At 36.5% G+C, this 60,948-nt stretch overlaps 1 protein-coding gene across 2 annotated transcripts; it reads left to right on the top strand.

Annotated features, from left to right (window-relative positions):
• Window positions 1–1,889: 1,889 nt before the first annotated feature.
• On the top strand, window positions 1,890–49,855 carry LOC128858869 (ras GTPase-activating protein raskol). Of its 2 annotated transcripts, XM_054095412.1 has the most exons (8): window positions 10,793–11,043; window positions 12,934–13,134; window positions 37,407–37,527; window positions 45,132–45,259; window positions 45,332–46,522; window positions 46,600–48,981; window positions 49,054–49,399; window positions 49,465–49,855. In XM_054095412.1, exons 2-8 carry the CDS (start codon window positions 12,990–12,992, stop codon window positions 49,706–49,708), a joined length of 4,557 nt encoding a protein of 1,518 aa, XP_053951387.1. In that variant the 5' UTR covers window positions 10,793–11,043; window positions 12,934–12,989; the 3' UTR covers window positions 49,709–49,855. The 2 variants fall into 2 exon arrangements, with proteins under 2 accessions (XP_053951388.1, XP_053951387.1); XM_054095413.1 differs by lacking the exons at window positions 10,793–11,043; window positions 12,934–13,134 and adding an exon at window positions 1,890–1,945.
• Window positions 49,856–60,948: the final 11,093 nt, after the last annotated feature.

Genomic DNA, 60,948 nt, shown 5'->3' with positions numbered 1-60,948 from the left:
TAATCTTTAAAATAAATTTTAAGACTTAAATTTTTTTCATAGTTTGCAAATTTGAGTTACATGGTTTTTGTTGTAGTCTGAACTGTAGTTTTATAAAATAGTCAAAACTTTGCACCGCTTTTTTTGTGAACACAGGTGTATATCCGTACTCTCAGGAAACTGCAGCATACTTAAGAACCAACACCTCCGGAGAGAATTTCCACCTTACCAATGCACATTTGCATCCTCTTCACGGGGAAATGCCTCAGGACAGCTACTACAGCTTCACGTATTCCTTAAAACAAAATCATTTAGCACACACATTCCTGTGAACGCACCTCGTTGAACCCGTATGCGGGCCTAGGACTACTTACAACACCTGGCGGTTTCATAAAACTATGTATAACCTAGAAAACCATCTTCAGCAACATCTAAGTTAGGTTAGCTTACGATGGTTGCCACTCTCCATGAGGGTTAGAGAAGTCCACTTGTTCACAGTTGGATGCCTAATTCCCAGTGTGATCACATCACTTCGGCTCTTTCTAATAAACAATGAAATTATATATTTTGGATAGCTGCGGATTCAAATTTCCCAGACATTCAAAGAAGTAAGAGTTTAGACAGCCATGTCGCTTTCTGGCAAGTGCGGTGCAGTGGCAGGGAAAGCGCTGAACTCTCTCCTTGTTCCTCCAAGTCATTAAAAAGAAACCCCATACACGTCTCGTGTGGCTGCCCATTAGGCAGTGCCGGCGATGATGCCCGTACCAAGTAAAGCGCGATCAATTTAGAGGTGTCGCATTTTAAATTAAAATAAAGCAGCAACAATTCAAATTGTTTGGTCAATTTTTATTATTTTTTGTAGAACCGTTCATGAAATTTTTTTAAAGATAATCGCTTTCAAATGTTGCCCGCTGTAATTCGGCCATCCGTAAACACCAATTTTGAATGACTCGCTGGAGGACTTCGGTCGGTATCTCGTGAAGAACTTTAGTAATGTTGGCGTCCAATGCCTCAATCGAAGCTGGTTATCCCCAAAGCATTTATATTTTACATACCCGAACAAATAAAAGTCAAAAGTTGTGATATCACACGATCTTGGTGGCCAATCCACTGGTCCAAGACGCGATATAAATTGCTCACCGAAACGACGACGCAGTAAATCCATTATTTCAGAGGCTGTAGTATAGCAAGCAGTGCTATCTTGTGGAAACTAAATGTTGCGGAGATGACGGGCTTCAATTTCCGGCATCAAGAGGTCATGTATCATGGCGCGCTATCGTTCGCCATTCACCTTGGCTCCAGCCTGGCCTTTGAAGAAATATGTGCCGATGATTCCGTGATTCCTCCAGCCCATGGGACGCATCAAACGGTTGTTTTCAATGGATGTAATGACTGCTCTTGAATGGCTCCGGGTTGCTCTTTAGCTCAAATATGGCAATTTTGCTTATTGATGTAGTTATTAAGCCAAAATGGGTCTCATCGCTGTGCACCTCAAGTTGGCCTGAGCGCGCGATGAACAGTTTTCATAGAGTGTCCATTTTCGTAATACAATTGAACGATTTGTAAATGTTCAGCCTTTTCGTGCTGAAATGTCAATGAATACTGAAAAAAATGTGTATTTAGTTTGACAGTAGTCACGCGAGATCTGCCAAAAAAACCTATAGGAAAAGGTTCGTCCAATCTGATCACTCTTTAAGAAAATCTCTTTGCTAAGAAAAGTTTCCGCGTCTGTTATCTTTATCATTGGCGTTACATCCAAGATGTGGAATATGTCTGTCAAAGGATTTTTATTTTTTGGGGAGTAGTTTAATAATACTGTTTTATTGAATATTACTTTTATTCCTTATAAGAATCAAATACTGTTTTCAGTCAACTAACAAATTTGTTTTTTTTTCTCTTTTCAGGTGAGTTCTAATTGAAAAATCATCCATGGTAATGAAGTTATACAATACGGAGTTATTTTCAAGTAAGTTTAAGTTTTTGACCAAACCCGCCTAAATCTGTTATTTAATCCAAAATAAGACTCTTCTGTGGAAATTATTTTGATGTGGTGTTTTGCCCATCGCTCATCGTAATCGTCTAAAAGTTTTGTGTTTACTGCGATCAGAAATGTTTTCTCGGGCTTCGAGCCACAGAAATCTGGGTAGTATACCACCCCATCGCCTCACACCAGGTGTTCCAAATACCTGTAGGAAAGGTAAACAAATTGTTTTATGAGATTTGTGTTATTTCCTTGAAATTGGAGTAGGGTAAAGAAGCTATAGTTGTTGATATTTTAAATTATATGAAATAAGTCTTCCTCGAAGTTCGATTTATCAGACCGCAGAACATGCCACCAGTCTTTCTCCGTAAAATGTTAGTATCGGAGAGCCCATTCCAAACGCTTTTTCCTAGTTTTTTTCTGAAAGTGACGACATCTTTTGGGCTTTGCATCCTTTTAAACCTGCTTCTAGAAGCCCTGTTCTAGCTGTTCGAGCACTAATGGATTTTCCAATAGTGCAGAGGCAAGGGCAGAAGGCGATTTTTTACGATTCTTGAGATACCTACCAAATATGATTCTCAATGTGCGGCAATGTAGTCACTTTCAAATGCCAAAATATTTTAAGTATAACTTAAAAAATGCAGCTTTTTAGACTTGACGCAGTGCGCCAAGGCTTTTCTCATAATACAATTTATTGTTGTAATCCAAAGCTAAACACAGTAGTGGCAAATTTGCACAAAACAGCGGTCATTTTGGCAGTCACATTCGAAATTACTTGTATTTTAGTGGGGACTTAATATTTTTGGCCAAGGCTGTATATACTTCAGATAGTATACGTTGGGAATTGCCACAGACCGCCCACCACATTACAAATTGATAACTTACGGGCATTCCCTTGATCAATTTTGAGTCAGTTGGGAACGATAAGGCAATCACATGAGAAAAGTTCGCCTCATTATCACGTCCATCACAGCCATCTTTCCAAAATATTTTCCGCACTAAATTGCGAGAACAAAATAAATATTTTAACTAAGTTTTTTCCACCCTATCGTTTCCTCATTCAGTGTTCGTTTCATGCATTCAACTCGTTTTTGCAGCATTGTTTGTTCCAATGCCTTTGATGGCTTAATTTGCGTTTGATCCATGGCGATCTTCGGCGTATCTCATTGAGCTTCACTACTCAATTAAATAGCATAAAATTAGTTAATAGCCGTAACATTACAAAATTATGTAAATGAAGACAGATTTACAAGCCCACATACCCAGGTCCATGCGAGTAAGTCACAGATAATTAAAAATCGCTTTCTCACCAAAAACCAAAAAAAAAAAAAATTTAAAAGAAGTACACAAAAACGATAACCACTTTTTGGACTGTGGTTGAAAAAGCAAAAGGTAGATAAAAGTTCACTAATTCGTGTATGAACCTACATATTTATTTTCATACATACCCATGTGTATGTGTCATGTATTCATAAATGAACTTGTACTTGTATTGTTAAGCACTCCAAAATGAGTATCTCAGCATATGCGGCTGTGAGAAAAAACCACCTTTCAACCTTCCACACGTTCAAGGTCTGCCACACTTTCTTATACACCACAGCCACACAATACAAACAAAGATAATTATCTCTATCTGAGTAACGTTAAATGATGTATAATTAGACTTAATCTTTCTGCAATATTTATCACTCTAACTTTGTTGATTCCAAGCAAACTACAAATATAAATAAACAAAATTACAAAAAAACAAAAAAAAAAAAACAATATGATTATATCGTTAGAAATTACTTTGTTAAAATCACACGTAGCGCGGAAATATAGAAGATACAAGCGGAAAAGACCGTAAGATGTTCACCAAAGTAAGCGACGAGTCATAGCGTGGATTGCAGAGATCAGCTGGAGATCAGTTGGAGATCAGCAGAGTCTGAAAGTGAAGATTTAATAATAAATTTTTTTTGCGCCTGAAATTCATTGAGGAATGACATAAGCGCACAATAGTAAAATGGAAATTACTTAGTTTTTATACAAAAATTAAGAAACCACGAAAATAATTTTTAAAAATTAGATTTTACGATTTTCGGCAGTACATAGTTTTTTTTTTGGTAAAAACTTAAAATATTGGGTCAACAGCTCTGGCTGGCTGTAGATATCTGCCTGTTGGAGGTCTCATAATGGTATCAAAATGGCGCTTTAGTGCTACTTGAGGTGTGCCTGACCGGCACACCAACCATTTCACCTACCTACCTAAGATGATGATAATAACCCGCCGTTGTACAACTTTTTTAAAACATTCTGTTGGGCACCCGGGTCTGGCCTTTTTTTCGTCCTGTTCGAGGCTACTTTTTAAAAGATTATATAAATAAGTCGATAGGAATTTAATTTCTAGGAAGCTACCTGGAAGCTCAAGTCGTTAGCTATGTAGGAAATATGTTAAATTCACGTCCAAAGTCGAAAAAACCAGCCTGGCTCGACGGAATATTAAAGTGCATTTCTAGTGGAGCTCTGAAGCTATTTTCTAATAACTAATTTACTTTTTAATCACAAAATTTTCATGTGTGAAACAACATCAACACGCACACCACAAATAGGCGGAGGAGATCCGCTAAGCTCTTAATAAGGGTGGTGTAAGCGCTAATTCTAGCTTGCGCCAAAAATTTGTGAATATAGTTTACGGAATAAGCTGCTGATGTTGAATTGCGGATCTGTATAAATTTAATTGAAATTTGCAATTATATTTACTGCTATTATTTGAACGTTAAATGCTAGCCTGAAGAATATCAATTTATTTATCTGATGATCCATTAGAAGTTAAAGAAAATACTATATACATATATTACTGTCTAAAATAACAAATTGCAAATATATTCACAAACATTTTCTGCTGGGCCGGATCTTCTTTTTCCATATATAAAGTATGTAGCCCTTTGAAAAGCATTAGGATTTTTTTTAGGGCAATCATGACAGATAAATTCGAAAGCACCGAAATCTGCAGAGCTAAATTAATTAAATGAAATGCTGGATTCAAGGCAGTGTCTTGATGTGATCTGCAAAAGGACTCAATCATGAAGAAATATGAAAAAAGATTGATTCTCTCGAGAAGATGAAACTATGCAATTTTAATTACTCTTTAGGTTTACCAATTCTGTGAAAAGGTAATTGGTTTATTGTAGGGATAATAAAATAGAATAAATGAAGATCAGTTCAGCTGTTCTTCTGCGTTTATTAATAATCTAAAATGGGGGGAAAAATATAGGGACTGGTATATTTTTTCTATGATAATGGTGGTAGAGGATATCTGAAAATAACTCACGAACTAATGAATAGAATATCATGTTATTTTAACAACTGTCCTTTTGAGGTTAGTACTAACTGAAAAAGAGGTGAATGCAATAAAACTAGTACCTTCTATGTGTTAGGCTCTGAATTTTTCAGCCCAGGTGTTATGCTTAGATATGTAGTTCTTCTAAACTCATTATCGATCTCTAGTACCAGTTCCGTATACACCAAACTAACCATGTGATTAGAGAGCAGAAATTAAAGCCAAGAAAAAAAATCACAAAAAGAAACATAAAAAGTACAAAATAAAGTAAAGTAACATAGCATAGTATGATACATACATATAACGTAAACTAAGGTTAGGTTATGTTAGGTTGTAATGGTTGCCCAGAGAGTGGGCCCACTTGGACGTAAGAAGTTTGGTTCATCCTTTGTGATACCATTGCAAGAGGGAAGAAGAGCTGAAGGAAAAAGAAAAGGAGAGGGGTGGGGAGGGTTGAGTATTCGTGGACTATAAACTGTGAGAAATTTGAGGTTGTGTTAGCTCTCGCGGGACTAAGATTTACGCATCTTGATTCTCTCTTTTTTTCTGCGCCTGCTGATATAGCAGGTCTTGATATAAAAAATCTGATGAACTTCATCAGCAGCATAAAACGGCTAACACAACGTAAACTAAAATAAAATTAATTTAAATAACGTGCATAACAGAACATAACACAGCATAAATGATTATAAAATAAACTGAAGAAAAATTTTAATCGAAAAAAAATTAAATGAAATTACTATAATATACTAATTTAATAACAGCAAAATACAACATAACATAACATAGCATAAAATAAAATTAAGTCAGTGAAATGAAATTTAATTGGGTTAAATTAAACCCAATAATATAACATAGCCTAATATAAATTAAAATAAAATTAAATAACGAACATAACAGAACATAACACAGCATTAAATTAAATTAAAAATGTTAAATAAAATTTAATTGAGTTAAATAAAATTAAATTAAATAACATAACGAACAGAACAGACCATAACATAACATAAAAGAAAAGAAAATAAATTAAAACTAAAATTTAATACGAAAATAATTTAAATTAAATTACATTAATAAACTAATTTAGTATAATACAACATAACATAACAGCATAGCATAAAATAAAAAGTAAAATAAATTTTAACTGAGTTAAATGAAATGAAGTAACATAACATAGCCTAACATAAACTGAAATTAAATTACATAGCGAACATAACATAACATAAATAAGGATAGATAGGAAAAAGAATAAAATAAAATACAATGCAAAATTAATAAATTTAAAAGAAAACAGCTAAAATTAAGTAAAATAAGATAAATAAAATAAAATAAAATAAAATAAAGCAAAAGAAAATACAATTTACAAAACGAAATAGAATTAAATTACAAATAAAATTAAAAACTAAATTAATAAACTAAAATAAAACAAAATAAAATAAAGAAAAATAAAATAAAATAACATTAATTAAATAAATCAAATTAAGATGAAAGAAAAATAAAAAATAAAAAAAAAATAAAAAAATTAATAAGTAAAAATAAAAAATTAAATAAGTAAAATAAAAAACGAAAAGTGAAATAAAAATGAAAGATTGAATGAAAATGAGTTAAGTAACATCACGTGACATGTAGCAAAACAAACATGACATAACATAAGAAAACAGAACAAAAATTTAAAATAATACAAACCAAACAAATGTGTTTTTAATATTCCAATTAAATTGCATTAAAAATTTAAATTAAATAACAGCATCACAGCGCATGACATAGCATGAAAAAATTAAATTAAATAACATGACATAATACAACCTAATATAACAAACATAAAGAAAACAATAAAATAAAAATAAATAATAAAATAAAACAAATAAGTACCAGAAAAACTGAAAAATATATAAGAAAAAGACAATAAAATGAAGTCTTGTAAAATGAAATAAAAGAAAAATAATGAAAAACTAAATAATATCAAACACCATAAAATGAAACAAAACAAATTTGCATACCTTATATTAGTGAAAATATGACTAGGGGTACAGAGCTTCAGTTTTATAACTGCAGATATATTTAATTACTCCCCTCCGCAAATATTCTCAATTTCTACCACTTCATTTGTGCTAAACAGAATGAACCACTTTTGCGATAAAGACAACATCTGACGTCTGTCGTCCAACATCCAACCTTGGCACCGTCTCGTACGTGCTTAACACTTGGGTGCGAAATTTTCTATAGATAATTATTTTCAAGTAAATTTGTTTAACTTCCAATAATGTGGATCAGCATTTTAGTTCAGGTTTGTTTCTTTTTTCCCCTCATCGTACAAGCATTGAACGGTTCTGTGAGTATTTCGAACCTCGCTCCGAAAAGACATTTCCCAGTGTTCGATTTGATTGTAAGTTTGCTAGTTTAGTACGTGCTGCTGGCCACTTAACGGCTCTACAAATACCTTTTATCTATCCTATTACCTGCTGGTACTGGCACTGCGACCACACATCTCCAACCAACTTTCTTGTTGAAGCGCTCCAATGCCGACGCCAATGGATTAAAATGCTAGCGAGAAAAATGTAGTCATGCGATTTTACATGTTTGTGGTGCTGTTGTTGTTGTTGCCGTGCACTATCAACATTTTCTGTAGTATTATGTATACCACACATACTTTTGTTGCATTTCTGTCGCTTCTTCTTCTTTTTTTGTGTTTATTTCCATTGATTGTACGTACACTTACTCTCACTCGCCAACATTTCCAACGCTATCCCATTGAGCAGGTGATATTTTTTTGGTATATGGAGGACTTCTTCTCCTGGTTGGGTAAGGTGGAAAATTTCAGTCTGTTTCTGTTACTCTTATTACGATGCGCATGCAGCGGCAAAAAGCGTACAGAGAGCGGGCAAATACTCGTGGATACATAAATACATGCATGCGAACCGACATATTTTGCAGCTGCCCGAGCGAAATAGGCAACAGAAAAAGTGTTTGTTTCAAATTACTTCCAATTGTACTTTGGCCTTTGATCTCCGCTGCAGTATGTAATTATAGAGCGAAAGATTAAGAGAAGATGTGGCTTCTAATAGAGATAGGAGACATTTTTCAGCTTTGTAAATAAATACCCGTAATCTGCACACAAAATTTTTCACATCTTGCCTTTCATATGAAGGAATAAATTGCTCATGTCGCTCATTATCAATGGAGAGCAATAATTAGTAGTAATTAACTAATAATAACAGAATAACACTATTAGGCAAAATGAAGTGGAAATTTAGTCAGCTGAGAGAGAGAACTGAGAGGAAGTTACAAAATGATAAATTTTGGTAAACTTAAATGAAAAATTAGGTTATGTTAATATTAATGTTAGTATGGAAGTGTGCAGAAAAATTAATGTAAAGAAAAAAGTAGTTAGTAAAAAAGATTAAATTAAAAAATGAACTGAAATTATTCAACTATTTAAAAAGTTGCTGGTTACAAAGTGAGCAATATTTTTATGGCAATCGATATTTTTTTGGGTTGAACGAAATTTAAAATTCGATTCTGTTACTCCTCTGCTTACCTATTTGTAACTATATGCGGTGATATGCAAAAACTATTATATATGCTATAAAAACTCCTCACCAGCCAAAAGAGTAAAATTTTCTGACAACTCATATTTCAGATGCCTTCAAGATGGAAACGGCATCTTCCGGAACCAGAAAAGAAGGTTTTTTTTCTGTTTTTGGCGGAAAGCTAATTCTATCCAGCACACACAATGATTTGGTTCATTAATAGCCGGTGTTTCCTCAATTTCTCTTTTTTTTTTTGCTGGAGTTTTTCTCTATCAAGCGTACAAAGCTTTTTGGACCTTTCGGTTTATGGGCATCATAACCATCAAGCTCTACACCTGTGTTTCCTTGCACGGACCATTGCTTTGCAGCCCAATCCTATACCGAGAATTGAAAAATCGTCGCCTTTTTCTGCAAAATTTGGCTACAACATATTTTCCCGTTCACTAAATTATGTCGTTCCATGTGGGCCTTATCTTTCCAGAAACGAGAAATGTTGAGCAAGTAATATTCACAATTATATTTTGCCGAGTTCCTCCACCTATTTGTTGTGAGCGTCTTGATGTTTCCACAAATGCGGTCTACAATTTTATGTCACCTCCGAGCAGTCGATGGTTTTTCATAAGAAACTTTTTTATGGTAAAAATCTACTTGTAGATTTTCCATTGCCTGCCGACTGGCGACCGCTACAAAAAATAAAATAATTTAGTGTTTCATGCCTGGGGTTTCCAATCTCTCCATTACCATATCATAGACCCGCACCAAATCATTCGGCTACGGTGGCCGTCTTATTGCTCGATCTTGAACGACTCGAGCTTGATAGTTGCGAGTACAAAAGCACAGGGCTTAAATCCAAACTGTTTTTTCTACCTAAAGGGTTACTGGCGTTACTGACCGGGCCGATAAACTATTCCTAACCTAAAGTGCTCTACAAATTCTTTAGTTTTCTCAACCTGCTTCGCAGAGATAAATTTGATAGCACCGAAACTATGGTAAGGCTGGAGTCGATATCCAAGTGCTCAACCATTTTCATTTGGTGCGTTGAACCAACTGACCTTTACTCACTTTACCTAAACCTAAATAAACATTTTGAAACGCAAATCTACTAAAATTTAATTATATCTGTCTGAGTGTCGTTTTCAGCACTAAGAATTTAAAATAGAAAATAACTTTGGGATGTCGCATTCTGAGGTTAACAAATAAATGGGCTGGTAATCAAAACTTTCCATTCTTTTTCTTTTAAGTAAATAATCTCTCTACTTTATTTTTAAGTAAATCCTTAATAATATGCACTAAGGCACTATGCGCCCACCAGACGGGAGCTATATCAACTAATTATTATTATTATTATTATTAATAATATGTCCAAATGCCAAATTTGTCTTGCTATAGCTCAATCTATCAATCAAAGTGCCATTTAATCAGCTTAAAATAATTGCTTGTGGAGACATGGTGTTACAGCGCTGTAATTCTGTTCTTGCGTTGACGAATATTTTTCAACATTCCTTTGGCGCATTGTATTCTAGCACGGTGGAATCTATCAGTCTTGGCATTCTGCTTACTAATTATGTATCTCTTCTAATTCCAACGTTACCTCTCTCTCACGTTTCTAATGGATATTCTTTCGATGAATGTACGAATATTTCGTAATATAACATGCAGTTGTTATTGCACTGTATATTCAAAGTCCTGCTGCCGTTTCTACCTGGCGATAGCAATGAAAAAGTATTCCTCACCTGATTTCTCCGCTTACTCTCAAACTCTCTCTCAACTACAATATATTTACGCGCCTCCACATGTTCCAAAATAATTTCTCGCTCACTCTTAATGGCTTTTATCTTTTGAGTCAAATGCAGTTGTCACTGTTCCACCTTTGTTCGTTGCCTTTGAAGTTAATGTAGTGTTTTTTTGCTTTTTTTTTTGTTTTTTGAAATAAAATCTAAGCTGTCTATTCTCTATTGCTATCTGCTATCTATTCACGGCGGAGAGAATGCAGCCTATCTCTATGCTAACCTTCAAGGATCTCCTGCATTGCATTTTACCCCGCAGTTTCCGTTGTGCCATGAAGTAGTTCGGTGATCTTTTTGTGAAATCTAGTGCGTGTGTGTGTCGGAGAAACTCCTATTGGAACTGTACTCAATGGCGCTAAAAAGTGTGTGGTTTCCAATGAAGTGGCTGCATACAGACTTGTTAGAAAAAATGCTGATAGAAATGAGACATTGAAAGGCCAAGTGTTTGTAAGATTAAAACTAAAAAAAAAAAACAAGTTACTAGTTCCTTGCGTAAAGTAATATAATTATGAATAATTATTCATAATTACATTTTTAATAAATAAATAAATAAGAAAGAAAAAATTTAAATTTTCTAAAAATTTCAATAATCCAGAAACATTTCGAATTCAAAGTGGTCGCTAAAAAACTTAACAGAGTTTCAATCCTTTAAATATTCACGATCGTTTAAAATTGATGGACTGAAATAAACTAACAGAAATTAAAATCAGTTTAAAAACGTTAAAGTTAAATAAAAACTTACGCTGTTTATTATACCGGAAAAGGATGCACAAATAATTTCGTAACATCTAAGCAGCCACTAAACCCACTAAACTTTTAAAAAACCACGGATGTTATATTTGAGCTATCAAAGTCAAATATTCGATTATTCAAATTCCAAACGCCAGATAGGCCACCATGTATAAATTTCAGTAAACAAAAACTTACTTGAAAGTTTCTTTCGTCTTTTGAAAAACTTTGAAAAAAGACTATAAACTAAATTTGTGACGTGTGACACTCGTAACTTTAGCTGTCAAAGCAAAAAAAAATCGATAGCTCAATTTCTAAATTCTTAATCGAGCACCCCGTACATATTACAGTAAACAAAAACTTACTTCCAAGTTTTTATTTTTTTATCATTTAAAAATTTCGGAATGCCTGTAAACAATTTCTGACACATAACGGTTGTTACTTTAGCAGTCAAAGAAAAAAACTCTAAACTTCTCATCGACCACCCTGTATAAATTACTACAAGGAGGTGCAAAATTAATCACCCTATTGGAAGATTCATAATTTTTGCAAATGCCGTCGTACGTCAATCAGTTTTGACACTTGTGAACAGCTGCAGTATACAACAGATTAAAAATGGAGCGCGTAAAGCTCAAAATAAATATTTCCATCAGTGATAATAATTGTTTTTTTTGCATAGTAGTAAAAGTTTTATTTAAAATCTTTTTTATTTAGTAATAATTTTTGTAAAAAAGTTAATCAAAGCAAAGCAAAAAAAAAATAAAAATAAACTAATTCATAATTTTGCGCCACCCTGTACGAACAAAACCATACTGTACAATTCGTTTCATTGGAAAATTCTGTTTAAAATTTATTTTTCAATGTCAGTTACTTACTTGACGTGATCTTTCCGGTATTTTTAGTTATGTTTTATTCGTATTTTATTTTTTCATCTTTCTCTGAAACCTTTTGTCTGCACTAAAATCTACACTTTTTCAGCTTCTATGCCACGCGCACTTCACCTTAAGCATCAGATTTCAAATGTTTTGTCTGCAGCAAACAATACTTAAAAATAAAGGTGCACTTATTATAGGCCCGCCACCGTATCACATTTACAACAGCGTCGCACACAAAAAAAAAATTGCACACGCACACACACAAATAAAAAATAAAACTAAAAATAATGAAATGAAAAACAGCAGTAATCTTAATTTTCGCACCCAATTGTCAAGCTACTTGGCGAGATCACCTTGATTTTTCGCTTACGAGGCTTGCAAAAACTCTAGAAAAATATGAAAAAGTGAATGTAATTACAGAAACGATGTGATGCGTACAAAAACGAAATATACGCACAAAAAAAAAATTTTAAATACATATGTAAACAAAACAGTATGTAGCAAAAGCATGCGTACATGACACTGAAAAAATATTCATACAGCCACGACAACAGCTAATACTCTGTACGCGCTGCTCCTTATTTGTTTTGTGTTTTTTCTCGAACACTAGCCGCCTCACCTTGTAGGCCTCGTTTTCCGCTGTTTTTTTGTTTGTTTCTTTTTGTTTTTTTTTCCTTTTATATGTATATTAACTTTCATCTTACCGCCAATGCTTTATTTATTTCCTCTGTAGCCCAATTTAAGCCGCTGTTGTTTTTTTTAATCTGTTGAGTGGTGCAAGTTGATAATATGGATTTTTATACAAAAATATTTGACATCTCACAAAATTTGGGTCTGCAGTTTTCACATAGTCGCATTTATGTTGTGGCACGTCGTATTTTCTATGATTTTTGGGATAGCGAGCCGAGTAGTTACAGCATCGAATTTATACCAGGTGAGCAATTCGTGTTAAATAATTTTTAAAGCAAAGCCTATCAGTAAAGAATTGATTATTTATTATTAAAGTGTTTTTTATTCATTATTAACTTATTTGTATAAATACTTGACTCATATCATTTGGGCCTCCATGAAAAGCAGATTGATCCCTTCTCACTTGTTGAGATGGTTTCTACTCAGCATCCTCTAAAGAACTTTCGTACTAAAAGCAGACATCTTTCGCTAGGTATTAGTAGGATCTTTGCCCATAATTTGTGGTCCAGTTCGTGAGGTAGTAACACAGTTTAATGCCGCCTCCGATGGACAGATGCCATTTCCTTGGGTTTGCCATTTCCTGTTAGGAGACAACGACTATTGGAAAACACCTTTTCTGTCATTTAATGTTCCATGTTCACAGTGGAACACAAACGCACTCGGCGAAGTTATTTGTTCTTACTTAATGCTAATGAAGCCAAAACAAGCGCCTTAAATATGTTTGACCGCATCACTCTCGAAAAGAGGGAATGTATGTTGATAACATTCCACTGCTTTAACCAAAGAAAATGATTCGCTAGAAAACCAAATATCTGACTGCAGTTCGGCCTTTTAAGCACAACACAGACTTAGCTTAGCATTTCCTGTCGCTGTACTAAATGCTACTCATACTCTTAGTTTCCATGACATATTTTTGACGACATATAATATTACAATAAATTTTGACCGTTCCGGTAATGTAGGCCCGACTGTCGTGGAAACTTTAGGTCTCTCGCCGGCTCCCACTCATCACTGAGTGAAATATTTGCCTGGTTTCTGACGATGACTTCGTTAATCGAATGATGAATTGCTATATTATGTTCCTACCTAAATAAAGTATTCTCGGTGGTAACTCAGGAAAATACCTGAAATAAGGTATGGTGAAACTGGTAGCTAGCTAAAGAAAATTTGTCCAGAACCCACACTGGCTTAGTGCTCAGATGTTGCATTTAACTTGGCACTTTTGGTAGAGAAAAACAAATTCGTTGACTGTTTGAGGCTTGGACTGATTGACTGCCACTGCACCCTGCAACAAATTCCTGCTGAACCATTTTTTTCCTACAGCGCAGTTTATAGTCTTAGAAGTTCACACGAGTATACCTCGGCACAATACCGCAGAGATTAATGAAGCCCATTCAATCTCATGTTTGAAGAATTGAGATGTAAGGTGAGGGCTCGGTAGTGGGATTAAACCAGTAGTATTCTATGGACAACGCGGCCGGCGTAGCCGAATGGGTTGGTGCGTGATTACCATTCGGAATTCACAGAGAGAACGTTGCACAGTGGTCCCGCCGCGTAGGAAGAGCGGTCATAAGAACTTTTGGCGTGATAAATGACTTTTTGGTATGTTTTTAAGTTGAGAAATGTTTTTATTTGTTAAAAAAACATTAAGACATATAAAAAGGAATATATGTATAATAAGAATATATATAAGATATAATAATAACAATATATAATAAAGTAATATATAATTAATATAAAAAGTCAAAGGAAAATTAGGTACACACATCTTTTATATGAAATTTTTTTGTTTCGTTTAAAGTTCTTCATAAATTTTAAATTATAAACAATAATAGAAAAAAAACATTAAATTCCGAAAGGATGAGCATAAAGTATACTTTGATGCCAGTTAACTTATTCTTATTTATGAAAACAATAAAATATTCACTTCCCAAAAAGTTAATGTACTTAGAAATACAAAACTTTTAACTCAATAAATCTAACACTTCTCTTGACATCATAGATTTCTTTTTACATGGTAATTTTCTTAGATTAGATATAAATGGATCGGAATTAAGAAGAAGCCTGTGCAAACGATCCGTGTTAGTTACAGTTCTTGAGTGCTTTCTGGTATTGTCACGTCTGAATGGTTTCACTAATTTATTACATGATTCAGCTGCCTCCTCTGATAATTCTCCAATTGATAATAAACAATGATTACCTCCGACCCATGAATGAACACTTTATGAACTGATGCAGGTAAATTATACCATGAATATTTACTAACTAGAATTTTGGCAGTGTCTAGGGCGAATATTTTGAATTTAGTCGAATTAATTTTAAAACCAGATGAAAGACATTGTAGGAGATAACTACATCTGTCTATAACGTGTTTGTCTATTCCTGTGATTTCGGATGATATGGTTGAATGAAGGAAAAATTTTCGTGCCGTATTTCCATCATTAGAGGTGCCACTTCCTCCAATTCGCGGTTTGTCAACTATCAAGCCTAATTGTTCTCTAAACTTGCTCTGAACAAATTCTTTTCTCTTAGCTTAAAGTGCTTTTTCCTCAGATGAACGTGCTTGCCACCTTTTAAATTCGATTCTGTAAGAAACATGATTAAAGTATTCAAACAATCTAATCCAAGAATGCAGAGGTGATAAACCAAATTCAAATATACTGGAGTTTACTTGTTTGTTTCTACACTTTTCTAAGTCATTCATTTCTTTAGGTGTCGCACCACAAATATAACATTTACTCGTAGATGAGTCACTAAGAGCACAGCACACTTTACCATCAACCATAGTTAATTGTAAAGAATGACTTACTTTATAACTATGGTTATCGATTTTAACAACAGTCGGATTCAAGTCACTAATAGCTTTTTTAAAATACTCTTCTTCTTGAACACAAAGTAGAATCACATTTTTCAAATTCCTACACATAGGTACAGATTAGACCCTATATCAAGCGCAGTCGCAGGTCATCGCAGCTGGAAATTATTTTTCCTTAAAGAGGACATACGTTAGAATATTTTAATGTATGTTTCATTTGTGCATATTCGTGCGAACTTAGTTAAAACTTTACAAACTTCTTATAAAAAAAAATAAACGGCAAATTTTAAAGTACGTATTTCGTACGGTCTGAAAACCTATTAAATAATAATTAAAAAAGATAACAAAACCTTCAACATGTCGAACATACCTTCAACTTGAATTTCCATTGTACAACAGGTCATAAACACAGTAATTCTTAGAAAAATAACACTTCCCGGAACTGCGTGAGTATGGAGCGGAGACCACGCTAACTACCACTTTTCAAATTTTCTTACTTTGGAGGCACAATTATAAGTGAGTTGTTTGTGCAGTTGAAATTTCTTTTATACTCTAAGTTACTATGACTAATGAACTAACATTTAGCCAAATATTGTTGCATAATTTTAACATGACTATTTTCATCCAATGTCCTATGGCGGAACCACTGTGCGTTGGTTCGAATCTCGGTGAAACACCAAAATTAAGAAAAAAATTTTTCTAATAGCGGTCGCAACTCGGCAGGCATTGGCAAACCTTCGAGTGTATTTCTGCCATGAAAAAGCTCCTCATAAAAAAATATCTGCCGTTCGGAGTCGGCTTGAAACTGTAGGTCCCTCCATTTGTGGAAGAACATCAAGACGCACACCACAAATAGGAGGAGGCCAAACACCCAAAAAGGGTGTACGCGCCAATTATATATATATATATTCTATTCCATGGACAGCTCCACGCTGTGACAACTTCTCAGCAAGGACAGTGGTGCATTGAAAACTCATTAGAGTCTACATTTTTATATCCCTGCCACCAACAATTTCTGATTTCTGATTCATCAATTCGAGTTTGTAAGTGATAACAAGTTCAGGAGATAGAAAGTTCAGGAGATAAAAGTTCATTTATAGACCTTTATAGACATTATAGATCCTGCTTGCGATCAACTTTTAGCCTTTTGTCACTATATTTAAAATTAGAGAGCAACAGAACAAGTGCTCATTCGCCGGCTATTTTCTTACAAAATTGACGTCAAGGCTTTCCTTTTAGTCATGATTATTACGGAATATCACTTTCTATCAGATAGAGATTGATAAAAACTATTCCTATGTGAATATAAGAGAAAACAGTTATTCTGCTTTCGGGGTAACTTCCACTTCGAGAGTATCGTCAAAGAATTTAAAATCTCAAATTCCGCGTGGATTACAAATGTAAGATTGTTCATATCATGCAGATTTTTCGATACTTTCACTTATTTTTGTTTTCACCAAATTAGTTCCCTTTTCTTAACTTTCTGTCATTTTGTGGAATTTACCTTATTATCTCCTCCATTTGCCTTTGCTAATCTAAATAACCTAAAGAGGCCACATATTTGTATGAAAAAAATTCATATACCTCGCTTGTAATGTCGCAGTACGAGTATTTTTTATAGCCCCATAAAGTGTTTAAAACGTTTAGCAACAAAAACAGCAATAGCCACAAATACAATACAAATTTTGAGACCAGGATCTGAAGTACGATCAGTGATAGACGCAGTAGCAGCAATAAGAATAGCAACAACAAGGCGCACATGACAGCAACAAACACCTGACAGTTAAAAATGTGCGCACTTGCTTAATTGCTATTTTCACAAACTAATGAAAAACCCGACAGCACAAGCAACAACAATAACCACAAAAAAATAAAAATTATTGCACATGCACCAGGCCGGTTTCATTGACTGACCAACTCACGATCAGCTAATAGTGGTAATAGTGGTGATGATGAGGTGGTTGGAGTAACTACAGTGGTGGTTGTGCTGGCGGCAGATGTGGCACTAGGGAGCGTTGATGTGCACAATAACAAAAATGAAACAACTGCAGCTGTTGTAGCAGTTAAAAATAACTGGTTATTTGTTGTTAGCTGTGCTGCTATTGGCTGTAGTTCTGCGTTAATGTAAGCTGCGCGAAAACACCGAACTAGTAAGACAAATTTATGAATTCAAATTAGTGTTCTTTTAGCAAAAGCGTCCCACTGGGCCGATATGGACTAGTTTTGGACTAGTTGGAAAAACAAAATAGGGTTAAATTTAATAATTTTATAAGTGTATATTTTTGAGTTTGTTACATTTTGGGCCGATAGGGACTAGTTTCGGAATAGTCGAAAAATAAAAAATTTTGATCAAATTGAATAATTTTATAAGTACATATTTTTAACTTATATACATTTTTAATTTTCATTTTTAAATTTAGTTTTTAATTGTTTGAATGTAATTTGCATAATAAATTATGCTTCTCTAAATAATTTAACTAAAACTCAATTTTCTTAACAGTAAGCTGCGCGAAAACACCGAACTAGTAAGGCAAATTTAGGAATTCAAATTAGCGTACTTTTGGTAAAGACATTAAACTGGCCCACTGGTGTATAGTTTCGGACTAGTTGGAAAATAAAAAATTTCGGACAAATTGAAGAATTTTATATGTATATTATTTTAAGTTATTTACATTTTTTAATTTTCATTTTTAATTTTGATTTTTAATTTTTTGAATTTAATGCTTCTCTAAATAATTTAACTAAAACTTCTTGAGTTTTCTTAAAAGTAGTACTGCTAGGAACCATCGAACTAGTAAGCCAAATTTATAAATTCAAATTAGTATTGTTTTTGGCAAAGACGTTACACTGGTTCGATGGGGACTAGTTTCGGACTAGTTGAAAAATAACAAATTTTGGACAAATTGAAGAATTTTATATGTAGGTATATATATTTTTAAGTACGTCAGATTTTTTAATTATCGTTTTTAATTTTTTGAATGTAATTTGTATAATAAATTATGGTTCGCTAAATAATTTAACTAAAACTTAGTTTTCAGAAAAGTATACTGAAAAGAAATTAGTAAGACATATTTATAAATAAAAATTAGTGTTCTTTTGGCAAAGGCGTTACAATGATTCGATGAGGACTAGGTTCGGACTAGCGGGGAAATAACTAACTTTGGTGAAATTTAAAAATTTTTTAAGTATATATTTTTAAGTTTGTCAAATTAAATTTTTTTTTTTTTTAATTTTTTAAATTGATTTTGGATAATAAATTATGCTTCTCTAAATAATTTAACTAAAACTCAGTTTTCTTTTGCTGAGTGACTTAATCGGCGTGCTATTACTGTGGACGGAGTAAGTATGTTGGTATATATAGCCTATCGGTATCCCCTCGCACCTAATTTAACTTATATACGAGTACATCTCCGCATCTTATAAAATAAAGTCCTCAAATTGGCATGTGAGCTAATAACTTTTTACAGAATACGAGTACCCCTATTGACATTGGGTTTTTCGTAATCTGAAGCTAATCTGTTTTGGAAGGTTTTTTTTCAACATAAATTGCATAAACCTGCAGAAGAGCTGTGTCGAAAAATCAAAAAGTGTTAAAAAAACATAAAATTAATTTTCAAACTACTACTGTTTGCTTGCTACAAAGCCTTGAAGTGTTTACTATCATTCTTCATTAATCAATTTTATCAGTTATTTCCTATTACTAATATATTACAACTTTGAAAACAAGAAGAAAAAAAGTTGTATAACAAAACTCAAATAGCAAATCAGCGAATGCCTAGAATTCGATGGTACTTATGTATATATTTATATATTGCTAGGTTAGGTTAAGTATTGCTGACTGGTCTGTAAAAAGATCTCACATAGACCTCTAAGGTCCATTGTGTTATCAATGCTATATATTTGGAATCGAATTATGTAATTCTTAAGGCACATCTACGCGAGTTTCAAAAAGCCGTTCAGCCTTTTGGCAGCAATATCCTTCGAGGATGAAAAATATGTTGATCCTAGGCACATTTGTCGAGCCTTACAAAGATTCGGGGCAGTAGAACAGTAGGTGTTCCAAAGTACCCCTAGCATTCGCTTCGTTGCAAGTGCGACACGCATCGTTCTGTACTAACCCATTTTGGCTGCATGGTGTGGGGTGGGACAGTGTCCCGTTAATACTCCAACCAATATTTTGCAGTTTTTTCTAGAGACTGATAAAATAAAGTTTGTAGTTTTCCTATTCAATATACCATTTTTTGGCTGTTTTGTACGAGATTGAGTGTTCCCATGTTGACTGCGTTTCGTTTTCCTCATTCAGTTCCGTTTTCAGAAAGGAGAGTGTTGGGTATTTGTCAAACGTACTCAATCTCCGCAAGCGAATACGCCTGCCTTAGCGAGCTCATCAGCTCCTTTGTGTCCAGGTATTCAGTAAATAGTGACCTGCTCATTTCCACGGAGTTCAACCAGTTTCGATCTGCATTGGTGAACACATTCCGTGTTAGTCCCAGGACGCATAATTGCGTTGCTAGGTATTTGGTGCATATTTCATTCGTCTATGGCGGCCACTTACCTCACTTAACCTAACCTTATTAGAAAGGCTACAATCGCCAGCTGCTGGTTAAGCACCAATTCAGCAGCAACGGCTTTCCTGCAGGGTTTTATTTATGCATACTATATATAACTGCCTGTAAACAGCGAAAATGCGAAAATATTGCCGCTGAATAGATCACAAAATTAATTGTCTGCACTACAATAACAAACAGAGATTTATTAACGCACAAATGCAAGCAATTTTTACAATAATAAAACACAGACAACATAGCGTTTAAAAGTCAAACGGTTGCTTAGCTGATATATAGGAAAACTTCAGCAACATTGTTGCTACAACTGACATTTAACGGTGTCGGCGTTGCTGCACGAAACGGCATTTTTCATTAGCTGACATTTCGCTGCGCCATTTTGTGGCGTTTATTATACAATAACTTTATTTCACATTGCGCATGCACTCACACACACCCATATATATGCATACAAATGTAATTTTAGACATCCTTTTGATTAATGAATTGTCTATTATGCATTCAATTCAATGTCAACAATCTGTTAATTATACCAATCCGAATGATTGCCATTGCAATTTGGTTTTGCATTTCCCACTATGGTACCTGCTCTCATTGCAATCAGCTGCCTTTAAGTTGCTTGCACCTTACCTATTTGTACAATATAAAATGTTGCATATTCACGAGGTTCAACAGCACTTGACTTTCCTAGTGCACCTACATTCAATGGCCAGCTGCGCCAACTGCCCTTACGCGTATTACCTGTCACTCGTCGGACAGTCAGGTCTTTTTCAATTTCCACAATTGCCCTAACTTTGGGTAGAAGCTCGTAAGCTGCCGCTGTCTGTATTACATTGCCAGCAAAATTTATTGTATAATTTATTGCTGTAGCTCTCAAGACACCAGCCAACTCTTTGAATTGCAAAATTTTTTAATTATGTATAATGTTTGCTGGCTAAAACGGGGCAAATTACAAAATTAGTGGCTATTAAAGTAGATGATGGTTGTGTGAGTGATTTGTGGATAGGTTTGAAAGCAATTCACCAATTCTGCAAATATTCGTGGCTGGTACATTTTCGAAAATATGACAATTTCTTTGCTGACCCATCGCATGACCGATGAAATAGCTGGGTAGGGCAAGAAGGCATAATCTTCAGGCAAGGCACATGTTTGAGTTCCTATGTTTTCGACTTACAACTGCGACTACAGCATCGAGTGAAGCCTTGAAAATAAAAGAAGCTGGCTTTTGGAATGCTAAAATATTTCGTAATAGGGTTATTTTAGACAGCCAAAGGCTTGCTAGCAATTCATCAGACTTTACTGCCGTCACCAAAGATTTTAGAATGGAGTTTAAGGTAAAGTTCCCCACGCGAAAGGAATGAGATTTCAAATCGGTAGTCAAAGAAAATACAACTGCATTTTACACTGATGGATCCAAGCTGGATTACAGCGTCGGCGCCGGTGTAGGTATATTCGAAAGACTTTGAAAGTTCCAAGTCTTTTCGCCTGGAAATTGAAATAGTATTGTTCAAGCAGAAGTTCTCGGGATAAGTGAAGCTTACAGGATAATTAGAAACCATCCACAACTGGTTTTATGACTAGACTACCGAGGCCGATGAAGTATGTAAGTCCAATATCTTTCCAGTTAGTCAAGCAACCATCTTAGCTTCAAATAACCAATTGAAAGATCGTCAGCCAATGCAAAGAAGAACTTATGTCTTAACGCACACGACAGACATCACTCTCATCTGGGTACCTGGTCATAGGAAGCTAGAAGGAAATGAGAAAGCTGATAAACTGGCGAGACAAGGGGCAGCTTATAACGAATTCGAAGCGGTAGAAATAGGCTGCCCCGAAGGCGGTTGCAAGAGCGAGATCTTCTCGCAGTTGAGGTGGCAATATTAATGCAAATAGAGTTTTAACTCGTTTCGCCTCAACTCAGGGAAAAGCGATAGGCCAGTCACCATCAACTTGCAAGGTCGCGAGATCTTTTGGACTACAAGCGCATCGAAGGCGGGCGAGAGAATTCTTGAATTTTGTGTGTATTCTTTCCGGATATTGTCCGTAGGGCATCCAAGTTGTCTGGAGGATGTGACGAAATCATTTTAGCACCCACTCTCGCGGTGCAAAAACTGATGCATCTTGGCTCTCAATTTTTTGCTACATTTGCAGATATATAGGGCCCGCCATCTATCGTTACGGATTTGAACTAGGTATTATTTGAAGAATGGTAACACTTAGCTGTCATCTGATTTGACCGGAAATTAGTTTTATTCTTCCGCTGAACCAAAATGGTTGTGCATACGCTCAAAGAATGCTGGGAAATATTGCGACATTACTTTGAATTTCATGGTAATGTTGCAGAATGTGTACGAAAATTACGTACGGCAATGGGAAGAAGAAAAGCACCGAATGAAGCGTATGTGCGTTACTTTGCGAAAAAAGTAAAAGAAACTGGGTTGCTTATTGACAAACCAACGCGTGACCGACCAGAAACCGTGCGTACACCCGATAATATTGCTGCTGTGGCCGAGAGTGTTCGTGAATCACCAGAATCAGTTCACCGTCGTGCTCAACAATTGGACATTTCGGAGACATCATTGAGACGAATTTTGCGTAAAGACCTTGGTATGACGCCGTACAAAGTCCAAGCCAAGAGCCATATGAATGAAGTTGTATTCCATCATTAACCGGAAGGATTGTACTTCAAAATAAAAAAAACAGTTTGGAAAAATATTGAATAGTTTCTTTTTTATAGCATTTTTAATTCCGTAAGGTTATATGGCGGACCCTATAGCAGGCTTAGATTTTACCCACTTCATAAAGTTTATCATTAATAACATTTAAATAAGTTTAAATAAAACAAAACAGAGTTAAATTTCAGGCAAATTTATTTTATCTCTGACCCGTCTGAAGCAACACACATGCGTCAACGTTTAATCTAGTCCTCCATGCAACCCCTGGTAGGCCGACGAAGGGATGGCCTCCAGCTCCTTCGTCGCATTCTCTTTGATCTCCTCTATCGACTGAAATCTCCTTCCATGAAGTGGTAACTTCAACGTGGGAAACAAAAAGAAGTCGCATGGGGCCATATCAGCTGTATACGGTGATTGCACGATGACATTAACTTGGTGTTTGGTCAAATAATCCAGCACAATTTGGGCTCGGTGCGATGGCGAGTTATCATCATGCAAAATCCAAGAATTGTCTGCCCACATTTCCGGCAGTTTGCGGCGTACAGCATCTCTCAAACGCTTTAAAACGGATAAATAATATTCTTTTATTCTTTACTGACTATCTGGCCCGATGGAAGGTACTCATGGTGCACTACGCCTTGGCAACCAAAGAAAACAGTCAACATCATCCCGGTACGATGAATAGACTTCATTCCGTTTTTTAAATAAAATTTTGTCATACAAGAAGGGGTATTCTCCTTTCTTTTTCTGTTTCACAATGGACAAATTCCATTACTTGTCCAAGTGGGTCCTCTCAGAGGCAACCTAACCTAACCTAAAACGAGTCTTCTTTCTGTATGAGTGTACATATAAATTAATATGATTTGCATAAAAATTTTATATTAATGAAATATATAACTGCAGTGTGTTTGAAGCAAGTGCGTGCGTGCCACAACCAGTCCTTTGACTAACAAAAATTACAATTCTGTTTTTGTTTTCTTCGTCTTTCTCTAGTTTAACCAGCAGCACAGATCAATGGAAACAAAGAAAATCAATTAGGCTCTTATCGCAATGATAGGCATAAATAAAAAACAGCAATAACAATAAGGAAAAAAGAGAAATAAAAACCAAGAAATTGCAAAATGATTGTTTTTCGCAACTGGAATTTATCTTTGCTGCTTTCAAAAGCACCACGTAAATACGCTGGCATTGCCAATATGCGAATATTTATGTATTATTATTAGGTGAACGTGGCAAGGCGGCCTTTCCATCCCGCAGAAGTCACACAGGCCAACAAGCGGGCAGGCTATCGCTCAGATAAATATTCATAAATAGTCTAAGGCACGCGTGCGTTTTTTTGTTTTCCTTTTCTTTTAGAAAATCATAAATCAGCAGCACAATTCGATGAATAATGAATAGATAATGGAAAATGAAATGTTGCAACATACAGCAGAGTCATTGCAACAATGTGGAGAAATATGTAGCTGAAAGTGCGTAGAAAGGTAATATCAGATACAGTAACAAAAAAAGTGTACATGTAATCAAGCTGGAAAAATTGTAATTAAACCACTGGCTGATTGCGTTCATTCAATTGTTTCCACATAAACGCAATCATTGATTACCACAGCCAGCAGGTTGGAAGTAGCAGGTGGTGGCGCAAGAAACAAAGACATGATGCGTTTATTATATTCGTATGTTATGCTGCATGTTGCAAACACCCTGCAGGAAAATTCACACGCTCTAAAGTGATACTCTTATAAATTGTTGCTTTTTTAATGGATTTGACCAGCATAATTAGTGCATGCCCGGATGTTGCAATTGCACAACTTCAGCGCCATACATGGAAAAAATGTGTGGCTTATAAAGTGTGGCAGAACTAGAGGAGAGGTTGTTAAAGCAATTGATATGAGTATCGTCGGCATACGCCAGTAGAATTTTACGCTCTTAAAAAGGATGACACCTGAGCGATTCAGTACTGCAGCTCGAACAATATTTTCCAGCATCGGGTCAGCAAAAATTCACGCAATAGGAAGGCACCTTATCTGGAAAATTCGCTTACTATCAAACGGCTCACAGAAATGCTACCCAAATCTTCTAGGTTCATATGACCAGGTACCCAGATGAGAGTGATGTCTATCGTGCGCGCTAAAACATTAAGTTCATCTTTGCATTGTCTGACGATTTTTTAATTGGTTATAGGGGATTTTAAAGCTACGATAGTTGCTTGACTATCTGACATACTTCCGATAGTTGTTGTGGATGGTTTCTAATTATCCTGGAAGCTTCTCTTATCCCGAGAAGTTCTGCTCGAAAAATACTTTTCCAATTCCCAAGCGAAAATACAACTTCCTCTTACACAGCCGGGTGGATACCAAAATGAGACAAAAATCCTCTTTGTGCTATCCAAAGCAATCATACTTGTCGATTAATTTTCACTCATCTTCTGCAAGGTGACCGAAGTAACCGAATAGGTTTGCGCGTGACTATTATTAGATAGCGCCTAGATTCGAAGCCTATTGTGAGCATGAAACATTAAATGATAGAAAGGAGGGTTTTTTATAGAAGTCGTCCCTCAGCAAGCAATGGCAAATCTCCGAGTGTATTTCTGTCATGAAAAAGCTACTCATAAAAAACCATCTGCCACTCGGAGTAGGCTTAAAATTGTAGATCCCTCCATTTGTGGAACAACATCAAGACGTACGCCGCAAATTAGAGATGGAGCTCGGCCAAACACCCAATAAAGGATGTATACGCCAATTACATATAAGACTTGGCATATAGGGACGGTGGATTTACCAGCTCTAAAATAATACTGACAAGAACGTTGCTCTTACAGTTCATTGAGGATCGACTTCAGTATTTCATACAGAAGTAAAATTCTCATTAGAACCTTATATGCTATGTTTAGAAGACTATTCTTGCGAAAGCTGATGCAGTTTACCAAGTCATCCATATTGTGGATGGGGATCACTCAACTCTGGACCGTCATTTTCATCGTTGGTTTTGCTCTAATTTTTATTTTATAAAAGCTTTGATATAATATGTATTTCTTTTAATTTTGATTAATATAAAAATTCACTAAATATAAAAATTAAATCCAGTATTTAAGCCATTCAATAGAGATTTGAAATAAGTCATCGTAAAAATGACGAAGGTGACGTTAGTTGGATAGCTCAGCCGGGAGTCTAGAGGTACTGGCTAGACTTCATTATAATATTAATTATTGTCTAGGGGGTTAGGAGTAGTCAGATGACCGAAAAATTGATCATTTTCAATTCATTTTTGTTTGCTAGTCAATGTTTTATTTTACAAAAATCATCAAATACATCATTTTTCGACTTGACTTTAGCAAGATTTAAAAAACAAAAAATTAATATTTGTAAAAGTTATCGCTGTTTGCGAGTAGACAGTTTCTCCAGAAGTCCCTTGCGGGACCCATCACAAGTCCTTGGACATTCATCTAAAATCAATGGGACAAGAGAAATCAGTTTTATTAATAGCTAATCTTGTGCCAGATCGAAGCTTTTTCTCACAAAATTAACAATATGTCGGCCTCAAGAAATATTTCCAGATTTTCGAGAAAAAAACCGAGAATTAATTGTTTAAAAAAGTCAACATTTTTGAAGAAAAACCCTTCTATCAAACACGAGTTTCTTATGTTTTTCAAAAGCAGTATAAATTTTATTGTCATCTACCAAGCGGTTCTTAAGTTACAGTTATCACCAGTTCAGAAAACATAGTTTTGAGAAAAACGCATTTGAAGTTTTGCTATCTGCTCCGGAGCGCCCGAGCGCCCTTTGTTAATTGTTGTGTTGTTGTCGAAAAGTATTTGTCGGATTCTTTTCAAATTTTCGCACAATATTTTTAATATATTATACTTTAAGAAAATGCAAAAAAAAAATTAAAAATTTTTGGAAAATTCTGACTACACATAAATCCTTAAGAAAAGAGCTCATGCATGTGCCTTGCCAGTTCTTGGTCGCGTTTTGGAAATAATTATAGTGCTTTGCTCTTTGGTCACTAAAATTACCGTCAGGAAATCTGAGAACTGTTTCTTTTTTGCGACCTTTCCTTCCATGGTCAAGAGACTGTTGGTTGGTTAAGCTGTCGGTTTACTCAAATCCAGAAGCGCCAGTTAGATATTTTCACCTATTGAATTGTCGAAGCCAGTGACAACTTACGGGATTTCCGATTTAAGTTAAATAATTCTCTTTTAAATAACACAACTCCATTTATCTTATTACTTTGACCACAAATGTCTAGCTTTCCTTAAGGTCAGGTAGAGGTTTTTGGATAAGATATGTTGGGCGACCACCATCTGAGAAAGTTTATTGAGTACACACACATAATAACTTAGATTATAATGCCTTATCCAAACCAAGAAGCTCGTTGAGATCATCAAGTCCATCTAATGCCGTCTCACTTTTCTGCAAGTGGAACGAGTTTAATAAAGTGAAGGGGTTTAGGAATAAACATTCAAAGAAATTTTGCTATTATAGAGCTGTCACAAGCCCATTAGAGCGCTATAGTAGCTAAGATAATCGGCCTTATCGTGAATTCCATATGAGTAAACTGTGACTAGGACGCTTGCGGTCGCATAACGTTGGACCAGGAGGCAGTCATAGCAACTTTCAAACAAAGAAAAAGTTTTCTTCATCGAATCTGGCCGAATTATTGTACGAGCTATATGTAGAGATAGCTATATCGAGGTCTGCCATCCATCTTTCGTGATGATGTCAATGCCATCGGCATACGCCAGCAATTGTACATTTTTATAGTAAATTGTGCCCAAGCAATTATGAGTTCTGAGGCTCGCACTATCTGTTCCGACATTAGGTTAAACAAATCACACGGCAGCGGGTCACCTTGTCTGTAGTCTCGTTTGGTATCAAATGGCTCGGAGAGGTCCTTCCCAATTCTTACGGCGCTGCTGGTATTGTTCAACGTCATCTTGTATAGGCGCATCAGTTTTGCGGGGATACCAAATTCAGACATCACGGCTCATACGCAGCTCCTTTTCGTGCTGTCGAATGCGGCTTTAAAATCGATGAAAAGATGGCGTGCTTCGCTTCTCCTTTCATAGGTCTTTTCCAAGACTTGTCTTATTGTTATTACATATTTAAAGTATGGTTTTGAAGTAATTTTTGTGAAACAATTCTACTAATAAGAATTCGCGTGTTTGGTTGTTACAAAATGGATTAAGAAAATTCCATTAATTTTTTAATTATCAACATGGAATTTTGACGCAAGCTTCTTACACTCGTCGTAAATGAAGATAAGGCATCAATGCACTCGCCTAACAGGCGGCCGCTTTTAGTAGCTTTTCATAATCAGTTTAATCGGTGGTGACCTGCAAATAGCGCGCGCTCGGCAACTTGCAACACTTGTATCCATTTAATTGTTGCTTTAGTAGTAGTTTTAAGAAGTGGTTACTCTTTTCATTGTTGCTATTGCATGAGTTGCGACACAAAGCTGAAAACAGCAGCAAAAACGACAACAACTATTACAGGTACTTTTCCATGCCGCTCATCCAATACTAGGCAAGCAAGCAACCAAATGAATATGCAACCACAGCAACTTGCACTAAACGAAAAAGCTTAAGCAACACACAAGCTGACCAGCGGGCAAGCGGGCAAGCGGGCAAGCGAGCAAACTGTAGCAAACAAAGCCAAACGGGCGCGCAACACGCATTGCAAGAGAATGTGAATTGAAAACGCATTAAAATGTTGAAAGAAACTCAAGAGAAGAAACAGAAGAAGCAGAAAAGTGCTCTTAAAAATTATGATACTAAAACACGGCAACAAGAAATTGCAATAAAAGCGTACAAAAGTAGTGCAAAGCGTATGTTGCGGCCACTTGTGGCAAGCAGGCAGGCGGGAATGCGGGTAGACGTCGCTTGTTGCGTTTCTTTTTTTCGAAATTTTCTTTGAGGCGGGGAGCTGGTGGCTACTTGGTTGCAACAACTTTGAGGATAACTTGATAAAAGTACTTACAATGCAATGGCATGCCTCGGTGTATGCATAAAGGGTGATACAAATTCAAGCTACTTTAGAAAAATTAAATTAAATTAACAGAAAATATTTTTTGCTGGCGTATGATGGCTTTTCATAAAGCTATGACGTTGAATTACAGTCAGATTTCGAGAAGGTAAAAGTTGTAAGTGGCAAAAGATACCATGGTTGAAAAAAAACATTGTACACGGTCCACCCTGTATATAGATACATACACACAAATGTACGCATATTTATAAGTTTATATGCATATTTAAAATTGCACTAGGCAACACGCAAAAAATACAACAACGACAAAAACAAAACCATCTTTAGTGGCATGAAGTGCCGATTGTGCTCTTATGCGAATGCGCCAGCGCGTTTCTGGAGCAGGCCAAGTGGTTGATTGCTGTAGCTGTGGCGAAGGTGGTTGTATTAAAATCTTAAGATGTTGCTATTTTTTGGTTGGTGGTGGTGTTGATTATATAGAGCATTTTTCTGTTAATACCACAACGGCATTACAGAAGACAACCTTGTAAAAAAAATGTATAACTTAAAGTTCCCAAAAAGGCGTATGTAAGTCATTTTGCGATTTTTTTTTATTTTTTACAAAATTTTCAAAAGGTAGTAACCTTATTCGAATAATTCTCGGCATATCTTCTATCTCGCTAAACTTAGAAAGTAATTGCAAATACAAAATTTTATTCAAAACGCTGGAGCAGTTTTCGAAAGCCGATGAAATTCCGTGCGATGCTAAAAAAATGTGGTGCGATGTCACAACAGAAAAGAAAAGTATAGCAGAAAAAAGCTACCAACTGCTTCTACAACCTTTTTCCATTATTTCCTTTGCTTTATTTTTGAAAAAAAAAATTTCTACTTGCGAAATTTTTAATCTGCAAAACAAGAAACGATTGGCGCGCTTTGTTAAACTCGGCCAAAATCGCGTGAGCGGTTATCGCGGCAATTAAGAAGAAAAAGAAGAAAACAAGAACCAAAAATCTACTATCTGCCACTACAATCTTTTCCCAAGTCGATTACTATAATTTTTGGAAAAAAGACCATTCTACTCGGACTCAAAGAACTGCGCTGCCGCTTTTTCAACCTAAACAGCCTTCCTCGCATATATACCTACATATATAACAGGTGGCGCTAAAGTAATCCTCCTATCAGAAAATGCTATAAATTTTGCGATTGGCCCCTAATGTCAGTTCTGTTTTGACATTTGTGTAGTAAACACATGCGAACTGACTATTTATTTCACCAATAATCGGTCGGTGACTTTGGCACATCGTGAATTTCGTCGCAGATTTCCTCGCCGTCCAACTCTGAAAATCCGCGTGTAACCCACGAAGAGCCATTACACCTGCTCAAAGTCACTGTATGGTGTGTTGTTTTCGCTGGAGGAGTCATCGGACCTTTTTTCTTCGAAGACGTCGCGGGCCAAATGGTTACTGTGAATGGTGAGCGCTACAGAGCAATGATCAACGAGTTCTTTTTGCCGCAACTTGATGAATTGGGATTGGAAAACATGTGGTTCCAATAGGACGGTGCAATGGCACACACTGCACGTGCCACAACCGATATGCTGAAGGATGCATTTCCCGGGCGCCTAATCTCCCGTTTTGGCGATTTGCACTGGCCAGCAAGATCGCCTGATTTGACCGCTCCAGACTTCTTTTTGTGGGGCTTTTTGAAGTCGCGGGTTTATGTCAACAAGCCTCAGACTCTTGCAGCTCTTAAAGACAATATCCGTCAAGAATGTGAGGACCTATCGCCGGAAGTTTTGGCCAAAGTGATGGAAAATGCCATAAAAAGGGCTCAAATGGCAATTGGCGGCGGCCAATTACATGACATCATATTCTCGACTTGATGTAAAAAAAATTAAAAGACCAAATAAAAATAATCCACAAGAAGAATCGAAGTTTTTCATTTTTTTTTTAAATTACAGCTACAAAAACAACGCAAGGTTACTTTTGCGCCACCTTGTATGCAGCAAAAAGAGACGATAATCTTGCCGATCACGGTATGGAGAATACAGAGTATGAAGCAAAAATTCCTATCCGCGTTAAGAAATCACCTTCACTTTCATCTTTGCTGCATAAGGCCTCGCTTTGACTTGCTGGAGAAGAACGCACTTCAGACGCTTGCCTGTCGAAAAGATCTGAAACCAATTTTCAGTTGATCATTTACTAGCAGCAGCCATTGAAAATACTCCACATATGCATTTTTTGCAGCTTGGGCAACTTTTCCCATCCAATACCCGTACAGTAAACAAGCCCTGGTTACCTAATAAAAACTGAATTAAAATAAAATAGAATCGAGTGCGTGGAGAACACGTTTTTTTCTCTCCTAGAAATAAAGTATGCAGAGAAACTGTCATAGATTACACGAGGTAAATAGATGCTGTGGCATGACTTTCTTCTATCTTTTTCGAACCATAATCGCCCCTTAGGGATATCTGATGATCTAAGTACAAAAAAAAAAAAAAAATTTTAGTCTACTGAAACTGAAAGTATCGGATTGTAAGTAGTAATCGACTGATTTACATTTTCCATATTTGCATTTTCCAAGTTTTTGTAACGACAACGACCATTCGAACTATTGGCAAAATTCATCCTACCGCAGATAAATGTACGTACACAGATGTAGAAGGCCATTCAGTTCTTCTTAGTAGGATGCCTCGCCTCCCAACGATATTTATTGTTCTTAACACAAGCGATGTTTAGTCACAACTCCTTGTATTATGCATTCCACATATAAATATATAATTATTTTTAGTTTTTTATTCCTTTTTTCTTTACGCATATATGTACCTTTGATTGCATTAAAGTGCCTGTGGCTTTTTGCATTCCTCGATTATTTTGACTTTTTGTGTTTCATTTTGGAATTCCTCCATTGTTTGTGGTCCTTTCTTGCACACAAATGCATAAAATTACTTACATTTATATGTGCGAGTTAAAAAATGTACCCTGCAGTCAAACCTGTTAGTTCTGAACTACCTTACGAGCACTTTGCTTAGTAGTCGAAGTAGTGCGTCTGCGATCTTTTTTTAATGATGGTATTTTTGGTTGATATTTTTAGAACGGTGATGACCTACGTGATGCCTATTGTTAACCTCTTTATCAGCACTGTACCAATTAACGAACTAGGCAGTCCATGCATCGGTGTCATATCAGGCAACGAACTAGTCAGATTCAACGTTAAGCTATACCAGTTAACGAACTAGTTCTTGATGAATCAAAAAAAAAAAACAAGAAGCAGCTGATTCATTCTAATGCTCATTTCGTGTATCCTTAACGTTGGAAACATTGCTATGTATAGTAGTATATTATATATAGAAATATTTCTTTTCCATGCACCTCTAATTGATCATTTTGCAACTTGTCGCTCTTCTAGTCGCTCTCGAACTAGTCCAACTTCTACGATCAAATACCAGTACATGAGTTGGAATGTCTGCTGAGTTGTTTGTCTTTTCACTGCAGGGTAAATACATACACATTGCACATATACAAGTACATATACCACATACACTGATATGCCGCCGCGGTTAGCTTATGTGGCTAGTAGCGCCTTGGATGCTATTGATATAGCCATTGTCCAGTGCTATTGCAATAAATTGCTTGACGTCTAGTGGTCTGCATGCAAAATCTACATATTTACTTTTCGCTGGAATTTATTTATTTAAGTTGAGAAAAAATGTAAAAAATACCCATATGCAGATATGCTAATTTTAAGCGATATTGCAGCGAAAAGTCGCATGCGATTTTTATTCTTGAAAGTTTAGTTCACTGAAGGTTTCTTCAGAGTTGTTTTTTTTTTATGTGAATCATCTTACCGCGAATTAATACAAAGTGAAATTCCAAATATTTCACACTCGTAAAAATAAAAATTAACTAAATGCTTACACACATATATGCATGTATGTATGCATGTGCATTAGGGCGTCTCCTTTTTTCGTCATGGTTCTTGGCAAATGCGGACATAAAATTCTAAAAGAAAAGTGTACTAGCGCCCAGCTCCAAAGGCAATTTCGAGTCCACCAAATTAAAAAAAAGCTATTTATAATTAACACGAAGTTAATCTAAAGTTTAGTAGGGTCCAGAGTATTATGAATATTATTTTTCTTTTAATAAAAACTTGGTTGGAGCTTTTTTGGTTGGAAAAATTTATTTCTCATATCTATTTTGTTTTAAAGCACCCCATGATTGCGCTAAAGAGTAAATTATTGGGTTGGGGAAAAAGTTCACAGCGTTTTTATATTTTCTTTTATTTTACACGGATTTGTTTGCAGTTTGGCAAAGGTTAAGTATTCATTCGATAGAACTCTTTCTGATCTACAAAACTATGTTCATTGTATTTTTAGTTATTTAATTTTTTATTATGGATTGTATTTTTATTATTTTAATAGCAAATCAAACTCAAACTTGCAACAAACCCAAAAACAACTAAATCTTACAATATTTAAAAAATTTTATTTAGCATATTTTTCTAATCATGAATTTTTTTACATTTTTTTATTGTAACTCTATAACTATAAGTAACCAACGAACGAATTGGTTTAGGGTTTTACGTTATACAAATGAGTTATGATGCTCTGTACACTCCACCAACTACTCTGGGCTGCTGCGTGTGGTGATGCGGCTTTTTACGCTTCAGTTTTACTTTCCACTCATTCCGGGCGGTGAGAGCAGAAGCTTCGCGATTAACATTTTTTACAATTAACAACATATTTACAATTATTTGAGATCTTTTTTACTTGAGCAGGAAGTTTATTTTATCTAATTTCTACCCGCATTCTATCTGACTGCCCTCTCAATTTTATTATTATTGTACTAAAGCTACCCCGCTTTAAATTTTTTTGGGGCTTGATCAAGTAGAAAACAAAAAATTAATTCGTCTTGTTTTATTCTGTGCTGACAGCCACATGGACGCAGCGAAAGAAAAAAACAAATCAGCTGATTTACCAACACCACCTTTAATAGATTCGCCATGGGTTTGATAGGCTTCAAAGCTATGCTGTAATGCACTTTTTTTCATGCAGAATTCAAATCTGCTAGGAACGATGTCGTACATCGAAATCGTTTCATACAAATTGACTCACCCTAATTCACATACAGTTTTATTAATTTGCAAGTATCCAATTTTGGCACCTCCTAAGTGCTTTTTCGCTTAGCTTTTTTGTATAGTTGTGGCTTATCTTATTGTATGCCCATTTTTTGGATAGTAAATTTAATACGAAGATTTAGTCCATATTGAATACGAAGCTGTAACTTCTTCTGATCTACAAAATTATTGGGTTGTTCGGAAAGTAATTGAGTTTTTTTGTGGTGAAAATGAAAGACGATCTTAAACCCAGACCTATCAGGTGGTCATAAACAGTTGAATTCGATAAATTTAACCTCTCACCGATCTCACGTATTGTTATTCGCCGGTTTGCATCAACTAATGCCTTTATCGCGGCTTTATCAGCTTCAACCGGCCCTCCAGAACGTGGTGAAATTTTGCAAACCAGTTCTGGCACTGGCGTATTGTCTCCACTCTTCTTCATACACATCGGTTAATTTTGTTCTGGCTTCAACAGCATTTTTACCTTTTCTATAGTAAAAAAGTAAAATATGACGAAAATGCTGCTTATTGCTCTCCATATTGAAAAGGGCACCGACCAAAAACTACTGCGTAAAATCAATTGAATTTTTTCACACACAAGCTTTGCTATATCAGGTGTCAAAACATATAATGACAATGCGATTTAAGTGTAAAGTTAGCTGTGAGAAAATACAATTAAGTCCTCTGTCGGGAAAAAAACTAAATTACTTTCCGAACAGCCCAACAAATTGAAGGCGAGCGAGATTCCCTTTATGAAGGGCAGCCAAATATTTTTTAATCATATGCGTATGGATAATCGATATACATTTAGGTTTTTTTGATTTTGATGTGGTCCTACAAATGGAATGGCCTACAATTTTACACCCCCTCCGAAAGGCCACCTTTCGGCACGTGATTTTTATGAAACCCTTTTTCATAACAGAGTTACACCCAGAGGTTTGCCATTATACTCGTATGCGAGGTGTAACCGCCATTACAAATAACATTTTCTATATTATTTTTCATGTTAATAATTGGCCATCGAATCTGGGTCCTACCGAATAGTGATTATAACCAAATCTGTAACTCTTAGATGTCTTTTCTAGGTGCAGATATTCTATTTATTATTATATACACAATATTTATAAGTTCACCTACTCAAAATATACATATATCTATCTTAAAACGTTTGCCGTTGTCATCCTTAAAAGCTGCTGTGTATTTTCTTTATGAGGATAAAATTTTGGCGCTCTCTAGAATCAGACTTACGCTGTTGGGGCACGATGTTCTGAGCATGGATAAAGTTCATACCTTTCCCCCACCGGATCTCTTAAGATTCATCAATGAATCCAAAAGATTCGTAGGAGAGTGATATCCAACCTATTTGCCTGTCTTACCATCCATACTTTATCTATCCTGTCTCTCTATTCCGTCCACTGTTATCTATCCGGGTCTTCCTGACTGAGTGCTTGGACTTGTCCAACCTCCCACAAATCTAATCTAATCTAATATAAAATTGTTGGTAAATGCTGCCATGGTCAACGCATAACTTAGGTGTGGTTATTAAATAACCAGGCTGGTATTGCATATTTTTGGCTTTGTCTACAGATGGTGCAGCACATTCGAAAGAGAAGGATTCACGTTAAACAGCTGATGCTCGTTGGCATTCTGCGCTGGTGTACTTTTTCCAAAGCATCGTCAGCCTCCTTACATAATAGCCACCCCTCGAGTTTCCTAAGTTCATATACGTAAGCGAGTCGCTCAATCCAAGACAGGCTTTGTGCTTAAACTTTATTTATAACTACGGAGCTGATAAGTGCCCAATGACGAAGATTGCTTAAAGCCCACCACAAAACAACAATAATCGTTTCTAACCACACTCACAAAGAATTTTTCAACTTGTGTGATAATATTCTCACCACAAGAGAATGCATAAATGCATTGATAACTAATATTAGGTCTATTTATAAGTTCGTGCGGTTTTACAACAGATGGCGTAACTTGATTATTATTCCATCGATCCACATTTCCAAACATTCATTGGAGAGCTACTGTCGTAAGGCACAAACGTCAGTATAAGTTTTTTATTTGAAGCGTAAACAACAATATTTTTACCACACTTGAAAATGTCGAATTTCGTGTCAAATAATGTGTTTTTGCGGGGAATTCTTCTTCATTATTTTAATATGAAGAAAAAAGCAGCCGAAAGTCATCGTATCTTGGTGGAAGTTTATGGTGAGCATGCTCTATCTGAGCGAACGTGCCAGAAGTGGTTTGCACGCTTTAAAAGTGGTGATTTTGGCTTGGAAGACGAAGAACGCGAGGGTGCGCCGCCAAAGTTCATGGATACCGAATTGGAGGAATTGCTCGATCAAGATCCGGCTCAAACGCAAGAAGAGGTTGCAAAAACTTTGGGAGTTGATCAATCAACCATTTCCAAACGTTTAAAAGCCATGGGAATGATCCGAAAGGTAGGCCATTGGGTGCCGTATGAATTGAAGCCAAGAGACGTTGAACGCCGTTTTATGGCATGCGAACAACTGCTTCAACGGCACAAAAGAAAGGGTTTTTTGCATCGAATTGTGACTGGCGATGAAAAGTGGGTCCATTACGACAATCCAAAACGTCGGGCAACGTATGGATACCCTGGCCATGCTTCAACATCGACGTCGGCGCAGAATATTCATGGCCTGAAGGTTATGCTGTGTATCTGGTGGGACCAGCTGGGTGTTGTGTATTATGAGCTACTGAAACCGAATGAAACGATTACGGGGGATGTCTACCGACGACAATTGATGCGTTTGAGCCGAGCACTGCGAGAAAAACGGCCGCAATACGCCGATAGACACGACAAAGTTATTTTGCAACATGACAATGCTCGGCCACATGTTGCACAAGTGGTCAAAACATACTTAGAAACGCTCAAATGGGATGTCCTACCCCACCCGCCGTATAGTCCAGACCTTGCGCCATCCGATTACTATCTCTTCCGATCGATGCAACATGGCCTGGCTGACCAGCACTTCCGTAATTACGATGAAGTCAAAAAATGGATCGATTCGTGGATTGCGGCAAAACCGACCGAATTTTTCACAAAGGGAATCCGTGAATTGCCAGAAAGATGGGAAAAAGTAGTAGTAAGCGATGGACAATATTTTGAATATTAAATTTGTAACCGTTTTACGTCAATAAAGTTTCAAATTTCGAAAAAAACCCGCACGAACTTATTCATAGTCCTATACATTTCCACATACTGATAAGAAATTGTTCAAAACTAAATTTATTTAAATATATTTTCTTGCATTACATATAAATTAAATATTTTTCAAAGAAAGAAAATTTGAAAATAATTTTTAAATATAATTTCAAATTTTAAATAAAAAATTTTTCTCTTTCATTTTTCACAGACACATCGTACGAAAAGGCTTGCAGGCGTGGTTCCGCACCGGCGACACCCATATTGGGTCAAAAACAGCAACAACAAGAACATAATACAACATCAAGGTTTACGAATTTCTTTTCAAAACGGTGAGTTGAAGAATAATATAATATAAACTAAACCAGAATGAATAGAAGAGATATTCGTGGCAAATTCCAGTTCTCATTATAATTTTTTGAGCTCGAAAAACTACATTCTTCTTCTAAAGCAAGAAATATTCATTGTTTTTAAAATGAAAAAAAAGACTGATAAATATTTTATTATTTCTTGTCACTATTAATATTGAACAAAACATGCCGCAGGTGCTATTTATAATATTTTATGGACATAAGTTCTTTATTCACACCAATTTTTATACCTTGTTTCATCGGAAAGATTACTGTGTGCTGTACAAGGACCCTTCAAAGACCTAATTTCAGCTCCAAAAGCCTTTCGGTTAAAGTAGACGAATATGGACCGAGGCATCTAATTCCTTCACATTTTGTAAATTGCGGGATTTCGGAATCCTCAAAATTTCAGTCCCGGGTTTTCGAGATTTCTCGGGACCTTTCCGAATTTAGCATTCCTGTCAACTTAGTTATTGTATTACTATCAGCTAGCAAGTTTTCTACACACTGAACAAGCCGAAAAGAACCGTACATGATGAAACGTTCTTTAGCATGAGCTGACTATTACTGAACTGAAAATGTGCGCGTTGCCTATTTTCACTCAAGATTACTTTCGGCACACTAACCTATGGCATGAGCTTTCACATGGAAAATACTCGGCAATTTAGTCATTGGCTGTGATAACTTTTCTCTAAAACCGAAATTTAGAGCTATCCGTATACGAAAAAATAACAACAACAATAATTACACATCTTCACTACACCCTTCCTCCTTTCTGTATTTCATAAACTGCTTAATTGAATAAACATTTGAAAATTGATAGCAGAAATCAAGAGTAGAATCAAGAATAAAAAACAAAAATATAAATTTCAAAGGTAGGAGTCAGGCAACAGGTGTATATTTATTTATTTATTTATTTCATCAATTAAAGTATAACTTAAATAGATTACTAATATTAAAACTTAAATATAATATATGGTAAACAATACTGTGAGATACATTAGTCACAATTCAAAAAGTGTATCTCCAGATTAAGTTTTGATTTGAAAGTCTCTCGTGAGTTAGAGAATATATCCAAATGTTTGCATAATTGGTCAGACTGTCTTATACAACGTGCAAGCGGTTCATTTCGACTAAAATTGGTTTTGTGATAAGGTAAATGGAACATATTGCTGAGTCTTAGGTTACGAGTGGGACAATTAAAGAGTATTAGCTCCAGCAAGAAGTGACATTTGATATGATTCGTAACTATGTCCCTTATAAACATTACCGATGAAGTTTTTCTCCGCATTTCTAAAGTTGGCAATGCTAACAAAAGACATCTACTTTTATATGCAAGCAAACTGCAAGGCCAACGAAGTGAATGAATAGCAAATCGAATGAAACGGGAATCAAGTTTCAAGAATCAAGGATGAAGAGCCGAAATGTATGATAGAAAGACAGGAATCATTAACCAACAATTCGGAATCAATAACTAGCAATCAATAATCCAGAAATATAAATCAAAACTTAGGAATCAGGAATTAAGAATAGGAATCAGTGAAGTAAAAATTAGGAAAGTGGAAAATTAGAAATGAATAATTAAAAATAAAAATAAAAATGGGAATCGTAAATCAAAAATCCAGAAACAAAAATCCCAAAATTCAAGAAATAAGGATCGAACATCAAAAATTAGGAATCAAGAACAAAAATCAATAATCAGGGATCAAGAATAAAGAAATAGGAATCAAAAAACAAAAATAAGGAATCAAAAATTAAGAGACAAGAAGCAAGAAACAAAAACCAAAAATCAGGAATTAATAATGCAAAATTAGGAATCAGGTAACAAGAAAGAAATGGGAATCGTAATCAAAAATCAGGAATGCAGAAACAAAAATCCCAAGTTCAAGAAATAAGAATCAGAAATCAAGATGCCAAAACCAAAACTCAGGAATTAATAACCAACAATGAAAAACTAGGAATGAAGAAACAAAAATGAAGAAATAAAAATTAAAAATTAAAAAACAGGAATCGAGAATCAAAAAACAAAACCAAAAATCAGGGAGTAATACCCAAAAATTAGGAATCAAAAAACAAAAAGCAAAAAGTTAAGAAATAAGAAACAAAAATTTGAGTTCAGGAATCAAGAAACCAAAACCAAAAATCAGGAATCGAAAATGAGGAATCAAGAAGCAAAAATCAAAAAGTTAAGAAATAATGAAACATTAGAAATCAGGAACCAAGTATCAATAATCAATAATCAGGAATTAAGAAACAAAAACCAGAAATCAAGAATTATTAATCGAGAATTAGAACTCAAGAAACAAAAACTAAAAAGTTAGGGAATAAGAATTGAAAATCTAAAATCAAAAACAAGAACCAAAAATGAGGAATTAATAATCAAGAATTAGGAATCCAGAAACAAAAATCAAAAAGGCAAGAAACAAGAATCGAAAATCAAAAATCAGTAATTAAGAATCAAACATCAATATTAAGGGACTAAGAATCAAGAATAGAAACAAAAATGAAAAAAACAGGAATCAAGAAAATAACAATCAAGAATTGAACATTAAAAATCAATTAGTTAGATTAGGTAAGGCCCTATGTTCCATACAGGAATAAAAGGATCAAATTAATATAGTTAGGTAAAGTTGAACCGTTGTCTATTATGGGACACACTCCCGCTAATCTCTTCTTCTCTTCTTAATTGGCGCGATAACCGCTTACGCGATTTTGGCCGAGCTTAACAAAGCGCGCCAGTCGTTTCTTTCTCGTGCTAACCGGCGCCAGTTGGACACACCAAGTGAAGCCAAGTCCTTCTCCACCTGATCTTTCCAACGCAGAGGAGGCCTTCCTCTTCCTCTGCTACCACCAGCTGGTACCGCATCGAATACTTTCAAAGCCGGAGCGTTTGTATCCATTCGGACGACATGACCCAGCCAACGAAGCCGCTGGATCTTTATTCGCTGCGCTATGTCTATGTCGCCGTAAAGCTCATACAGCTCATCGTTCCATCGTCTGCGATATTCGCCGTTGCCAACGTGCAAAGGTCCAAAAATCTTACGCAGAATCTTTCTCTCGAACACTCCAAGCGTCGCTTCATCCATTATAATTCGGCATGGGGAACTTGTCCAGATCTCCCTAAAACCGATGTGAAATTTTCAAAATTTTAGAAGATAGCCGATTTTCACAGTGATGAGAACTTCCAGATCAGTTAAGAACTTTCTGTCTAGAATGATGACTCTTCGTCTGGATACAGCAGGACAGTGACACAGGAGGTGCAAAACCATCTCGTCCTCTTTTTTATGTAGATAGCTTCTGCAGAAAGTATGCGTCTAGCCTCTAAGCGTGTCTGCCTATAAGACAGTGCGCCGTTATAACAGAAATCTTTGTGATTGAGTTGCGCTCATCTTGGCTTAAGGCTCGTACTAACTTTACAGCCGTTAATTTCCCGTGAAATACTTACGAAATTTCACGCATATTTCACGCCATTGTAATTTGTATGAATTTTGACAGCCATTCCACGTGAAATGCGAACTTAGTATTATGCTTTAGCAGCGATTCTGGCGTTTAAAATTGAAAGTCGGGCACAATTGTCGGGTAATTGCTGATTTTTTTTCTGATTCTTGTTTCCTGTTTTTTGATTTTCAATCTTATTTCTTGGGTGGTCTTCATGGGCGGGTTCACTACGTCGTCTTTCGTTTGCTATTCATAAAAAAATTCTGTGCCTGTTTGTGGGGGTACTAGATTTATTTGAGGTTTGCACTTCGACCTCATGGTATTTTGTGGCCTTTGAAGGGGTTTACCTAAATGTATAATTTTCTGAGTTCTCGTTAGGAAGTGTGGTGCTGAGCTTCGCTTGTCCAGCCACCCTCCAATTGCCCTCCATATCGCAATGGTCAGGAACCCATATTACATTTGAGCGAAGTGACTCAGCCATCTCGTTAAGAATTAAAATAAAACTGTGCTAGTTTTTTTATTTCCTTCAAACAATTTAAATATTTAAACAGTGACTTCCAAAAGGCCATCCGACATCACTGGCAATCTTCCAAGGCACAAATTGAACGCCTAAATGAACCTCCGGTAAAGCGACAGCAGAAGTTATTCAACCAGCCAGCCAAGCAAATAATAAAGCGAAATTGTTGCAAAGCAATCACCGAACTGTCAATCAATGTCAAAAACACCCAAATGACTATTGACATGACAACTGACAATTGTGTGCCAGCAGCGAGCAGTAATCGTAACAATGATTTGGAGAAAGGCAATAGAAAAGTGTTTTGAAACAACAATAAAAGTTAGATTACACAAGCAAAACTTTGATTGGAAATACTTGGCAACCAAAACAAGTGCAGCGCAATTGCAGTATGCCGACATGGGTGGAAGAGGAAGTGTGCAGCAAGTGCTTGGAACACATTTCACGCAACACCTTTGAAAATGGACGTAAATGCCTACTTGGTTTAGTTGGTTCAATGACTTCACTTTCCGGGTGTGTGGCAATGTGAAAATTGGCAATAGTGTTGTAATAAATTTTACCGCTGCTGCATTGCAACAAATTCAATGTCTGCACTTTGCCATGACAACCGATTGCTTTGTTGACTTCGCAAATCAACATTTTCAGCCATTGTTGCTGAGACATAAAATTGCTGTCACTCCAGTCGTTTGTCGGTTGTTTGTTTTGACATTTTTATAGCGCCCAAGTTTAAAATCGCCATTGCATGTATGCGTGTGTGTATGTGTGTGTATGTTTATGAATAAAGTAACTTCATTGCTGCTATGGGGCCATAAAATAACTGGTGCACATAAAAGTTGCGAATGTTGCACCTATTCGCCAAACTTTGCTGAATATGTCAGTGATAACTTTGTCAGTTGGCATCAACGGCATTTGCATTCGACACGCACACACACACCTGCATGAACACATATGTAGATATGTGTCTCAAGCGGTCGCATGAGGGCAGACAAAATGCATTGCGAGCACATGTCACGTCACCCACCTGGCGGACAATTAAAGCAACCGAGAGCGGGGTGTGGAGCGAGGTATCGCGCGCAAGGAAGTAAGAACGCTTTTAAATGATGTTGCAAGCCATTTGTCCGCCGGCGTTGCCAATATGCCTCGGCTCACTGACATGTCTACATGCATGCATGCATACATACGTACATATACAGTTATGTGTTTTGCTTTTGAGCATTTGGCAGCAGGTGTGGTTATGTTGCATGTCTAATACCTGAGCATTCAATTTGAATTTCTTTTTTTCAGTTGGAAAAAGTTTTGCATTTATCAAACCAGCTGTCAAAATGTTGGCTCGGTGCTTAAATGTGGGTAAATGTTTGAGAGAAAATGCACATGCAAATGTGTAGGTACAAATCTGTGGACTTTTGACAGAACAACTTAAGTTAACATAGTACTTTCTACCTGTTGGATGCTAATAAAAAAATTGAACTTTTAATAAATGGAATCAGCTTAAGGGGTATTCTAGTGTAGAATTTTGAAAAAAATCGAAATTTTTTTTTTGCATATTTTGGAAGTTTAGACATTTAAGAATGTGTCATTAAGAGAATTTTTTTTTAATTTCTTGAGTTATAGCCTTTTTGATGGCATGTCATCGGTTCCGAGCCGACCGCATCAACTCAACTTTAAACGCGTTCTTCTCCAAACTATGGTATTTTTTTCGAGCCGATGCGGCCTCGGTAGTCTAGCGTAAGGGCACTAGCCTGCCATCCCTAGTGAAGCACGGCCCTCGCACTTTTCCAAATTTACCTACTTTCCCTGTTTCTAAAAAAAAAACCAAATCCTTTCCATCCTTACTCCCGCACAATAGTCCGCGCATAATTTGCATTGTGGCTGCGAAAACAAGCAAAAACAAAGACACATTGCATCAGTGGCCACATTGCAAGAGGAAATGGGCAATCACGATAATAGTGCAGACACACCAAATTTAGCGAAGCCCTCAACCATCTGTGCGATCCTTCTGCCAGAAAAATGTGAAACACAGATGGCGCCCCAAGCAGTAAGAAGGCGTTATTCCTAGAACTGGTAGCGGCAGGCCAATCACCTATCATGTCAGAAACCAAAATAGATTAACGAAACCAACGCAAGACTGAGTCTTGTCGAGGCCCTATGCTCCCGAGAGGAGTGAACAAGAAAATAAAAATTCATAATCAATAAACAAATGATAAAAAATTGATGGTAAACATATTTTTTGTTACCTTAAGAATACATTTTAATAAAATTGTATTACATATAAAAATAATCTGCCTGTAAAGTTCAAGATTTATTGCTCAAAAAACTAAACCAGCTGTTAACCTTAATTGGTTTCCCTACCTTATAGCTCAAGTCAAGCCCTTCGCTTTCAAAGACAAAAAATCGGAGAGACAAAAACCAATGTTCTGCGTCTTCAAAAACGTCACAGAAGGTGCTATTTCAGCATCCACGGTTTCCATAGATATTGACGTCGCTGCTCGAACCAAAGGATGTTTGAGACTCTCCAAATTTCTGTGAGGTCTTCGACGGGGCCTTGTTCTCCAATTCTTACCTGATACTGTAGCACAATGGTTTCAGATCTGGAATTCTACACGGCTAGTCTTCTGCGGCTATGAACCCAGGAATATTGTTTTTTAGCCACTGCTGGATGGTTTTTACTGGAACGGATCATCAACGCTCCCCATTGAAGAGATTACTGCTCAACTGCTTCACCACGCCTTCTAAGACATTCTCCTGGTACACTTTTGCCCCGGTCTTAACCCATTTTTTGCAGAAATAAAGAGATGTAACGCCTTTACAAGACACTCCCAACCGAACCATTCAAATCCAGCCTCCGTGGATGGTGGGCACGCTAAACCCTTGGAACAACATGTTTTGCGTCTTTAGAAGTGTTAGCATAGATTTTGTTGTTTTGCTTATTAAAAACTTCTTCAACAGTGAAAATTGTCTCATCTGTGAAAAGAATATTTTCATGGCCGTTGACCGCGTGCCACCGAAGAAGCAGCTTGCATCTGTCGAGCCTAATTTTCTTCAAGCGCCTTTTTCAAAATATGACCAGTTGAGCGACGCAGGGCTTTCATGTGGAGATCACCTGTAATTAGTCTTGACATGGATCTGGTCGATACATTAATTTTGCTGGACAAGATTTTATGCTTCCTAAGATCCCCTTAGGAATTCTGCGAATTCTTTCTCGAATGGCTTTTATGGTTGCACTGGTTCGAAACACGCGAGAATGACCACTTTACAAAAGCAAAAATAACGGAACTTTTTTCTGCGAAATTCGTTATAGAATTTATGGCAAGACTGAGTAGTTCGGTTTCTACACTGCAAACCCCGTAAAAGTATCTCATTTTGCATGCCCATGAGGGTTTCTCCAGTGTTCAGCAGCTTACGCTGTTGATTCAGCCCTGCCGAGCTCGTGAGTAGCCGAGGTAGCGCCGCTGCTAGTTCCACTATAGGCATCTTTAAGAGTACTTTCGACAATTTTACCCCATCGGATGGAATTTTATCCCAGTTGGATATCCTTGTCTAGTCTATATTTATGAACTTTTATTTTAAACTTTAATTCTCTTAATCCTAATTTACTCTCTCTGACTTATCTTACTCGTCTTTCCTTTTATTGCAGATCAAATCCACTCAAACGTACAAAATCAGTTACCAAATTGGAACGCACCAAAAGAGGCTCAGGCGGCTTGCGCGGCTCGCGTTCACATGAGAGTTTACTCTCCAGTCATGCAGTCATGTCGTCGATCGGTAAGTTGGCTCACTCGAAGGTCTTCTCCCCATTTTTTATTTCCTTTCATTCAACTTCTTTTCTTCTTGCAGATCTCTCCTGCACCGGCGCTGTCGGCGTCGCTCCAGTGCATCAGTCCGTGCTCGGCCGTCGACACTGTTTCCAAGTGCGCGGCGGTCCACGTGGCGAGCGCTACTATGCGTGTGGCTCGCGCCAGGAACGCGATCTCTGGATATACTCATTGCGTAAATCCATATCACCAAACGCCGACCACACGCGCCACACTGACAATTCGTTGAAAATGTGGATCTACGAAGCAAAGAATCTACCACCAAAGAAGAAATATTTCTGCGAACTACACCTTGACAAGGCCTTGTATGGTCGCACCAGCGTCAAACTACAAACTGATTTGCTCTTCTGGGGTGAATACTTCGATTTTCCAGATGTGCCCGACATCAATGTGATCACGGTGAATGTGTTTCGTGAGGTGGAGAAGAAGAAGAAGCGCGATAAGCATATGTTTGTGGGTTCGGTGAAGATACCGATACACGAAGTAACTTCGCGCATATTTTCCGAGGACTGGTATCCTATACTCAGTGAGAAGTCCAACGACAGCTTGAACCGCAATGGCAAGGAAGTGACACCGACGCTACGCATCAAATGTCGCTTCCAGAGCACTGATATTCTGCCGATTAATGTGTACGCCGACTTTCTGGAATATCTGAAAAATAATTATAAACGCGTTTGTGAAACGCTCGAACCGGTGATAGGCGTGAAGGCCAAAGAGGACATTGGGCAGGCGCTCGTGTTGCTAATGCACGCTCAGGGACAGGCAGGCGCCTTCCTCACCGATGTCGTAGCATTGGATTTGTTACGGGTTGGCGATCAACGGCTCACATTCCGCGGCAATTCATTGGCGACCAAGAGCATGGAAGCTTTTCTCAAATTAACTGGCGAACAGTATTTGCAGGACACGCTGTCGGCGCCCATAAACGAGATTATACAGTCCGATCGTGACTGTGAAGTGGATCCGACAAAAGCGAACGGGTCGCTGCAACGGCAGCAAGCTTCCCTGCGCGCGGCAGTGCGTAGCGCCTGGCAGTGCATCTATGAGTCGCACAAACATTTTCCACAGCAATTGCGCTCATGTTTCGCCACCTTCAGAGAGCGCTTACAACAGTTGGGGCGACAGGATATGGCGGATAATTTAATATCGGCTTCCATCTTTCTGCGCTTCCTGTGCCCGGCGATACTGTCGCCAAGCTTGTTCAATATAACCAACGGTGAGTGTAAAGCATATAACCAACCGTTTATTTTGGTGCTAATAATTTTCTCTCTTTCCCTCTCTCTATCTATACAGAGCTTCCCTCCGCACGCGCTACGCGCAATCTTACACTCGTCGCAAAAACACTTCAAACACTGGCAAACTTCACACGCTTCCAAGGCAAGGAAAGCTTCATGGAGTTTCTCAATGACTTTCTCGAGCAGGAGGCGCCACGCATGAAAGAATTCTTGCAACAGATCTCCTCGCGTCCGGAACACGCCGCTCCCGAGTCCATACTCGACTGGGCGGGCTACATAGATCAGGGCAAACAACTTTCCATACTGCACACTTTGCTCAGCGAAAGCATCAGCAAGCTGCCAGAGGCACGTCAACATGAACTCGACCCACTGCAACACATTTTAAACGAGATTAGCAAAGCCAAAGAGAGCAATAATTTCTTGCAACACATGCCGCACATGTGCCCCACCTCCCACACACCCACTGAGAATCAAGAGAATCGCAATCCGGAGGATATGCCCATGCAGGTGCAACAACATCCACCAATACAACATCAGGCGCAGCTGGCACAGCCACAACACGCAGTCGTCACAAAACCCATGCCGGCGGAGCGCGGCATTATGCGCGGCGTTTTGACGCCCAGCTCCTTGGAGAAGAACATTTTCCGTTACAATGATCCGACAGTGAATGCGCTGCTTCAGCAGCAGCAACAACAACATGCGCATGCACACCCGCATCAATTGCAATCACAGCTCTCAATGGGCAGCAACAGCGGTCTGGACAAGCGGCACTCGAATTCGCAGAGCTCCATCGCGGGCGGCACAGGCTACATGAGCACCCAGCTGCAACACGCGCAGTCACAGAGCTCGTTGGCGTCGTCCTCGATCAATGGCGGTGGCGGTGGCAGCAGCCACAATTTACTGGTTTCCGCCAACGTACAGCACCATTGCCCGCCTGCGCCTGCCGCGAGCGCCAACAATACCATGGAACGTTTACTTGTAGGCGGTGGCGCCGGCAATGCGCATTACTACGGCCTCATGGGCAATAGCAACGGAAATATGTCGTCGTCAATGGCCAGCAGCAGCAATTTGAGCAGCCACAATGGTAACGAGAGCGACGGCACCGCTGCGGGCATGCTGCGTGCCACCACATTGCCACGTGGCAATAACAACAACTACGACGAGCTGGCCAACGGCGAGTTCATACAGATTTCCGGCTTGGATACGAATAGCGCCTTTGTGCGCAAGTCACCGACGCCGATGCTGAAGGGTAACGCAGCGCAGCAGCAACGCCAGAAGTTGCACAACTCGAATGTAAGCCTGGTGCTGAACGAACGCACACCGAGCAAATTGAACCTGGGCATACCCGATCACAGCAGCTCCTCCACGCCGCATGCACACAAGCTGCCCGCATACCAAAGACCGCCGCCCGCATCCGGCGCACATCTGCATGGGGCGCGCGACTCCAATCCACATCCGAACATGCCGATGAATCTTGAAGACCTGGATGATCTCTTCAAGTACGCTGAGGAGCATGCGGTGGTGGGTGAGGTTGTGTCTGCCAACATTCACGCATCGCAAGGGGGCGGCCAACAAAAGAGTGCGCGTGAACAGCTATCGGCTAAGAGTAGTCACTGTTCGTCGGGCTATCAGAGCATCGCCACCAATCCGCCGTCACAGTCGTCAAGCCCCATCGAACAGCAGCAGCAGCAACAGCAGAAAAGCAGCGGCAATACGCCGCTCGCTTTCAAGAATCCCACATACCAGCTGCAGCAGCAGCAGCAGTCGACCGGAAACTCAGCGCCCGCGCATCATCACCACCACCATCACCATCATCAGCGTGTCAACTACAGCAGTGGCTTCCACCCCGGTGGCGGCAGCAACGGTCAACCGCAATCGGCGCACCAGCAGCTGTTCGGCTCAGCTGCCTCACAACGCCCCAAGCCACAAGGCGGCGGTCTAGTGGCTGCACGTGCAGCGCTCTTGAATAATGGCGGCACGCTGACGCCATCCTCCTCGGAGGAGCGCCTCTCAACCGACAATTATCACGGTTTCGGCGGCAGCAGCGCTAGCAGCAAGTTGATGAAGTCACCTTCACACGGTCATTTGGAAGCGCAGCGCTCGCTCAGCGGCGGCAGCAGCTCATCATCGTCGGGCGCCAACATAGGCTTAGGCCCCGTGTCAATACAATCCACTGCAAGCGGCACGCGCATGCCGCGTACCAATCCACAATTCAAGCGTGAGGACATCTATGCGCCGTTGAATGGCAATAGTAGCGGCAGCTATATGCCAGCAGCAGTCGCTGCTTCCAGCGCAGCGAGTGGAATCTTTAGCAACAATGGCTTTGGAAAACCGGGCGGCGGCTTGGCGCACAGCAGCGCGAATATGGGCGGACGTTATCAGCGGCGCTTGAGTTTAGACTCTGCGCGCACACTCTCGGATAGCTCAACAGACACAGAAGGTGAGTTGTGGCAGCGCACTACATAATTGAAGTGCCAACATTTATAAGATTCATTTCATTTTTGTATTTTAGGTCACTGCGCGCCACATGAAGGCAAACGCCGTCGTCAACCACGCGCGCACACAAACTCCGGCAATCATCAACAGCACATCGTGGCGGCCGGCAATAGTAGCACTGGCGGCAGCGCTGGCAGCGCAAATAGCGGCAGCTTCGACCAGAATGGCGAAATACAGCTGCTACAGGAAACCTTAGATACGTTGCGGCATACGCTGGACCGCGACGAAGCGGAGCTGCGCGATTCCAGTGACGAGCTGTTCGCGCTAAATCGACACAATAGCGCGAATGGTGGTAGCGGCGGCAGCGGTGTGAGCAATTTGAGCATGCAATCGGAGTCGACAATGCGCAGTATTATCGATAGGTGAGTGTCATAAATTGAGTTGTGAAAAATATTTCTAATAAATTTTTTGTTTCACTAAATTACAGGCTCATTACCATGGAGGAGGAGCTGCGGCGCGAGCAATTGAAGATGTCGCTGGCCTTGTCGCACAAGCAGCGCGTCATTGAGGAGCAGGGCCAGCAAATCGCCGCGCTGGATGCAGCTAATAGTCGGCTGCTGAGCGCGCTGACCGCGCTACGACAGCGCTATGAAAACCAACAGCAGGCGCAACAACAACAGCAAGCGAATTTGACGGGCGCAGGTGCACAGCAGCAGCAGCAGGCACAGTAAAGAGGTGCGCTGCAGTGGCGCGGAATGGGAAACGGAGGGATATAATTAATTTCTAATTAAATTTATTAAATTATTAACGCATTAGGGTAGGGTAGACGCCGTAGTGTGGAAGCGGCAGCAAAGCATGAAGCTTAAAGTAAAGTAGAAGGAACGGAAAACATTTATGAAAATAAAAAAGAAAAAAATAAGGCAATAAGCTTTCAGTGTGCGCGCTAAGTTTAAAGAAAAGTTTAAATGCTAAAAACTTTGTTTATTTTAACGCAAAATTCTTTGTCTGACCAATAAAGTTTTATTATTATTATTTTTTTTTTTTGTTAAAATCCACGTGTAAAAAAATTTTAACAACTGCCACTTTGCGGCTGCTGACTCGTTTTTAAAGTTATTTTTAATGCAAAACTGATTGTAACGAGCATTTTTTAGTTGTGTTCCATATTTGCGTTCTTTCTTTTTTAATCTTGAAATTTTAAAAAAAATTTGCCTACGTAATTTATTATTTTTTGTTTTTGTTTTGCTTTTGCTCCACTGTCTGTTGTACACAAGCGCATGTATTTTTGAAGTGATTCCCCAAATAGCAGCGATTCTTTAAATGTTTGTATTTTTATTTTTATTTTTTTTTTGTTAATTTTAATCTTTTTACTGTTTGTATTTTTAAAAATGTATGAATTGAAAATTTGTATAATCCAAAAACACAAACTCGTTTTAAATTACTATTTAAAATAATAAGCGTTTACATTTATTTAATCTTTTAGTATTTAAGCGCAAATTTTTAAGTATTCATATTTTAATGAAATTTTTGAAATAAAAAAAATTTAATAAAGTGAAATAAAAAGAATATGGAAATATTATAAAGCACTCAATGTTTGTGTATTGTTTATAAGAAAAAACAACAAAACCAAAATATTCAAATATGTAAAAAAAATTACTTATTTAAGAAAGTGTTGGTACGCTGCTTAAGTAAAAGTGTGCATGAGAGAAGATGGCGAAGAAGAGTAGTTTAAGAAGGCGAAAAAGTAGGAGTTGAGCAGACGAAGAAGAAGTTGAAGAAGTTGTAGGATTAGTAAAAAGATGTAGGCGCACGAAATGGCGCTCTACAAATATCAACCAAAGTTTTCCATTTTTCCCCCATTCAGCAAACTCATCCTTAACTCTCTCTCCCTTACACGCGCTTTTCTCGCTCGAAACGTCTATTAGACAGAAATTTGTAAGGCGCTTTGAAAGAGTCTCCAGCAGCAAAGGAAGTTTCGTAGAGCAAAAACTGCTATGGTAATATTTGCGGGCGACTCGTAGGTTGGTTGATGGGGGGAAGTGGGTGAAGCAGGTGTGGAATAAGTTCTCTAAAAAGTGGACTAAAAAATAGTTCAAAGTCGTTCTCTAAAAGTTGATGCTATGGGTGCCTTCAGCGACTGCAAGTGCTACTATATTTGATCCTTTTATTTTTATATGGAACATAGGGCCTCTGCAAGTTCTATTGGATGCATTTTAATTTAGGAGATATGAAGAATGCAGTTACAGGTGCGAAAATAAAAAGAAAAAGTCAATATTAATTTCTCAATTTGATTGCAGTTTTTTTGGATTTTATTTAGTATTTGAAATTTGTTCGTGTTTGAAAAGCATAAAGAGTTTCTATTAGTTTTTTGGGGAAGGCTACTTTCTACCCACCTACCTTTGCCGGTTATGAATAACCTAAGCGCAACTGTTGCGAATGTATTTGACACCCAAAACAGGCTACTGATTTTTCAATATTAAATTAGATTTTAATTTCTCTGTAAAAAAAAATTTAATTTCTTTATAAAAAATTAATTTAAATTCTTCCATAAAAAATTAATTTTTCTATAAAAAATTTAATATCTATAGATATAGTTTCTCTATCTCTAAAAATTAGTTTCTCTATAAAAACAAAATAATTTCTATATAAAAAATTTAATTTCTCTATATAAAAAAAAAAATTATTTCTCTATAAAAAAAGTTAATTTCTCTAAGAAAAATTTAATTTTTTTCTATAAAAAATTTAATTTTAATATAAAAATTTCATTTTTCTATAAAAAATTTAATTTTTCTATAAAAAAATTAATTTTTCTGTAAAAAATTTAATTGTTCTATAAAAATTTCATTTCTCTATAAGAGATTTAATTTTTCTGTAAAACATTTTATTTCATTATAAAAAAAAATTAATTCTCTCTAAAAAAAATTAGTTCCTGCATAAAAAGTTTAATATTTCTATAAAAAATCAGTTTCTCTACGAAAAAAATTATTTTCTCTATAAAAGCATCATAATAAAAAACCCCAAAAACTAAAGAATACAAAAAATACCTAAAAAAAAATTGTTTAATGAAATAAATATGATTTTAAAAAAAGTTTTCATTATATTAAATAAATGTTATTTTTTCTTTTTTTTATCTTATAAATTTTTTTTGTCAACTGAAAAGCACTTTTAGTGGTGCATTTAAATTTTCGCAAAACTCATTATAATTAAAACAAAATTTTTTAAATTTACATAAAAATTTTTTTTAAAATTTACATAAAAACAAAAATTTTAAAAATTTACATAAAATTTTTTTTAAATAAAATACGATTTTTAGAAAATGTTTCAATTAAATAAATGCTAATTTTTCTTTGCTTTTTTTATCATATAAACTTTTGTTGGTAGCTTTTAAACTTACTACATTTGGCCCATTTAGAAATTCTTGATTTTACTTTTTTATTTAATTTCTCTTTCAAAATCATTTTACATTCAAAAATATTTCAAAAAATAAAAAAAAAAATGCATATAAAAATCGGAAATTCTGCAACATAATTTTTTTAAGCTCTCTTCCAAAATCAATTTTTTATTTTTATTTCCTATAAATAAAAAAATAAATAAAAATAAATAAAGTTCAAAAATATTCCAAAAATATCCAAAAATCGTTAATTCTTATGCAAATATAATAAAAAAATATTTAATTAAAAAAAATGCTATTTTTTGTTTTTAATGCAAAAATTTTATTCAATGTTTTTTTGCCAGCTTTTAAAAGTACTTTAAGAGGTGTATTTGAATTTCTTTTAAAATTTATTATAATTAAAAAAACATCTAAAAAATTAAAAAAAAAAAACTTTCACAAAAGAAAATTTTTTTATGGAAGTATGATTTTAAACACTTTTTGAAGTAAAAAAATTCTAATTTTTCTTGGTTTTTTCTCTTTATCTTATAAACGTTTCTTGGCAGTTTTCAAACTTACTATTTTTAGACATTTAGAAATTCTTTAATTAAATATTTTTTAAACTCTATAAAAAATATTTCAAAACGTCCAAAAAATGCATATAAAAATCGGCGGAAATTCTTAATTTCATTTTTTTATGCTCTCTTTCGAAGTCAATTTTTTATTTTTATTTCCTATAAATAAATAAAAAGTCAAAAACGTTCCAAAAATCCTTAATTCTTATGAAAATATTATTTAAAAAATACTTCATTTAAATAAAAGCTAATTTTTTAGTTTTTCTGTTTTCTTTAATGACAAAACTTAATTTATTTTTCTATTAAAAGTTCTTATAAGTGGTACATTTAAAGTTTTTAAATTTAAAAAATTTTTTCAATAACAAATAAAATCCCACTGGCATAAAACTCCGGCGCAACAGTTTAAATAACTAAATTTCTTATTTATTTTCCACTGGGACGATTCACTCTCGCTCACTAAATTTATTTCTCCCATTTAATTTCTACTAACTAATTTGAACTACGCTCAACATCGCTCACAGCATCCATACGCGCCAAGTAAGCAATCAATATTCCACTGCTACGCTGCCACCAGACACACAGAAATGCATAGCAATGCCTGAATACGCTCTCTGCAACAAAGTTGCTGCTGCAGTTTTGTTGCGCAGCATCTGTATCCAAGCAACAAGTAGCCTGACAAAAATTTTGCGATGCATTTGTTTCAGCAACATTGCAGATGCAGGCCGTTCTTGGGCGCCTAGTAAAAAGGCAGAAGTCGAACATTGTTGACATGGTCAGGTGTTGCATACATTTAGGCGGTGGACTTTCGATGAAATTGGTAATTGAAAAACTGATTGAAATTCGAGTTTGAAAATTGAAAAATTGATTGATTGAAAATTGATAGAAACTGGGAATTGAAAATTGATGAAATGGTTTTTAAAATTTTCTGGTTTAAAAGTATTTTTTTTTTTTAAATAAATATTTTGATTTTAATGTAATTGAGCAAAGTTTTAGTTAAAATTACAAATAAAACGAAAATTCAAAATTTAAAATTTCTGAGTCAAAAAGCTTTCAGTTTTCGAGTTTAACCCTTTGGGGACGAGTTTCGGCAGCCGTTTTAGCGTTGCGGACGCGTGTCGGCATATAGGCGCCCAAATTAGTTCGTATCTGCAAGGCTCGCGACGTCTGTCGTTCTGAGCGATAAGTTACCCATATGTATAGTAAAAGAGTCACGTTTTCATTCAAAGACCGCAGGGGTGAAGAAGTCTTATTTTCCTTATAATGCAAACTTACGATGTGAGACAACGTTAGAGTTAGAACGAATTTCTGTTCTTCGATTCAGTCTCTCATTGTCACCGCCAGATAAACCGGCAGGCTTTTTATATATTTTATCCTACGCACGATGGCTAGAGATGATACGTTAGATAGCGACAGTTCTGACAAATATTACTTTGAATCTGATAAGACGGAATATGACGGCATTACTTCGTCAATTGGATGTGAAATCCGTGCAATAAAGAATCCACAATAGCATTTCAACATTAGCAATGATTGCAGTTTGTTTATAATTTTTTTTTGTTTTTATGAAAAGTTTTCTTGTGTTAAATAAAGCCTTAGTTTTTATGACGTTCAACGTATTTATTTTCTTTACTGCGCACTCCAATACCTTTCGTCCTCAGCGACGCTCGCCCGGCGGAATATTAAACCAAAGATTATGATTTATTTAACTCAAGAATTTTTTGAAATCATATTTTCATGCAAATTTTTAAGCAAATTGCATTCCATATTAAACAATTTTTTTAAGCACTTCAGCCAAAAAAAACCCAACCGCTAAGAGAAAAATTTTGTACTTTATCATTTACTCATTTTTTCAGTAACCTCACCCACTCACTCTCCTAAATTAGATGGAAAAATAAGTTATTAACTAATTTTTTTCGAAGAAAATTTTTTTCCGCACCAAAGAAAAGTGTCAACAAACCACGACGTTGCCTCTTCAAATTTATGTACATATTTTTGTTTTTGTATTTTTAATATTAAAAAATTTAAGTTTTATAATTTTAATTGCAAGCGCAAAAGTAAATGTAGAACCACAAAATTCAAGAGCTTAGCCCAAAACAATAAGAAGCAAAAAGGTTGAAAAGAAAAAGTTTTCATTTTAGAGTAAGCTTTTAATGTAAAAAATAAACATTTTACGCATGAATAAGAAAAATAAGGAAATAAAAAATTTAAAATTTTTGAACGGCATTTCTTTGCATGAAGAAATTTGTGACAGAAAACCAGCACTCAAAATGTTTAAACAGTGAATGTAAATGTGAAGTTAAAGTTAAATGCATAAACTCATACAGATTATTGATTATTGCTTAATTAAAAAATTTTATTTTTTTTAAAAGCGCATACATTAAAAAAAACAACAAAAAAAAGTCAGTGTGAACCAAAAATACACGAAGCTACAGGAAAAGTACATAATTACATAGTAAAAAAAATACATATATGTATACATACATATACATATTTGTTTAGGCCAAGGCATTCAATTTCGCACCTCTTTCTTGACACCGAATTTTCGGGGTTTCAAACTTAAATTATCGGGAGCCCGAAATTTTTCGGTAAATTTCGGTAAATGGTATGCGCGTCATTCAAGCAGAAAATTCAAAGCTAAATCAGTCGATCTCGAGATTTCGGGATTTCAAAATTTAAGTTTCGGGATTCCGAAAATTTTCGGTAAATTTTGGTAAATAGTATGCACGTCATTCGATCACAAAATTCGGAGATAAATCATTCGATCTCGAGAGTTCGGGATTACAAAATTTCAGTTTCGGGATCCCGAAATTTTTCGGTAAAATTCTGCAAATATTACGCACGCCATTCGAGCAGAAAATTCGGAGCTAAATCGATCGATCTGATGCAGATATTAAATGCGCTACTTTATACATAAATACAAAAAGGGGACTCTAAGAATTAGCAAACAATTCGACAGCTAAAATTCTCAGCAAACGCTGTAATAAAAAAATTACATAATTGCAAAGTAAAAAACTGTATTTACGCTAGCACTTTCAATTTCGGACCACTTTTTGAACCCCGAACTTTCGATATTTATTTTCGAGATCCCGAAATTTTTCAAGAAATTTCGATTAATAGTATGCACATCATTCGAGCAGAAAATTTGGAGCTAAATCAAAATTACATTTTCGGAATCCTGATATTTTTCGGGAAAATTCAGCAAATATTGTAATATGCACGTCATTCGAATAGAATAGTACTAAATCAGTAGATTTGAGGCTGTGTCTCGATGCTAAATACCACATGAAACTATGATTTAGCAAACAATTCGAAAGCTAAAACTTTACGCTTAAAAAAAATTGCATAAGTAAAAGGAAAAACTGTATTTATGTTAAGCCATTCAATTTCGTACCATTTTTGTAGTGCCGAAACTGCGGGATTTTAAAATTTCAGTTTCGAGATCGAAATTTCGGGAATATTCTACAAATATTATGCACCTCATCCCGAAAACATGACTCTATGTTTAACAAACAATTTCGTAACCAAAAGCAAAAACAACTACCAAAAAGTTGCGCATTTACTTATAATTTTGACAACCCAAAGAAACCGAAAAAGTGCTACAAATATGAGTTCAAGGTAACTTTGAGAATTTTTAATAAAAAAAAATAAAAAAATGTGATTGCCTTGTTATGCCTTTACAATGCGCAAAATGTACGCGAATGAAATTTCTGAAATTTTTCACGCATTAAACTTTCACAAAAACACTCACATACACCCCTAAAAATGACCAAACTCTTCATCAACACCATTCCAGAGCGACTTCTGGGCAAATGTAGACGTAGAATAAAAGGTAAAAAACTCTTTTTCATACACAAGAAAAAATGTTTTTCAACCAAAGAAAAAAAACTTTTTCAACAAAAAAAAAACAACATTGTATGCACTTCTTACATATGCATGCATTTACAACACACGCACACACTTAAACATACTCGTATATACCAACACAAATGCGCTGTTTATATTGACGTAGTTTTTAGTATCTGATCTATTATCGAATGTAAATCGAATCGCATTGTCAGTAGCTTTTGTTTCGCTTTCGATTTGCTAAAATGAAATGGCAAGAGATATAAAGTATTTATTAAAAATTAAAAATAATTTCTAAACGTGTTTAACTTACAACTACGGAGGACCAATAAGGTGGAAATATTATAAGTCCTTATACTTAGAGGGCAAGTGAAAAGCAGGAATGGATCGATTGAAAGAAAAGGTGAGTTATAAATGGAACTGAAAAGGTACGCGTAAGAACGGTTCATCAACATGAGAGAGCCATGGCAGATGTCTACAGGTACATTTATTAAAGAGCAGCACGGAAGTTAGAGCGGACAGGGTCGACGAGTGCTTACAGCGTTGCAGAAATGTACGTGGCGTAGAAATTCAGATCCACGAATTCGTTAATAAAACACAAGTAGTGAATAAAATTTTACTATCGATCTAAGGTTGGTTAAGTTACTCAGGTTGCTTCACACTCGGTGGCTCCAAGCCTCATTGTGATACGAGCATTTGTTGTCCATCTCCTAACTAAGTTGCTTAAACCACTCAGGTCTTTTTAAGAAGGTAAGTAGTGCCTTCAGTGAGACATTTTACAAATTTCAAGACAAGATATTTGGCACGACTTCTTTGAAGCGTAAAACATTCACGGAGGAGGTGTTATACCGACTCAATTTCTTCTAAATTTTCACAACTCCTGCAGTAGTCATTGTGAAATACACGCACTTCATCTGTTTAAGATTCAGTTTGGCCAGAGTGCTTTGGAAACCCCGCAGTTAGTAGTCAGAGACAAGCCTCTACAGAGTAGCCAATATTCGATGGACTTATCTGGCAACCCTGTTTCTTTTGACATAGACATCAGATCGCTTAATGACATATCGCGTTGGAAGCGTCAGTCCAAGCAGATTTTTACCATGGAACAGTACACACCACGCGAGCGCCCCAAATTGTTGTCACATTCAACAAAAGAAGTCAATTGTGAAAACTCAACGTGCGTATAAAAAATTAAATAATGTGAAAAGTGCGCCTTCTAAGAACACGTTTGTACGAAAGGTATGACCAAGGTTTGTACCACCAAGGCGATCGGATGAGATTATTGCTCTTGTGAGGGCCAGTGTTGAGACGTCGCCAAGGACATCCCAAAATCGCCGTTCTCAGCAGTTGGGCATTGCTCGGACCACTTTGCAACGAATTATCCGCATTGATTTGCATTTATTCCCGTATAAGATTCAATTGACGCAAAGATTATTGCCTGCGGACATGCCCTGTATTGCTTTCCGCGACTACGCTCAGGTCAATCGCAGTGTATCACTCGTTTAGTGAAATGCTTATGTCCTCTACCACTCGCTGAAGGTCCATCTCCGAGCCTATCCTTGCACACTCATCCGCTCTTTCATTTCTCTCCACTCCAGAGTGGCAGAGTCACTGTCTGTCGGCCAAGAATGTATTCACAATGAATAATGCGCGGATATTGAAAACAAAAGTTCAACAACGCATTCAGTCACAAACTTAAGCTCGTAAACTAGTCTGGCCTTTGGTGCCTAGTAAAGGGTGGTGATTTCAGTATTCTTTTTCTTTTTTTTTTTTTGCAAGAGACACAAATGCAAAAAGCATCCGCTCACACATTCAGATCCATTTCCTCATAGTGCTTTATCACAGCTATCGCAAAAGTACATGATGATCGCATGCCGCAGTTTTCATAGCAAAAATAATATTACTAATGGCATCAGTAAGTACTAAATTTTATTAGTGGACCACTTTTGTATGACCTCCCCGCATGAAGAGCGTTCAATTTCATGAAGAATGCGAGTTATTTTGGCCTTCAGCTCGGTACTCATCAGTAGCTTATCTGCATATACCAGCAATTTCATGTAGCACCAATAAATAGTCGAACGGTGTTCAGTCACGGTCACAGTGGCCAGTGAATGTCGCAGATACGAGTGATTAGGAAGCCCCTAAATTCAATGTTTCCTACGAAGCATCGAAAGTAACGCTATCGTGTTGAAACCATATACAGGTGGCGCAAAAGTAACCTTGCGATGTTGTGGCACGTGCAGTGTGTGCCGTTGCACCGTCCTGTTGGAACCACATGTTTTCCAATCCCAATTCATCAAGTTGCGGCAAAAAGAACTCGTTGATCATTGCTCTGTACCGCTCACCATTCACAGTAACCGTTTGGCCCGCGACGTCTTCGAAGAAAAAAGGTCCGATGAGAATACAGTAACTTTGAGCGGGTGTAATGGCTCTTCGTGGGTTACACGCGGATTTTCAGTGCCCCAGAAGCGTAAATTTTGCTTATTTACGTACCCGCTAAGATGGAAATGGGCCTCATCACTCATTATTATTTTTGATGAAAAATCATCTTCCTCTTGGTGGTGATTAAGGATGGCTTGAGCGTATGTTAGACGCGATTGGCGGTCAGCAGCTAACAGCTGATGCACCGTCTGGACTTTGTACAGAAACATCTTCAAATCTTGCACCAAAATTCGCTGTAAAGACCGTCGACTGATACCCATTTGCGTGGCACGTCGTCTGGTCGATGTCACCGGCGCTTCCATGACATCCACGGCTACAGCAGTAATATTCTCTGCAGAACGGCTACTCCGGTGTCTGCCACGCCTGGCAGCATCTCGAGTTGTGCCAGTCTCTTCGAGGCGAGCGGCTAAACGTCGCAGTGTTTCACCAGTAGGCGTTGGACGGCGAGGAAATCTGCGACGAAATTCACGTTGTGCCAAAGTCACCGACCGATTATTGGTCAAATAAATAGTCAGCAATATTCCGCGTTCTGGAGCAGTGTAGCGTAACATTGTTTATTAACGTGTATTTCGCATGTGTTTATTACACAAATGTCAAAACAGAACTGACATTAGGGCCAATCGCAAAATTTATAGCATTTTCGGATAGGAGGATTACTTTAGCGCCACCTGTTATAATAAAAAAATATATAAATAAAAACAAAGAAATAAGAAGCGAACATTTTCATATTCTTGTAAAAAAATATTTATTAAATAAAAATGAAATAAAGATTTAGAAAAATAATTATCATTAAATAATAGTAAAAAGATCGAACAAAAAAAAAATATCAATTAAAAATTTTCATATTTTTGCAAACAAAAATATTAATAAATGAAATAACAAAGAGAGAAAAAAAGAAAAAAATAATGAGGGGGAAAAATAAGTCAAATAAATATAATAAAATAATAATAAAAAAAATATAATAAAAAATAAACTAAATTAGTAAAATATCAATCAAAAATGTTCATAGTTTTGCAAAAGCAAAAATATAATAATAAATTAAATAACAATGAGAGAAATAAAAAAAATAAAAGAATATCAAGCGATTTTTTTTTTTGCAAAACCATAATTAAATAAAAATGAAAGAAAATAAATATAATTAAAAAATAATAATAAAGAAATTTGATAAAAATAAATGCAGGTGGTATAAAATGAAAATTAAAATATTAAAATCAAAATATTCATATTTTTGTGAACAATAATTTTAATAGCATATTTCAAATAAAATAAATATTTTAAATTAAGAAAAATAATTTGGAAAAAAATTAAATAAAAATGAAAATAAATATAAATATAAAAAAATTCAAAAAAAAAAATTGAATAAAACGAATGAGAATAAATGAAAATCAAAAAATTAATATCACAATTTTCATATTTTTGCAAAAAAAAATAAAAGTAATAAATGAGAGAAAAATAGAAAAAAAAGGTTGGAAAAAATAAATACAATAAAATCTATATATTATATATAAAAGAAAGTCATGTTAGTTACACTATTTATAACTCGAGAACGGCTGAACCGATTTGGCTGAAAATTGGTGGAGAGGTAGCTTAAAACCAGGAGATGGACATAGGATACTTTTTATCCCATTCGAACGCGTTTCCATGAAGTCACTATAAAATGTGGTATAACAAAAACGCATCTGATATGGAATAACAAAATGCAAATGACAGTTAAACGTAATTTAGTCTATGGTTAAGTAGAAAATTT

The sequence above is a fragment of the Anastrepha ludens genome, chromosome 3 (genome assembly GCF_028408465.1).
Source record: "Anastrepha ludens isolate Willacy chromosome 3, idAnaLude1.1, whole genome shotgun sequence".
NCBI lineage: Eukaryota > Metazoa > Arthropoda > Insecta > Diptera > Tephritidae > Anastrepha > Anastrepha ludens.
Note: the sequence above shows the minus strand (reverse complement) of the source record. Positions and strands in the feature narration are given on the sequence as shown.

Excerpts from the sequence above, each read along its gene's own strand:
- LOC128858869 (XM_054095412.1), top strand. The coding sequence starts at position 12,990 with ATGGATTTTTATACAAAAATATTTGACATCTCACAAAATTTGGGTCTG. Across the intron at positions 45,260-45,331 it reads TGCAGTCATGTCGTCGATCG|ATCTCTCCTGCACCGGCGCT; the intron begins GTAAGTTGGCTC and ends TTCTTCTTGCAG. Across the intron at positions 49,400-49,464 it reads ATGCGCAGTATTATCGATAG|GCTCATTACCATGGAGGAGG; the intron begins GTGAGTGTCATA and ends ACTAAATTACAG.